Source organism: Panicum virgatum, chromosome 2K (genome assembly GCF_016808335.1).
Source record: "Panicum virgatum strain AP13 chromosome 2K, P.virgatum_v5, whole genome shotgun sequence".
Taxonomy (NCBI): domain Eukaryota; kingdom Viridiplantae; phylum Streptophyta; class Magnoliopsida; order Poales; family Poaceae; genus Panicum; species Panicum virgatum.
The window spans coordinates 63,981,031-64,049,541 of NC_053137.1; the positions used below are offsets into that span (position 1 = coordinate 63,981,031).

At 47.6% G+C, this 68,511-nt stretch overlaps 6 protein-coding genes across 14 annotated transcripts in view; 4 read left to right on the plus strand and 2 right to left on the minus strand.

Annotated features, from left to right (window-relative positions):
* The window catches only part of LOC120694479 (pentatricopeptide repeat-containing protein At1g05670, mitochondrial-like), a 5,451-nt gene extending 1,116 nt beyond the window's left edge, over window positions 1-4,335 (plus strand). Inside the window, exons 2-4 of one of the 6 annotated variants that reach the window (XM_039977602.1) lie at window positions 1-2,237; window positions 3,016-3,545; window positions 3,620-4,335. The exon at window positions 1-2,237 is cut by the window's left edge and continues 309 nt beyond it. In XM_039977602.1, the coding sequence (XP_039833536.1) occupies window positions 1-2,039 (2,039 nt within the window). In that variant the 3' untranslated portion in view covers window positions 2,040-2,237; window positions 3,016-3,545; window positions 3,620-4,335. Of the gene's footprint in view, window positions 2,238-3,015 lie in introns of all 6 variants that reach the window. The other 5 variants (XM_039977603.1, XM_039977607.1, XM_039977601.1 and 2 more) reach the window with 5 other exon arrangements.
* A 4,865-nt stretch (window positions 4,336-9,200) lies between these two features.
* LOC120695584 (leucine-rich repeat receptor-like serine/threonine-protein kinase BAM1) lies at window positions 9,201-16,911 on the minus strand. The gene is made up of 2 exons (XM_039978794.1): window positions 15,354-16,911; window positions 9,201-9,554 (listed from the first exon to the last, which is right to left on the minus strand). Exons 1-2 carry the CDS (start codon window positions 16,881-16,883, stop codon window positions 9,201-9,203), a joined length of 1,884 nt encoding a protein of 627 aa, XP_039834728.1. The 5' UTR covers window positions 16,884-16,911.
* A 4,275-nt stretch (window positions 16,912-21,186) lies between these two features.
* On the plus strand, window positions 21,187-24,121 carry LOC120694480 (protein TIFY 10b-like). 2 transcript variants are annotated; one of them, XM_039977608.1, is made up of 6 exons: window positions 21,187-21,445; window positions 21,715-21,946; window positions 22,209-22,335; window positions 23,022-23,299; window positions 23,416-23,473; window positions 23,568-24,121. In XM_039977608.1, the coding sequence occupies exons 2-6, from the start codon at window positions 21,826-21,828 to the stop codon at window positions 23,686-23,688; spliced, it is 705 nt and encodes a 234-aa protein (XP_039833542.1). In that variant the 5' UTR covers window positions 21,187-21,445; window positions 21,715-21,825; the 3' UTR covers window positions 23,689-24,121. The 2 variants fall into 2 exon arrangements, with proteins under 2 accessions (XP_039833542.1, XP_039833543.1); XM_039977609.1 differs by having other exon boundaries at window positions 21,215-21,440; window positions 21,710-21,946.
* A 21,468-nt stretch (window positions 24,122-45,589) lies between these two features.
* LOC120694482 (DNA-directed RNA polymerases II, IV and V subunit 9A-like) lies at window positions 45,590-48,386 on the minus strand. The gene is made up of 4 exons (XM_039977612.1): window positions 48,243-48,386; window positions 48,052-48,127; window positions 46,588-46,746; window positions 45,590-46,003 (listed from the first exon to the last, which is right to left on the minus strand). Exons 1-4 carry the CDS (start codon window positions 48,269-48,271, stop codon window positions 45,923-45,925), a joined length of 345 nt encoding a protein of 114 aa, XP_039833546.1. The 5' UTR covers window positions 48,272-48,386; the 3' UTR covers window positions 45,590-45,922.
* Window positions 48,387-48,465: 79 nt separating this feature from the next.
* On the plus strand, window positions 48,466-52,566 carry LOC120694481 (protein FAR1-RELATED SEQUENCE 5-like). 2 transcript variants are annotated; one of them, XM_039977610.1, is made up of 6 exons: window positions 48,466-48,642; window positions 48,723-48,862; window positions 49,130-49,232; window positions 49,887-51,740; window positions 51,823-51,878; window positions 52,275-52,566. In XM_039977610.1, the coding sequence occupies exons 2-5, from the start codon at window positions 48,735-48,737 to the stop codon at window positions 51,847-51,849; spliced, it is 2,112 nt and encodes a 703-aa protein (XP_039833544.1). In that variant the 5' UTR covers window positions 48,466-48,642; window positions 48,723-48,734; the 3' UTR covers window positions 51,850-51,878; window positions 52,275-52,566. The 2 variants fall into 2 exon arrangements, with proteins under 2 accessions (XP_039833544.1, XP_039833545.1); XM_039977611.1 differs by lacking the exon at window positions 51,823-51,878 and having other exon boundaries at window positions 48,467-48,642.
* Window positions 52,567-60,434: 7,868 nt separating this feature from the next.
* The window catches only part of LOC120694483 (COP1-interacting protein 7-like), an 8,378-nt gene continuing 301 nt past the window's right edge, over window positions 60,435-68,511 (plus strand). Inside the window, exons 1-11 of one of the 2 annotated variants that reach the window (XR_005683512.1) lie at window positions 60,435-60,974; window positions 61,072-61,251; window positions 61,343-61,445; window positions 61,564-61,594; window positions 62,059-62,110; window positions 62,314-62,466; window positions 63,174-65,184; window positions 65,705-67,043; window positions 67,825-67,908; window positions 68,098-68,230; window positions 68,367-68,511. The exon at window positions 68,367-68,511 is cut by the window's right edge and continues 301 nt beyond it. Coding sequence is in view for 1 of the 2 variants with exons in the window: in XM_039977613.1 (XP_039833547.1) it covers window positions 60,916-60,974; window positions 61,072-61,251; window positions 61,343-61,445; window positions 61,564-61,594; window positions 62,059-62,110; window positions 62,314-62,466; window positions 63,174-65,184; window positions 65,705-67,043; window positions 67,825-67,908; window positions 68,098-68,162 (4,077 nt within the window). In the remaining variant the exon portion in view is untranslated. Of the gene's footprint in view, window positions 60,975-61,071; window positions 61,252-61,342; window positions 61,446-61,563; window positions 61,595-62,058; window positions 62,111-62,313; window positions 62,467-63,173; window positions 65,185-65,704; window positions 67,044-67,824; window positions 67,909-68,097 lie in introns of both variants that reach the window. The other variant, XM_039977613.1, reaches the window with a different exon arrangement.

A 68,511-nucleotide genomic window follows, 5' to 3' on the forward strand; every position in this document is an offset into this window, starting at 1 on the left:
GCCAGTGTCTGCTTCCCTCGATCACGCTAGCAGTGCAGACTTCGAACTGGGATGCTGCCAGAAATATAAGCTTCAGGGAGTGTGTGAGATTATACGGGCTATCTCAATCAATTGGTCTGTTTGCATTGCTTGTGCAGTTGTTCTTACCAAGGAGAATCAGAGAAATCCGGTGCTTGATTCAGAGCATTGTTGATTATTGTGGAAATGCCGGACAGGAGTTGTTTGAGTTGGCTCCTATGTTGGTCAGTAAATTGGGTGGGTCAATGACGGTGTTACAAGTTTATGCTACAGTCATCCGGATTTTTGTAGAGTTGTCAATGTTTGAGGACGCTCTTCTCACTTACATTGAGGCCAAAAAGGTTGGTGTCGAGCTACGTTTGTGCAACTTCTTGCTGAAGTGTTTAGTCCAGGGGAATCAGATCATGTATGCAAGGAGTTTATTTGCTGACATGAAGAGTTCCGGTCCTTCACCAAATGTCTACTCTTATTCAGTTTTGATGAGTATGTATACACATGGAGAGAGGTTATGCTTAGAGGAAGCTTTTGAGCTTCTTCGTGAAATGGAAACGAATGATGTGAGACCGAATGCTGCGACCTATGGAACTTACCTCTATGGGCTTTGCCGTTCCAGACAGGTAACATCTGCATGGGACTTTCTCCAAGATCTTTGTCAGAGAGGGTGCCCTTGCAACACTTATTGTTTTAATGCAGTGATTCATGGTTTCTGTAGTGAGGGTCAGGTTCACAAAGCCGTAGAAGTGTTTAATGGGATGAAGAAATGTGGGCTGCTGCCAGATGCTCACAGCTATAGCATATTAGTTGATGGGTTTTGCAAACAAGGGGAACTATTGAAAGGTTATGACATGCTTGATGAAATGGCAAGAAACGGAATCAGTCCTAACCATGTAAGTTATAGTTCAATTTTGCATGGTCTTTGCAAGACTGGAAATGTTAAACTCGCGCTTGGGATTTTCAAGAGGCTTAAAGACCAAGGTTTCAAGCATGACCAGATAATGTACAGCATCCTTTTCAATGGCTGTTGCCAACATTTAGATCTAGATATCATCAATGGTCTTTGGGAAGACATGATTCATCATGATTTTGTTCCAGATGTTTATGATTATACCAATCTGATCTATGCATTATGTAGACATAGATACCTTATAGAAGCATTGGAAGCATTTGAACTCATGCTTGAGAATGGGGTAACTCCCAACATTGTGACATGCACAATCCTAGCTGATAGCTTTGGCAAAGAAGGGCTGATAGGTGAGGCCTTCCTATTTCTTGATAAAGTACATCAGTCGCTGGGAATTGCCCCCAACCTTTTCACATACAAAGTTATTATCAAAGGCCTTTGCAGAATCAACAAATCGGATAATGTTTGGGAAGTTTTTGCAGACATGATAAAAAGGGGATATGTTCCTGATGCTATCCTCTACAGTATTATTATTGATGGTTTTGTGAAGGCTTTGGAGTTGCAGGAGGCTTTCAAGCTGTATCATAAAATGTTAGATGAAGGGATAAAACCTACTATTTTTACATATACTAGCCTCCTAAATGGGCTGTGCCATGATGATGGACTTCCTGAGTTTAGGAAATTAATGAGGGATATGATTGGGGAGGAACTGGTACTTGACAAGATTTTGTGCACATCAATTATTGCATGCTATTGTCGACGTTCGAATATGAAGGCTGCCATGGAAATGTACAAAAAAATGGAAAGCTCTGGTTTATCACCAGATGCTTTTGTATATACTTGTCTAATTAGTGGTTTTAGTAAAGTTCGTGCGATGGATGGTGCACTCTTGATGATGGAAGAAATGGAGAAAAGGAATATTAAACCTACTGTAGTTACATATACAGCACTCATAATTGGATACCTTAAAACAGAGGATGAGAAACTAGCTATTAAGACGTGCATAAATATGCGTCAGGCAGGCATTGTTCCAGATGACAAGCTGAGTTGTATATTGGGCCTTGGCAATGGCAGGGATGATTCTGATTATTATTCTCAGAAAGCAAAGGATGTAACATAGATTTTCAAATAGAGCTTTATTAACTTATCAAAGGGCTGCTCTGTGATGGTGATGAGCTCACCTAGTGTGGAAAAATATTGGCTACACTCTTTTCCTCCACTTCCACACTGCTGTCGGATGAACAAGGAACAGAAATGAAGTAACCTGAAAGTGACACTTTAATCCATGGACAACACCTGGAGGGTGCGATCGTTACAGGTAGCCCATTGCTTTCTACATGTGTCTAATATAGGATATTAGACTGCATTCTAGAAAATCACCTTTTTACCTTACCGAAAGCCAATTTAAACTTTGGGTCGCTTCAGTTCATATGTGCCATCTGCATCCTTGAAATTTTTGCTGGTTTCCTAGTTTCATATTTAAGAAGATGTCCACTAGTCAACTATTTCCTTCCACGACTGCTACAAGATTTGTTACATTCAATCATGCTATTATTTAAAAAAAACACTTTCCTGTAACTTTACTGTCTATACTACTCGTAAAGGGACGGGCTTGGTAGATTTGTAAGATTGCAACAATCCATTATCCAACAAATAAATCCAATGGCTGAAATTAGATGTTTCATACCTGAAATCATTACCATTCCATTAATCAGTGCTTGATTGGTTCACCTTCCCTGCATTCTCATCCTCTGCAAGAAAAAAAATACATTCTCTCTGGCATGCCCCCTCAGGATTCTGTCTCCACCTGTAGGCTGACATGTAATCCCCCTCACTGCTGCATAGAACACTGCATGGCTGAAGAGGCAGCATGCTCCAGGTCACCACGGAAGGCGCCACTCTGTTTACAAATCCTTGTATAAATATAATTGTTTGGTAGAATTCACATGAAGTTGGTCGTGTTGCCCATAAATAAATCGTAGAAAAACTTAAAAAGGCATTGATATTATTCCGCACTGAAAGAACTTAAGTCTAGGAATCGAAATGTTCTTTCTGTGAAATGTTCACTTACTGGGATATATTCCAATACTCTGCAGCTTAGGCTTTTGAGAAGCATCAAGCATGGTTGTTACTCCATTTGTCCGGCCTATTGATTTAGACTGCAGAGCAAAAACCAACAGCAGTCTAAGGTTGAGTCATCTGATTCCTGGATTGACCATCAACCAATCTGGAAGGCACAGAACTCCCTCGAGGTATACCACCTAAGGTACAGGTTTCAGCTGGACACTGCTGCATGGTTTCCTGCCAATTTGGACATTTTACATATGTGGCATGTAGAGATCCTGGGAGCTGCGTCACCTGTGGAACATAGGGCGGAGCCTGGGCCCGTGCTGGGCATGCTGCAGCCCGGGCTTAGCCCAGCTTGTCCATTGTGAATCTGTAGTATTTATACTTCGAAACAGTACCATTCAAGCCTATATTTGGTTAATCTAGCACTTCATCCATTGGTCAGCCCCAGGTGGGAGGCCTTTCTGGCTCTGCCCCTGCATAAGGGGCTACATCTACAATGCTTTTGTTAGGAGCACTTATGCCCCACTGTTTTTGAAGGAGCTGTACACATACTGAGGTGCAGAATTTCTCCATCTACAGCCAAGATCTTGCTTGAAAGATATCCTGGATGATAATTATTGTTTGGTGCAGATGTGAGCTGTGTTCCTTCAGAATGTGGGCAATCTGGACTGCCAGAAATGAAAATGAAGCATGGCGCGGAGGAGTGTAACCTGCTGTAAGATGGGTTTGGGAGGCAGCTGCAGACTCTCTGAGGATAGCAACTAATCAGCTGTGCCAACCGAAAATAAGAAGCAAGAAGTGGAAATGCAGTGGGGACCGCCAAAGATAGGGGGGTGAAAGTAAATACAGATGGGACATTTTCCTTCACCAGCTCATACACAGGGGCGACGTATGTCATCATTTGAGAGTGCAGAAGAGGCCCCTCGTAGGCTAAATCAGGCTAGCATGATAATGTCCTGATGTGCTAGCGGAGGCGTTGCTCACTTGCAGGAATGGATTGCAAGGTGCATAATTAGTTGAATCTGAATACTGGCGAGGAAGTGGCATGGACAAGAACTAAATAAATCAGAAATCAGCATCATCCTGGAAGAAATTGAGATAACCCGGTGTTTTATTATTTCAAGATTTACTTTGTGAAGTCCTTCAAATAACATGGTGCGTGCTTGTGCTCAATAGACATCGTCAAGCTCCTCAACCCTGTATTTGATAACCATCTTTATATTCCCCCATGTAATCTGTTTAATGCTATATAATGAAAGCTGAGCTGGGCCTGTTTCTAAAAGAGAGAATATTGAAGTCAAGCTTTTTGCATGATCTTGCATCGAAAATATATAATATATTGATTATGTGATACACACTGAAATTGGGATGCTGATTGTTCAGCCTGGCGAACGAGCCAGTGGCTCAGTGGTAGCCCTCGCGGCTGCGAGGCTGCCCACCAGCATTCGATCCCCGGGAATCGCAATGCTAGTGTCGCAAGGCCTGTGTGTGTGGGCGGGCGTGCGTGTGTGTGGAGGTGTGCGTGTGTCTCAGTGTATGGTGCGTTTCGAGTCTATTTGGGCAGCCTCGTCTGTGTTGAGTCCGGTCAGCGTGGGCGTTCAAAATCTTACATGACTCCCTAGTGCTCTTGGGTGCTTTCAAAAAAAAATTGTTCAGCCTGTTCTTTGCCCTGTATGAAAATCTGTTTTGGTATTTAAATATGAACAGTGCAATTTGAAGTGCGAATTTTAAGACTCACATTCAGATTGTAGATTAGGAATACAAGTACCAAGGATTACTGGTATCTTCTAGCAAAACCAAAAGTTCGAATTGAGCTGACACTTCAGACAGATTTATTTTGTCGGTCTCATTGGAAAGTAGGATGGAGCATTGGACTGCAAACAAGAAAGGATAGAAGTATTAAAACTAGTTGAGAAATCAGTTGGTACAGGATTTAACCACTTGGGTCATATACTATAATTTTCGATTTTGGTCAGTTCCAGTGTAGGATCATGGGAAGATTTGTTGATAAAAGATGGTCATGAAGCAACCATTGCAAGAAGTGATCCGGATCCATGTGGTATTGGGATTGGCCAGCCACTAGAGTTGCGATCTTAACTTTAGGCCCCAGATTGATGGCTCATTGGAATTGTGTATCCCTAGCGTTGATGTCAAATTAAAGTTTTCAGGAAATTAGGCATAACTGTTTTCCATTCTGGTCTTGTAAGTGTATCATGGTGTTTTGATTCAATTCCGCTCCATTAGATAACATTCTCTTTTCCATACTATATTTATGCAGATGCAGTGCAGGTGCAGGCCTCTCTATCTTGGAAGGTTATCATCCACGAACCACACTCAGCCGCTGCAGGCCGGAGGTCAGCGTCGACGACGAGCGCTGGGAGCAGCGAAGGTCTCGCGCGACCAAACGCTTGGGTTGCACGCCACAATTGACTCAACTTTCTTTTGCGAGTTTTTGGCCGTCGCTGGAGGGAGCCAGGGACGTATCCGGGCTCCATGTGGCCGTCTCCATCGGCAAGATCTCGCTTGCCCCCTGCACCTATGCTTTCCAGCTTCCCATCATGAGGAGCCTCGCTTGCAAGTGACCGCACAGGAGCTCGCGCCTTGTGCGCTCTGCTACACGGATCACATGATTGCAACTGCAAAATGTTCAGGTCCTGTTTAGTTCCCAGTATGTAAATGCAAAAATACAAAATTTTGCGAAAGAATCTTACTAGTTTAAAGTACTAAATGAAGTCTATTTATAAAACTTTTTGCATGGATGGGCTGTAAATCGCGAGACGAATATAATGAGCCTACTTAATTCATGATTTGCAACAATGGTGCTATAGTAACCATCTGCTAAATATTAATTAATTATGAATTAATTAGCATCATTAGATTCTCTCGCGATTTACAACCCATCTGTGCAAAAAGTTTTGTAAATATATTTCATTTAGTACTTTAAATTGGCAAGATTCCGTCGCAAATTTTTTTTGCGTTTACATGTAAAGGGTACTAAACAGGGCCTCAGATACCGATGGAGATTTGTGCGTAGCCTGCTTTTAGTAGCCTCGCCTCCAACCCTAGCCTTTCTTCCCTGTGAAGCATCCGGCGGCATTCAGGCTAACTGGAGATTTGCTTCATTTGGTCATGAGTCATGACTCATGTACACGTTGCAGATTTTTCAGATTTTTCATTTCACAATAAAGAACCAGCATGTTCTGAAACGCCCTTCCTCTCAATCAACCAAACCCGGATGCATCTTCTGCACAGCAATTTGCTTATCGTTAGGAGTTGGAGCCCAGCGACGCCAGGTGTAACACGGTTTCTGACGTGAGCTGATGGGCAATCAATCATACTGCTGCTCATATCCTAATTCCTCTTTCTTTTTCCTGGCAAAAAGGAACAAGATTAGCAGCAGATCCGAGCCGCTCGGTCTTTCTGTTCACATTCTGTTTCGGCATTTCTGTTCAGATGCTGTTTCCCTGCACCGTGGCGTTATCTCTTGCAACTGCAGATCCGAGCCGCTCGGTCTTTCTGTTCACATTCTATCTCTTGCAACTGCACATTTGTCATCGCTTTCTCCACAGTAACGTCCTCCTTTTCCCTGATTTCCTTTTCTTTTTGCCAAGATCCTTTCCCCGATTTGTGACGACTGACAACTCCTACCGCTCACAAATACATCTGAAAGAGAGATAGGAAGAAAAAACTCTGCGCCACACGTGTCTGTCTCCAAGACATTTGTCGGAGTGGCTCTAGGCGTAGAAGCCGTTCAATCAGTTCTGTTCGCGCACGTGTCTGATCCGCTCTTCTCTTCCACTCTCCTCGCACGACCATGAAGCTAAAACGTGTTCGTACCACGAGCGGCCATTGCCCAGCGCTCTCCGGAGCCCAGTTGGCAGTTGCTGATGAGTGAGCAGCTCAGCTAGCGGCCATGGCATTCAACTTGCAAGTTGCAACCATGATTCCCCGAGACGAAAGCACCAGTGGGCAGCTGACAAGGACTCGTCCTGACCTGCCGAGTGGAGGCCGGCGTACGAGCTGCGGGCGGCCACAGAACAGCAGCGTCACGGCCGCGGTGATTTGATTTGATTGCCGCCGGCGAGCCGTGCGTCGTGCACAGGCCGCCAGGCGCCACGCCGGGAAATAAAGTCGCCGCCGGGGGCCTCACGTCGCGCGTGCTCGCGCACGCGGAAACACTCGCTAGTGGGCGGCAGCGCGAGGTGGACGATCGACGACCCCGCCCACGAGAACCAAGTCGCTCCCGTGGCTCGCTAGAATCTGGAGGTCGTCCGACTTGTTTTCCAATCCGTTTGGGAAATTTTGCTATTTTCTTTTTTTCGAAAGATTACTATTTTCTTTTGAGGAGTTGATCTTCTAGTGTCTTTGAAGACATCTGTCTAAAAATCCAGCCAGGATTGCGTAATCGCAGTTGAATTTACTATTAGTGTGAAAGTTCCAGTCAAGTTCGAGTGGCCGATGAAGCCATGACTGGACTGATCGTATGGGGGGCAAAAAAAGTCTCGGTCTAGTCACACACACACACGCAGATTGCCGCCAGTTCTTCACACACACACACACACACACAGGTGTGGAGATCTTGTACCACCGGCATTTCAGCTCGATCATGGACTGTGGAATCCAGATTAAAGATCATGCAACGACGACCACATGCATGTGCATAGGTCACTGTCATGGAATTGTCGCTCATCAGTTGGTAGTGGTAGCTCCGTGCTTTGCATTTTTGAATGCACCATGTGCCTTGGGTTTAGTTGAACACCTAGTCGTAGGCTCGTACTAGCACTCACTGCTAGAGAAACCGCCACCCTCCAGCCTTCCATCTTGGAAAGTGACGGTGCTGAAACACATCTTTGGAACGATGCAGATTCAGAAGAGTCTTGTAGGAAATGTCTAATCCCTACATGAACAAACCCTTCTTTTTCCTGTGAAAGCGCATCAAAAAGATCTGCTGACCATTCGATCGAGGATTACTGTTCTTGAAGGCTACAGGCACTGTATTTTAAAGGTAGTATAGTCCGTTCTTCATAGTCTAAACTCTGAGTAGCAGGTTTTGTTAGAATAATAGCGTGGAAGGGATAACCCAAGAACGCAGAATCAAATCACAAAATTACACAAACTTGAACGACACCGAGACACGATGTTTTTTTAACGAGGTTCGGCGATGTGCCTACATCCTCGGGGCATGACTACGGGCGCTCCCCCCATAAAAAACAGTTACACCGGCATCCGGGCACCACCGCGGCCACGCCGCCACTCACACCGGCCGCCAAGTCGTCTCACGGTTACACAGTAGTGCCCTCATATTTATGGGCCCTACGGATACAAAGTACGACCCGAACTCTATCCCTAACTTACCAAATTACAACTCGAATCCAATTGTAACCAAACTGTACACATATTCGACACATATCTAACAAACTCTACCTTGGCGAATATGCACGCCACCTTGAAAACGTCCATGCTCGAACCTCCGTTTACCGGATTTGAGTTGTCTCCCTTTGCTGCTCACTTGGAACAGCCCGACGAGGCCGATCCCGCTGCCTTGTCGACCTTCGGACAGAACATCGCCACCGTTGCATTACAATTCATGACTCCACCTTCAACAACGCTTCCCATCAGCTTGTATTGGTGTGCACTTGATTTCTCACCAACCATGACTGTCTTGCCTTCTCGACTCTTAAGGTCTCCTTATCAGGCGCCGCCACAGCCATCTTTCATCATGCAATAACTCAAGCGAAATCAGATTCCTCCGTAGCCCGGCACATGCTTCACACCCTTAAGTAGCATCTCACGTCTATCACACATTTTTGAATTTGATATCGCCCACTCCTATGATACGATAACTTGAATCATCTCTCAAGTGAGCAAGACCACCATTCTCCTCAATGTATGACGAGAACCACTCCTTCTTTGGTGTTGCATGAAACGAGCTAGCTGAATTCAACAACCACGCTTCATAAGACTTTTCATTTGATACTGTGAGAACATCACCATCACTATCCGAGTCATCATACTTCTTGGCAATCATCACACTTGCGGTTCCTCCGCCCTTTTTCAGTTCTGGATAGTCAGCCTTTTTATGTTCCCATCCCTTGCACTTGTAGCACTACGACCCCTTCTTCCTGTTGCACTTCTTATCTTCAGCATTGTGATCACCCCTGACTACAAAAGCACTCCCAGAAGAATCTTCAGATAAATTATTCTTCATCCTTTACTCATGACCGAGTAAAGCAGTAACAATTCCATCCACCTTAACATCCACCTTAACATCCTCCTTGCCATATGTAAGTGTAGTAACCAAATGCTCATAAGACCCCGGCAACGAACAAAGAAGAATAATAGCACTATCTTCCTCATCAATCTTCACGTCGACTTTCTCAAGATCAGCAATTAATTGATTGAAGACATTAATATGCTCTGCAAGATCCGACCCCTCCTGCATCTTCAGCCCATAAAATTTCTGCTTCAGGTACAACTTTCGGGTCAATGTCTTGGACATAAACTGCTCTTCCAACTTGTCCCAAATTTTCTTCGGCGATATTTCATCCATGACATGGTACATGATCTAATATGTGAGACACAGCCTTATAGTAGCACATGCTTGCGCCTGCATCTCCTCCCACTTATCATCATCCACTTTCGCCGGCTTCTTTTCGTTGAGGGCCCTTGAGATACCTGTTGAGCCAACAGGTCCTTCACTCTCGTCTGTCACAACCCGAAGTTTCCGGTGCCATCAAACCTCGCCACCTCAAATTTGAAAGCCATCGACGCCATCTGCCTATTGCCACAGATTGTCGAAAAAACCTTCACACACGTGAATTACACGCCTCCTGCATGCCCGCTGCCTCCACGTGTTGAAGCCGCGTGACCCTTGCGCGTCCTTGCGCCCTTGATGAGCGCACCTTGCTGCCTGCACACACGTCGCCCCAGTGCACACGCCGACCGCGCGTGCCTCTGCCTATGTGCCGCCGCCGCCGTACGCCACCTATGTACAGCCACGCCGCTCGCGAACCCCGTCGACCTCCACGCCATCGCACACGACGTTGCCGATCCGTCCGAGCGCCGCCTGCCGTTCGTTGCAACTGCCGCAAGCTGCAGATCACGAACAGCCCAATTGCAATATGCTTGCAATCTTCACGTAGTCTGTAGTTGATTATATAGAGATCAGACCACCGAGTCCATATAGAAACGGACCTTTCCTTGTTTCCAAGATTTTTTTTCTTTTCCGTGGTGTACACGGCAGCTTTCAAAAAATTGCCTTGGAGATTAATTCAATTTGCAACAGGAATCCGACATGCACACGTCCACGTTAATAACCATGCACATGAAATTTCCTTGCTTGTGGCCCCTCCAAAACTCCAACTGCTGCACGTGTCTGCCACGTCTTGTGCCCATGGGACCTACCATGGGGCTCACCTGGTGGACGGTAGCCCTGAGCATAAAAAACCAAGAACCGAAAAAACCGAAACCGGAGCCGAAACCGAGAATTTTGGTTCCTCTTCGGTTCCTGATTCTCAGGAACCGAAGTACTCGGTTCGGTTTTGGTTCTTTACTCGGTTAATCGAGGAACCGAGCTTGTTAAACATTTAGCCCATGTAGACATTTGGCCCACTAAAACCCAACAGTCAAACCCTAGCAAAAACACCCCCACCCCCGCCCGCGGCATCCCCAGCCCGGCCCACCCAACCCCCTTGCCGCCGCCCCCCCACCAGACCACCCAGCCCCCACCCCGCCGCCGCCCCCAAATCCCCCCCAATCCCTAGCGCCGCCCCAGCGAGCGCCAGGTCCCGAGCCCCGGCCCCCGCCCCCGCCCCGGCCAGCGCTCGGCCCCGGCCACCGCTGACGGCCCCTCCCCCGCCGCGGGCCTTCCTCGCTCCCGCCCTAGCCCAGTGGCCCTCGCCCCGCCCCAGGCCCCGCCACCGCCCTCGGAGTTCTCCTGCAGCGGCACCACGCGTCTACGCCCACGGCGCACCACAGGAGGCCACGGCGCGCCGAACAAGCTCCCCGGCAGGCCAGGCGGCGGCGCCGCGGCGGTCCCCTGCAGTCTCCTGTAGGCAAGGCCCCAAGGCGGCGGCGGTCTACTACAGGCAAGGCGGTGTCGGCGCGGCGGTCCCCTGCAAGGCTGCAAGCAAGCCGGCGGCGCGCGAGGATGGAGCCGAGGAGCGGATGGGCATGGACCAGTCGCGGGAGCTGCAGAGGTGTGCGAGCTCGGCATGCTCGGAGGGCATGGCAGCGACGGTGATTTTTTTTCTTCTCTGCCTCTCTGACTGGTTGGTTGGTTCGGTTCTTTCGGTTAGAACCAGAACCGAACCGAATTAACCGAAACCGAATTTGGTCGGTTCTTGCTTATAAAAAGAACCGATCGGTTCTCGTTTCTTAAGAACCGAATTTTTGTGAGAACCGAAGTTCGGTTCCACCCGAATGCCCAGCCCGAGTGGACGGATGCCGCAGGACACCTAGTCCGAGAAAGGCATGTCTCTGATCAATTGAAGAAACTATCAACATGTATCAATTTCCTCCTAATCTGATCACCGGTGCCTCCTCGTCTTGTCGTGCGCATCTCAGATGCAGCTCAGAGTTCACCGAGCGCCTTGCACCACACACGCCGCCACCTGCCCCTAGTCCAGATCGCATGCGACTACGCCGAGCAACTCCGAACCGCTACTCAGTCGCTTGCGATCGCAATCACGTGACCTGAAACAAGCCACCTCCATCAACAGCAAGTCTACCATGACTTTCGCCACCATCGTTGCTGCTCTACTTTGAGTCTGCAATGACCACCCCGAACATAACCAACCGCCCGTCAGTTTGATCACGAGTCGAAGCCGCCGTCTTCATTCACAACGTCTTCCAGCCGCACCGTCGAACCTGGCTATCACGTCTGATCAGCCCCTATCGAACAACAGCCTGCAGCCGCTATCAACCCAATCTCCACGTCTGGATACATTCCTATTGATTGCAGCTCATTGGACGGTTCGAGCCACCTGCCTGAAGTGTCCAACACCACCGATCGAGTCGTCGATCGCCGCCATGCTCTACCTTGCGCCTTGTTCCTCCCCGGACAGCTTGTATGACGTTGCGCGGTATGGAACATGTTCATCGCGCCTCCTCGTGGATCTTCTCCCTGAATCTGGCTCTGGTACCACTTGTTAGAATAATAGCACGGAAACGATAACCCAAGAACGCAGAACCAAATCACAAGATCACACAAACGAGAACGACACCGAGGCATGATGTTTTTTTAACAAGGTTCGGCGATGTGCATACATCCTCGGGGCATGAATACGGGTGCTCCCCCCATAAACAGTAGCTACACCGGCATCCGGGCACCATCGCGGCCACGCCGCCGCCCACACCAGCCGCCAAGTCATTTCACGGTTACACGGTAGTGCCCTCATATTTATGAGCCCTAGGAATACAAAGTACGACCCGAACTCTATCCCTAACCTACCAAATTACAATTCGAGTCCAATTGTAACCAAACTATACACATATTCGACACATATCTAACAAGTTTGATTCGGAATAGGTGAGAACGGTCAGACTTCAGAGCGCAGTTGGATGTGAACGAGACACTTGTACAGAAACTAAGAGAGCCGGCCTTAGCACACTAGAAGTAATCATCAACAATTAGTGGGGGTTTCTTGCAGACAACAAAGACCAGGGTTACCTACAGGTCATTATCAACTATCCACATGTTTCTATGACTAATGCCAAAAGAAAAGATAAACATGTATAAGATCGATGCGCATACATGATGCTCCTGTGTGGTGCACGTACTAATCAACAATTAGATAGAGATAAACGAGGCGCTTTGGTCCAGCAAATCCATCCCTTCTTTACTCCTTTTAAGGAAGCAAGTGTGCCTCCTTTGGCTCATTAAATACGTGATTAGTGGTACGATCTTAAGCTATTGTATCTTGTCAAAGTTGTTGTCTGCCTTCGCCTCACCCAAAGCCAATGCAACAGGGAGAAAATATGCTGCAAGTTTCATCAAAGATGCTGCGATTTGTCGTGAGAAAAGTGCTGCTTATCGGTGCTTTTGGCTTGGTTCATGTACGCGTGCAACACGAGCTCGTTTTTTTAGTAATGGAGACGCGAAGTTGTTCTTCGTTGTCAATTCCATGCCTCATTTGGAATTGTCGGTACCCTACAACTGAGGTACCCACTCCTACTGTGCCAAGACTCGTGTAGTTATCCGTAACTACGCCCTAAGGAGCTGAGCAGCCGGACCCCTGGGGTCCGACTCCATCTCACCGGACCAACGGTCCCGGACCCGCTTCCCGCTTGGGGACGGGTCCGGTGTCACCACGTGTCCTAGAGGTGGAAATGCTCAGTACCTGTGGCCGCAGACCCGGACCCCCGCAGGTGGGTCCGGGACCTCCACGTGCCATCCGGACTCCCGCAGATGGGTCCGGGACCTCCACGTGCTTATCCGGACCCCCGTGAGCTCTCGGCTCAGCTAGCTGATCGGGAGGGGTCCGGAGCCGCCACGTGTCACGCAGACGCGGGCGCGGGCGCAAGCCTTCCGCTGGAAGCTCCCTCACCCACCCGCATTAAGTGCGAGTGGTCGAGGCAGGCTCTGCTGCCTCTGGGCACGGGGCAGCTTTTGTCAGTCCACACTGTGGATCGCCAGTTACCGAGGCGGCTCGTCAGTTACCAAGACAAGCCGTGCGCATGGGCGACGAGTCATGATGACCAGCTACTGACTGGAGCAACAGTGCACGCTGCTACAGTGGACTGAGTCAGTAGTTTGGCGCTTCATCATGACCTCGACGCGCGGCTGCAGATGCTAGACTCTACTCTGACAGGACAGTTCAAGACCATCCCTGGTCAGAAGCTACGCACGGAAGCCGACGACAAGATCTCCGGATCTGAGGCATTTAAGGCCAAAATGTAGTTTATAATACATCGCCGAGTCCACATGTCGGGGCCCCGCTCAGTGTACGTGCTCCCCTTGGACATATAAAAGGGAGAGCACGCCCTCCTTCTAGCAGAGAGATCTCTCAGACAGACTCTAACCTCTCCAGACACACAAGCTCTGACGAACTCTCTCTCGAAGGAAGGCAATACAACACACAGTGGACGTAGGGTATTACGCTCCGGCGGCCCGAACCACTCTAATCCCGCTGTGTTCATCGTGTTCTTGAGAGAGATCTAACTAGGACTAGCTAACCCCCCGAGTACACACCCTCTGGGTTAGGGCGGGTGCCTTCCGCCACCCGGCTGTGGTTTGCAGCATCACGATATTTTAAATGTCGTGGGCTTTTGGGGGTACCCACAGCCGGGTGGCGGAACGCACCCGCCCTTTCCCCGAGGGGAAATACTCGGAAGTGCTAAGCTATTAGGCCGATCTAGCTTCGGGGCAAGAACGCAAGAACACACGGATTTTGAGTGGTTCGGGCCGCCGGAGCGTAATACCCTACATCCACTGTGTGGTGTATTGCACTAGGAATGAATGAGTCTATCCTCTGCCCCCAAGTCCCTCTTGGACCTGGCTTTCTCTAACGGGTGCCCCCTTTTATAGATCAAGGGGTGCGGATACATTGGTCGTTGAGGCCCCGACAAGTGGGCCCAACGTGACTGTGCAGCATACTGTGCAGAGTACTTAAATGGTTACAATAGTTGTGAATCTTTTCTCCGATATGCTTCCATGCCCTGCTGGCGCTCTGACTCAGGGAGGTCTTCTCTTGTCCCGTCAGCAAGGTGTCCGTTGGGGAAACGTAGCTTGCGGCGTGGCCTGTTGAGGCTATTATGTAGGCGTCATAATGGGTGAAGCCGAGCCGTCGTGTCCATCTGTTATGGCAGACTGACAGGCGCGGCGTGGGCGGCGCCAACGGCTCCACTACACGTCTTGGTAATACGCAATCAATAGTGTCTCCTGGTCAAGGACTCGCCTCGGCTTCTGCTATATCAATGCGGACGTCCACCTACCGCAATGAATGCAGTGGTAGGTGAACCTTTAGTATGGAGACCAAGTGGCATTATATACGCGTCTGTGCTTGCAGACACATGGCAGCTCCGGACCTCCCCGGGGCGAGGTGTCAATTCCTTCCCTTAGTGAGGGGTCCGGTTACTATACAGGGGGTCCGGGACCCCATGGGGGTCCGGGACTTCTCGGGGGTCCGGACCTCTACGGGAGGTCCGGAGCCCCCGGCTGTTCGGGCTGAGCGCCTGCTTTTTTCGGAACACGTGGTGCTCCCAGACCTTTCCCAGCCGGGGGACGGGTCCGGGACCGTTGTCGGGTGAACAGGGCTCCGGACCGCAGGGGTCCGGCTGTTTGGACGTAGCCAAGGATAACCACGAGGCTCTTGCCTAGATACAGCAAGAGGGGGTATCCCAGTCCTGGGGTACCGACACATACACGCGCTTCACTAGCTTTCTTCAGTGACCGGGCCTTCAAGATTGCTGCTGCATTAAATGCAATGGAGCAAACCAACAAGCCAAGCACAATGAGGAGCTTGACGGTATTTGTCAACCCACCATGGCCATGGGGAGTGTGATCAGCACCAGCAATGCCGGGGCGGCATGGACCAAGGTATGGTCCACACAGGCCTGGATTGCCAACGAAAGATGTGGCATTGAAGTAGCTGAACTGTCCAGTCCCTGGCACAAGCCCAGACAAGTTGTTATACGAGAAGTCGACTGCGGTCAAGCTCTGCATTGTTGCGATGGATGGAGGTATCTCTCCATCAAGGTGGTTACGGGACAGGTTGAGGTAGTTCAGTATCCGCATTCCAGAGATGGCTGGAGGTATCTTCCCAGAGAGGTTGTTTTGGCTCGAGTCCAAGTAAGTGAGGAGCCCGCATTTCCCAATCTCTGGTGGCACACCTCCCTCAAACTTGTTGCTGCTAAAGTCAGCTTTGGAGAGCTGCTGCAGCCGCCCAATCTCCGGAGGTACATCACCAGAGAAAGAATTCCTATCAAGAAGTAGTTTCTGAACACCAGAGAAGTTCCCAAGGGATGCTGGCAATGCGCCGGTAAGCTGGTTGTTGGACAGGCTGATCTCGCCAAGACTAGGCGCTGCAACACCTATCACAGCCGGGAAATTACCAGTGAGGAGGTTATCTTGTAGCTCAACTTGCGTCAGCTTCGGCAATTCGAAGAGCCCCTTCGGAATTGAGCCGTTCAGGTAGTTCTCCCCGAGACGGACGCGGCTCAAGGACTTGCACTGGCCGAGCGAGTCTGGGATGGCGCCAAACAAGAAGTTGCCCAGCGCGATGAGCGTCTGCAGCTGGCCACCCGCGCAGAGCTCCGGCGGAAGCATGCCGGTGAGCTTGTTGGACGAGAGGTCGAGCAGCTGGAGGCGGCCGTTGCGGCCGAGGCGTCGTGGCACACCGCCGGTGAAGTTGTTCTCCCACAGCTGCAGCACCTCGAGGCTGGGCAGGTCACCGACGAAATCGGGTATGTCGCCACGCAGCTTGTTCCGGAACAGGTTGAGCAGCGTCAGGTTCTTGAGCTCGGAGAAGCTCGCCGGTATCTCACCGGTGAGCGCATTGTTGGACAAGTCCAGAGAACTGAGGCTCTTGAGATAGCCGAGCTCCGACGGTACGCTGCCGGTGAGGACGTTCACCTGCAAGAACAAGGTGTCCAGATTCTGCAGCCTCCCGAGCTCTGGCGGGATTTCGCCGGAGAGCCCGCAGTTGGCGGCGTCGAGGCAGATGAGCTCGGTCAGGTTCCCCAGCTCCGGCGGCAGCCCGCCGGTGTAACTGTTGTAGTATCCAATGTAGAGCTCCCTGAGGCTGGTGAGGTTCCCGAGCTCCGGCGGTATCCTGCCGGAGAGCTCGTTCCCGGAGACGGCGAGGTACTGGAGGCGCGGCCGCCGGCCGTACTCGGGCGGGATCTCCCCGGAGAAGAAGTTGCCGCCGAGGTGCAGGTGGCAGAGCATGGGCATCTACGTGACCTCGAGCGGCAGCGTGGCACTCCGGTGGCCCGCTCTGGCGGAGACCGTTCGCCACGATCGCTCCAAGTCCACTCCGGTGGCCCGCTCCGGCGGAGACCGCTCGCCACAGTCGCTGCAAGTCCACTCCGGTGGCCCGCTCCTGCGGAGACCGCTCGCCACGGTCGCTCCAAGTCCACTCCGGTGGCCCGCTCCTGCGGAGACCGCTCGCCACGGTCGCTCCAAGTCCACTCCGGTGGCCCGCTCCGGCGGAGACCGCTCGCCACGGTCGCTACAAGTCCACTCCGGTGGCCCGCTCCGGCGGAGACCGCTCGCCACGGTCGCTCCAAGTCCACTCCGGTGGCCCGCTCCGGCGGAGACCGCTCGCCACGGTCGCTCCAAGTCCACTCCGGTGGCCCGCTCCGGCGGAGACCGCTCGCCACGGTCGCCTGGAGCCGGGTCCGGAGAAGTAGTGCTGGCTCCCTGGCCGGTTCAAGGTCCGAGCAGCCGCTTAGCTCGGTTCCGTACCCTAAGCCTGCACCTTCGCCGCCCTGCGGAGAGTGCTCTAGTACCTGAACCTGGCAACAAGTGCTACGGCCTTGAAGGGGTCCGGGGCACTCACTCTCAACACGAACACGCCAACGCAATCAGCATTGCGTCACAATAATGGCCCCACCTGCGGGTTCGTACCTCTCCCAAGGTGGGCCCGGGGGCCACTGTCGGTACCTCTGGACTAGGGTACCCCCTCTTGCTGTGTCAAGACTCGTAGTTATCCGTAACTACGCCCAGCGGAGCTGAGCAACCGGACCCCTGGGGTCCGACTCCATCTCACCGGACCAATGGTCTCGGACCCGCATCCCTCTCGGGGTCGGGTCCGGTGTCACCACATGTCCTGGAGAAGGGAGCACTCAGACAAAACAGCCGGGGGCCCCGGACCTCCCACGGGGTCCCGGACCCCATATACTATCCGGACCCCTCGGCAGGGAGGGAACAGACACCCCGCCTGGGGGGTCCGGAGCCATCGCGTGTCCGTAGACGCAGATACGCGCGTGGCTGCCAAGCTTCCCCGGGAAGACTTGGCCACCTACCGCATTCAATGCGGGAGGCGTTAAGTGCGCTCTGCCACAGCAGAGCCCGAGGAGACTTTCGCCAGGCTGTACTGTTGACCGCGCGTTACCAAGGTATACTGTACAGCCGCTAGCGCCACTTACGCCACGCACGTCAGTCTGCTACACCAGTTAGACACGACAACTCGGCGACGGAGTATCATAACGCCTACACGGTAGACCCAACAGTCTACGCCGCAACCTACACTGCCTCAACGGGCGCCTCGCCAGCGAGACATGAGAAGACCTCCCTCGGACAGAGAGTCTACATGACGGTGAAATGTATCCGGCAAAAGATTCTCTATCACTGTAGCACCACTACTGTCTAGTAAATATACATCCTTGTTGGACGCACTTGTCAGGGTCCGACGCCTGTGTACGCGTCCTCCTTGCTCTATAAAAGGGAGGCGCCCGTTAGAGAACGCCAGGTCCAAGAGGGACTTGGGGGTAGAGGATAGACTCATTCATTCCTAGTGCAATACACCACACAGTGGATGTAGGGTATTACGCTTCGGCGGCCCGAACCACTCAAAATCCGTGTGTTCTTGCGTTCTTGCCCCGAAGCTAGATCGGCCTAATAGCTTAGCACTTCCTGAGTATTCCCCCTCGGGGAAAGGGCGGGTGCGTTCCACCACCCGGCTGTGGGTACCCCAAAAGCCCACGACAGGAATCTTTAAACATAAGTTTGCATTGCCCGGTAGTCCGGTATGCGATGTTGATCAAGTCTTAAGTTCAGTCTTCCAAGCCTAACCAATACATGGAGCTTACATCATGCAGCCATGGAAATTTTTTTTACCAAACTGAAAAGGGAAAATGAGTAGCTCACGTTGACGATAGGAGGTAGGACCTTTAGTCTAGTCTTATATACCCAGATTAATACCGCGGGCAAAAACTTATGTTTCCATGCATGGTCCAAAATCTTTTAAATCAGCTTTTGAAGGGATGTTCACATCAACATTACAATGCAAGGTTATTACTCGGAAATGATATTCCTCAGTAATTCTTTTAACCATGAGCCCAGACATTGGAGTTGGGCATCACTCTCGTGTGTCATTTTCCTTTGAGCACAATTCAACTAGAGATCTGACAGCTACAGCCGGGAGAATCGTGGTCTAGTGAAAGGAGGCAAGGAGCACAAGAAAGCAACACAAACCAGTAACAATGACCGAGCAGGGAATGGCCCAAATGCAAGTGGGAGCAAACAATGGCGGAAACTAATCAAACGTTTGGTCATAGAGGTGCAAAAATTAAATTGGCAATCCTTAAATTCACCTTCAACCCTCTTTAATTTAAAAATTTATACCACTTCTCCTATAGGAAAGTGACACTGACCACAGCAGATTAAGAATGCGGCAAAGAGGTGGGTAAAACAGTAAAAGTATTGTCCTTTAATTTTCTGCCACTCACACGCTTCCCACGTCTCCAATTTTTGCTAATCCTTGAGCATTGGATGATTTGTAGGATAGATATAAGCTTTGATCAAGCTGCACCATGTATTTTTTGCTATTTTTATTTGTGTAAGAACCTTTTATAGAAAAAACACATGTACAAAGGAAAACCAGAGTGGGATATACAGAAGAAATGAAGAATTTCACCAGACAGAGATAGGACCAAAAGGATGGTCGTAGTAACAATATCCACATGTCACAACAGGGTACGAAGAGAGCAGGAAGTTTCTTCAGAGGACCGTGGTGACAATGATAACATAGTTAGGCGTGTCGATGTTTCACTTGGGGTAATCACTTGATTTTTCTCTCTCTTTTTAAAAAAGTATCTCAAGGAATTACTTCAACATCTACATTTTTAAATATTATAGTCGCATAATTAAAACCTCTCTAAAGTAACTGTAAAAACAAAAGATCTAAAGAAAAAACACATGGTTAATTGACCATGCCTAGTCCTACACTCCTACAACAAGGCTACTCCTTTTTTTTAGAGGAACAACAAGGCTACTCCTGCTACCCAAGCCTTTATCAAATCCATCAACAGGGTGCAGTCAAACCAAACAAAACCCGGCCCAACCCTGACCCAGCACCAACTCGTGTTACCGAACGCGCTTTTTTCATTTTTATATTTAAAAAAATAAAATTTCAAAAATATATGCCGAATAGGAAAATTTTCAAAAATGGGCGCCTGTCGCCCATCTAGTTGGCGACAGGACTTAAATGTAAAAAAAATTACATTTAGGTCCTGTCGCCCAGGGCGCATTAAACAGTGAAATTGTAAAATTGATATAAAATCGTATAAAAATAAAAAAAAATACAAACTCAATTGTTCTGGATTATATGAAACAAGATCTACAACTTTTGTTACATAAAGTTTTTCATTTGATCAATGTATCTTGCTCTATTTTAAATACTAGTTTAATCCACTTTTGTTTAAATCTCAAGATCCATCCTTTGGATGCATGTCATCTTTGGCCAGAGTGTTACATATGGTGAGCATAGACTTGTACAAAATTGGTAGGCCCAGAAAACATTTCTAGAATAATTTTTTAAAATTAGATCTTGCAATATGTTTAGTTTAAATGGGTTATTTATCCATGCTGCTATACTGAGTATTAGAAGCCATAACTTTTACAGTACCATTATTTTATTTTCTAAGAGCTATAAAAAAAGTTTGGTAAATTTTAGATAAGCACAACTATACCAAATGAATTATTTCAGATTTTTCTAGGTACAAGAACTATTTTTCTTGATTTAAATACATTAATCAAATGAAAAACTTTATGTAACAAAAGTTGTAGATATTATTTAAATAAATCCAGAACAGTTGAGTTTGTATTTTTCCGATTTTTCTACGATTTTATATCGATTTTACAAGTTCATTGTTTAATGCGCCCTGGGCGTCAGGATCTAAATGTAAAATTTTTTACATTTAGGTTTTTTTGCCAACTGGATGGGCGACAGGCACCCTGTCGCCACCCATTTTTGAAAATTTCCCAATTCATCATATATTTTTGAAATTTTGTTTTTTTTAATATAAAAATGAAAAACAGCTTCCCGAACAGTCCAATCGGCCCACCCCACCCGCGATCACGAGGCCGCCCCCCCGCTCCGCTCCAGAAGAAACGGGCACATGGGCAGCACCGCGGGCCCCACCACGGGCGACGAGCGGGCCCCACTCCCCGTCCAATCCGAAGCGAGCGCTCGGTGGACGCAACGTCCCAAAAGGAAAAACTTTTTTCCCCTCCTCCCCTCCCGTCTGGCCGTCTCCCGAAACCACCGCCTCCGACCGCCCACACGAACCACGTGCGAATTCTTTCCGAGCCATTATGGCGCGCCCTCCGCCATTAAACTACTCCTCCCCGCTCCCTCCTCCCTCGCCAGCGAAACCATAAATCAATTCCCGTGGTTTTTAATCGCGGGGGATTTGTATTCATTACGGCCGGGAAAACTGGGGTCTCCTTTATAAGCGCGTCGGGCGCGGCGTGCTCACACGAGGCCGGGGGAGAGAGATAGAGAGGTGAAGGGTGCGTTTGGTTACCTGCTTCTGCGCGTGCAAGCATCCGCAGATGCAACCCCTTGCTGTTTGGTTGCTGTGAGCCAGGCTCTGTGTGTACAATGCTGGTGTTTGGTTGCCTGCACCGAGGCAGGGAGCAAGGCTCGCACGATGTTTAAAGCACCCTCAGCCAGGCTTCGCAGATACGAGCAAATTGGTCGCATCTCGGGAGCTGGGCTCCGCCGGTGCTGGCTCACGCAGCCTGGCTCGCGGGAGAAGTGAACCAATCGCGCCCGAAGAACCGCCGCTGCGAGAAGCGAGGATAGCACGAGCTGGGGCCGGAGTTGGAGGCGGCGGCGCGGGGATTTGCTTGAGGGAGGTGCGGGGAACAAGGAGGAGAGAGACCGTTGATGGCGGCGTCCGCGAGGCCCGGGGAGAGGGCGACTAGCTTCGCCGTGGCGTGCAGCCTCCTCAGCCGCTTCGTCCGCCAGAACGGCGCCGCGGCCGCCGAGCTCGGCCTCGGGATCAAAGGTGAGCGCGGCCGGTCCAGGGTTTGGCTGCTACGGCTGGTTGCTTTTGGGGGAAGATTGCAAAAAATATTTTTTTGTGTGTGGGGGGCGGGTATGCCATCTGCGTCTCGATTCCTGCCGGAAGTTTCTGTTTTTTTTTTTGGGGGGGGGGGGGGGTGTGGTGTGAGATCTGAGCTGAGCTTCAGTCCTCGGGGCCCAAATTGACGCCTCTGGGCTTGAATTTTCCAACTCTCTGATCCGGGGTTGGCTTGGTTTGGTTTCAGGTGATGCCGAGCCGCAGACGATGAGCTTGCTGCCTGGAGCGGAGGCCGAGGAGGCGGAGAGGAGGAAGGAGACCATGGAGCTGTTCCCTCAGAGCGCCGGGTTCGGCGTGAAGGCGGATGCTGCTAGGTACGTACAGTACTTCTCTAGATCGCACCATGTTTTTTATTTCGTTCTAGCCTTCTAGGTGTGTGCAACAATTCTTAGGTTCCAGTAGCTAGCATAACACGAACATGATAGTTGTGCTGTCTCATGGACAAAAAAGCTAGTATTTGACTCTAGAAGCCTCGCAATCCGAGGTTTTGTGTTTTCTTCAGTGATACATGCATGTTGCAAGGTGGTCTGAAGTCGAGTTGAGCGATATGTTCAATCTCGTTTTTGACAGAGTTGGGTACGTGTGTAAGCATCCTTGTAGTTTTATCTTGTCATGATATTCTATAGTGAAAGCTGTATCTTTGTAGTTGGAAGAAGCTATTCCTGCTTTGTTAAAACAATATGTTCTTCAAGATGAAGCAACAAAGATACATTTTTACCCTAAAAAAAAGATACTTTATTTTTTAGGCGAAGCAATCAACCCTGCTCATTTTTTATACTGTAGCTAATGAAACATGAGTTCATTGTTGATAAGACTTGAAAAACAGTTAATCTGGAGTTTTGCCATCCATGTGTGATGTGTCAACAAAGATGAGGTCTTTCAACCACGAAAAAAGGGTCTGTTTGGTAGTGAAGATATATTAGGCAATCTATATGCAAAACTGAAGTCGTGATCTACAGGCTCCTTATACTTCTTAGTGTTCCTCTGTAAATATTCTCAGGGAGCCAGAAAAGAAAGATAAATCTCAGCAGCTCACCATCTTCTACGGAGGGAAGGTGCTGGTGTTCGACGACTTCCCAGCGGACAAGGCAAAGGACCTGATGCAGCTGGCCAGCAAGAGCAACCCAATGGTTCAGAACGTTGGCTTGCCTCAGCCCTCTGCACCCGCAACTGTCACCGACAACACGAAGGTCCACAAGGCCATGCCTGCCCCTGTGAGCAGCTTGCCTGTTGTTCAGGCTGCTGATGCTCAGAAGCCTGCTCGTACAAATGCTTCTGGTACTCATTCGTTCCTATTGTTGCTGTTGGGCCATTCATCATTTAAGCTTCAAAACAAAGATTGGTTAACTTTGTCGCGCTGATCATTCACCAAACCCGTTTCTTCTCTTTTGTAGATATGCCTATTGCTAGGAAGGCGTCACTTCACCGCTTCCTTGAGAAGAGAAAGGATCGGTAAGCAGCTGTTGCTGTGATTGTTCTCTTAATATGTTCATTCTTTTTTACCAATCTTGTATTTGGACCAAATTTCTTTCTTATTGTTCTTCAGGCTCAACGCAAAGACACCGTATCAAACTTCCCCTGCCGACGCCACACCAGTCAAGAAGGAGCCTGAGAGCCAGCCATGGCTTGGACTAGGACCAAATGCCGTGAAGTCCAACCTGAGCTAGCACAACACTAGACCAATAAGATGGCACCTCACCAACCTTTGCATAAGGTTCTGAATATGCTTGCCATTAGAGTAACGAAATCATAAATATTCTCTCGTTATCGTGTTGTTTAGAGCTTTCTTTAGGTCGTGGTTCTACGTCCTCTTGTCACATAGTTCTGGATGTAAAGAAAAAGTAACCAGTCATGACCATTACCGAGAGTCCGAGAGAAGTTTTGGTTTGTTAACACACGGCGACTCTGAATTGGCCATGCTAAGTAAAATGATAGTGCAAAGAGACCTATATGTATTTTTAATGAAACCTGGATCGTTTGGCTCTAGCCTTGATGCATGCAGAACAAGTGATTGTAATGGATCCAGCGTATCATAAGACTAGTATTGTTGTTTTCTGATCACATGGCTTGATTGCCATGTTTATATGGATTCTTGTTACACCTGCTGTTGCAAATCTTTGGTAGTTTCCGGTAACTGAAGCAATCTGGTGATGTAAAACTACGCATAAGTAATTTGTTGTGTTTTTGTTCCTGTTGAACTATTTACATGCCTCTCCAGTATAGTATAGGGCTTGTTCAAAAGAAATAAAAATAAAAAACAAATAATAAAACATGATATCATAATTAATGCTACACTTGACACTGTAAAAAACAAGAGTAAGTAAACTGTATCTGAACCATGGAGTAATTTTACCTTGCTCCTGACCTAACAATCATGCGGATGGATAGATTCATAGCGGCAGCACATGAGTCAGAGCCGGTAGGTTGAATGGCGTTGTCCGGATAGCCGTCTGAGACTGAGCTGAGGAAGAGGAAGATGCACGGGCAGGACTCGTCGCTGGTGCCGGATTCTTTAATCAAAAGGCTGGAGCACATGTGAGAAATAGGGGCCCTGACAGCAAAAGCAAAGCGAAATACTCCAAATACTCCACGGAAGAAAACAACGGGAAGTTGTTTGGAAACTGCGTGGGGACGGAATGACCGGGGGACACCCGAGCCCACCTCGCCCAACTTGCGGCACTGCGCTCAACTTGCCTGCAGTATAGTAGTATTAACACAAGACTTTGAGAGCCCTTGGTGGGTGCTGTCTTTTTTCAAGCCTTTTTCCTCGAGCTTTTGATTGTTTCTTGTGGAAGTTTCGTTCTCGTGGCTTTGATCATTGCCCCTCTGACTGAATTTCGTCAAAAGGGTTTTTTTGCTGGGGAGGTTTTCACGGACCGAGTCGCTGAACCGAGGAAAAACATTGCAGGGTTCAGGGATTCAGGCAAGTTCAGTACTAGAATACTCGCTTCTGGTGCTGTAGCAGAGAACCAGAATTCAAAAACCTTTTGGCAGTTGTGCAGGTTTAGTTTACCTGGAGCTTGGCTTGTGTGTCACTCAGCTTCATGGCGTGATGCGTGTGACCAACCACCAGAAGTCATCCAAAAAAGAGGAAGAGCCATGTGCGAGTTGCTCACATGCAAAAATCTAGTGAACAAAAAACCGTGCACCGTCCGCTGGTCCAGGGCGCCCTGGTTTTCAGGATGGCAACGTTCTTGCTCGCTCGTACAGTACTGAGACTGCTCGATGGATGGACCTCTCGCACCCAATGGCAGCCATCCGGCAGAGGTCGATTTCACGGCGCGAGCGCACGGGATCGGAAAGGGCCTGCCTGGCCTGGCCTCCGTTCCATTCCACTGCGTGGACCACCGCGCCGATCCGATCGGGAGCGGCGACTGCCGACCAACCAAACACGCCTCCGGCTCCGGGCGAGAAACAAAAGTTGCCGCCGATCAATCGAGCTCGCTGCTGTTCCACGACGAAGTCTTTCTGGAGATGGATCTCTCTCCGGCAGTACAGCCGTGACAGCTAACGGTGTGGTCCTGGAACGCCGTTGCAACGGAAGCAAACAGCTAGCCGTGCGTCGGCAGAGCAGCGGAGCGCCGCGGCAGGGACGGGACGGGACGGGAGCTTTTGACGACGCCGACGGCCGGAGGCGCGCCAGATTTTTTTTTAAAAAAAAAGTTTTCTGTGTCGTGGTCAATGGACATGGAGTCGTCGGACACGGGATAAAGGCCCTGTTTGTTTCCGCTTTTCTGGATTTCGCTTTTTTGAGAATCAAGATTCTGAGATAAGCCAGCTGTCTGGAGAATCGGCTGTCTGGATAAGCCGGGTGTTTGGCAATCCTGATTATTTGATGCCGATTCTCTGAGTTGAATGATAAAAGGTCTGAAATGCCCTTGACGCTCATAATATCTCAATTTTGTACTGAATACAAACAAAATTCAATAATTCTAATATTTTTGAGTATCTTGACTACATAATTATATTACAATTAGATCATGAATTATAATTCACGCAGTTAGAATAAGAAAGTAAACAATCCAAATTTTCATGAATTAATCACAAAAGCAGCAGTAAAAAAGCTTACACAAAAAAGATGCATACAAGCACCAAATTGTAGAAGTCTAGAACAGAAGCAACAATGAAGCAACGGAGTACTAATTGTACACGGCACACAGACAAGCTTTCGTAGGTCTTGAGGGACGTGGAATCGACGATGCTCGCTTGATTGCTTCTGAATCGACGAAGCTTGCTTGCTTGGTCGACGGGACGAAGGGGCCGGCGGCGCTGCTCCACCTCGGGGAGGGCAGGGGCATGAGTCAAAGCGACGGAGCTGCTCCACCTCGGGGAGGGCAGGGGCGTGAGTCATCGCCTCAGAGCCTGCGGCGTTGCTCCGGTCGGAAAAAAAGGGCCGGCGTCGCAGATCCGGGCGGTGGCGGGCTGATGCGCAGCGGTGCGAGCCGCGGAGCTGCGCCAGGGGACACGGGGCGCCGGATGTCGCGGAGCTGGGCCAGGGGACACGGGGCGCGAAGGGGGCCGCGACTCCTCGAGGGCGCCGCAGGAGGGGGGCGGCGGCGGCGCAGGGACCGCAGCGCAGCGTCGGAGGGGGCTGCTGGCGGTTGGGAGGCGGCAGATCTGAGCTCTGGGAGCGGGTCGCTCGGGGGAGGGGGCACTCCGCGCTCGAGACCGAGAAGGGGTATCGGGGGGTAGGGGAAGGAAAATCGCCTCGCTTCTGGGATGCGCGACTCGCGGAACGCGGTGGAGAAAATCGCCTCTCACGTTGTATTCACGATTCGTGGAGAAGCCGCGGCCCAAATAATCAAGCAATAATCAAGCCGTTTGGGTGGGATTATGGATTATTTTCATCCAGAATCTGATTATAAGCGGAAACAAACACCCCCAAAGAATTCTCAAGCGCTTGCTTCGCTTCGCTTGCAGAGAATTGAGTGACCCTGACCAACATCCGTGCATGGGCAGCACGCAGGAATCCCTCGGCTTCGCGGCCATGCCGCCCCCATCTTCTTGGCTGTACTTTTTTTTTTCTGAAAAACTTCTCCTTGGCTCCCTCCTCACTCTTTCAGGTTCAGGTTCATTTCACCACATGGCGATTGTTTGTTTATTACTTAAAAAAAAGGATTGTTTGTTTACACAAGACGCGAGTGCCTGTACTTGCCTGTGGGCAAGGCCGTCAAGGCGTCAAGCCGTCAACAGCCTGCCCTGCGTCGGCCGGGTTCATGCTCCTGGCGACCTACCTTCTGAATCTGAAACACACAGCTTCAGTGAACCCTTCGGCCTGTACCAACGCTCCCAACAGCCCCACTGGGTTCGACACTTTTTCTTGCCTTCACGGCCGAGGATTTATTATATTTATATAAGTGTAATGCTAGTAGATGCAGTACAGTGTCACGCACTGTGCGGGCACGGCGCCGCGCGGGCAGGAACGGGCGCGCGCGCACATGGCGGCGGGCGCGAGGCGAGACGAAACTGCGCCGTCGTCCTCTTGGCGTGGGCCTAGATGCGGCTCATGCGCTTGGCCGTGCGGTTCCAAGCTTCAAGCTGCACGCGGCGTGTGCCGTGTGCGTCGGTGTGTTCCCGGAGATGGGACCATACTCACGGGATTCGGGACTGAGGGTATCATTTTTCGACGCGGAAACACTAATCCTGTTCCAGAGACGTGGGGTCATTTTTATTTCCGCTTTATAAAAATCTCTCACGAAGATCGTATCTCATTTCTTAACCCGGTCTCTCGACTCTATCGACCTCAAATCTTTGTGACTATGAGACTCAGCACGGCGCTTTCAATGTAATGTACACACTCGACCATAATCTCGTTTTTTTTAATAAAAAATCATACTCGACCATAGTTATTCCTTTCGAAAAAAGACATACATACTCGAGCGTCGGAAATTCATTGCTGGCAAAAATTTTAAAACAAATGTGTTTTACGGTTTTACAGCAGCTAGTTTTTACACATGCGCGAGCTTTTCACCGTGCAAGGCTGCGTCCGGTTCCGAGATTCCGAGTCGGGCTAGACGGTAGGTGCACACGACACGGATCGAGCCTTATCCGGAAATTCACAAGTTTTTCGAAATGTCTGGTGTGAGTTTTTTTTTTGCAAGGAACAGAGTTTTCCATTAACTCTATGTCCCTGGCCACCAGATCCCAAGCTAAGGCAGACTCATTCATAGTACTCAAGAAGGCTGCTGATGAGAGTATAGGAGAAATTGTTATGTTCCGCGTAAACAAATTTTCGCGTCGGCCGATCTGCGCGTGGCTGATTCTGGTTGTCTCGGGCCCATAAAGCCCACAACACTTCACTCGTGAGCACACGGCGGCTTTGGGCCTGGATCCTTGGCTGGGCCGCCGAACTGACGTGACGCCATGAGCCTGCAGGGCTGCAGCACATAGAGGAGTCGAGCAGGGTCGCTGGTAGTTTTGGGCCGGCAGGCCTCAGATGATCAGTACACACTACAAGCTTTTTTTGTTTTTTTTTGACGAAACATACTAAAGCTTAGCTTCACGCCAGCAAGCTACTGGTTGTACAAGGATGTGGGAGCCAATCTTCCGGGAGCTAGACCACCTGAAGGTTTCAACAGATGCATGGTGCGCCTTTCTGGAGGGGGTCCTCACGGCCCTTTGGAGATTGGCCATGCCTGAAGAAACTGAAGACTGGCGCATTCAAGCTGAATTGATGCCTACCTTTTCTTGAAGATTTCCTACTCTTGTTCGGGTTTAACCTGTAATAAGTGTTTTCTGTGCTCACTGTGCTGCGCTGCTTGGCTCTGCCTATCTCTGTGGGATAGTAGGTTCTCCTAGCAGATGCGTGTGACGTTGAACCTGTGCTAAAACTGCTGTTACTGGTGCCTTGTGTTCGTAATGGAAAATGGGGCAGGGCGGTCTGCCTGTCTTTCTAAAAAAAGCTACTGGTACGAGGTCGACAGGTCGTCTATGAAAATCCCCAGAAAGAAATTCACAGGCAAAATATGGAGATAAGCTTTGCTTTGATTTTGCATTTTGAGTTGTCGATAAACGACACCATGAATTAAAGTTTGTTCTTTTGCTTCGGTGCAGGCTGGACCCTGGTAATTTGCATTAACTAACGGATGAGAATTGACACATCACACGAGCACATTAATTTACATTGTCTCGCATTCCCATCGTCACACTATCTATCACACACTCTATTTTGTCCGCTCTGCATCCTGCTTCTTTACAGCATGTACAGTAGGCGACGAAATCGGCGCGGCGGTTTCAGGGGAACGATCCGGAGTCGCCGTCGTCGCCTCGCTCGTCATCGGGGGCGAGGAAGATGCGCCTGGAGCTCCGGTCTGCATCCTCCGCGTGCAACTCTGCTTTGCCATCATGATGGAGATCATGATGCCTCCTCCATGCCCTCTTGCTCGCCAGTGCCTCGGCGGCGAGCTTCCGCTTCTGCTCGTACAGCTCCTCCAGGAAGTACTCGTACCTGCACTCCGGCTCGCAGAACCCCTTGTCCCTGCGACCCAAATTTCAAAAGAGTAACGCCATGCCACAATGGTGGCACTTGATCGAGTCTCCATCTCGATCGAGGCTAACTTACATGTATATGTAGATGGTCCTGTCGTCGTCCAGGCGTCGGCGGCAGAGCTTGCAGGCGAGCAAGGACCCATTGACGCGGGGCGGGACACGCCGCCGGCCGCCGCTGTAGGAGGCGGCCGGTGTCGCCGCTCGTGCTGTTACGGTTGAGGTCCGCGGCCAGTGCTGCCACGATGCCGGACGCGCCGGCGCGTGCGGGTTCGGCGACGCGGAGGAGGCGCGCGGAGGCGGGCTCCGCGACGGCGGCCATGAGGCCGACGCTGGTCTCCGGGTTGCAGGAAGGCACCCCACCGGCGGCCGTCGACGACGGCGCCCCCGTGCGCTTCCTCTTCTGGAGGACAGGCCGCCGCGGGCGCGGGCGCCGCCGCGGCACGTGCCCGGCGGCGAAGAGGCTGCCCTCGGCCGGGACGGGAGCGCCGCCGGATCGGGACGGCGGCGACCAGCCGGGCTCCGCCAGGGCCAGCAGGTCGCGGATCGTCGCCACCCTGCTTCCCAGCATCGTCGTTGGCTCACTGCTCGAGTAACTATCCTCTTCTCCGCGTGCTCGAGAGGGACGAGTGATCGAGCTGGTGTGTTGGATACTGCAGGGTGGGAGGCGGTTTATATAGCAGGGTGGGGGCGGAGCTAGGTGTAACTTCTGATGTCAGTTGACATCGACGACTTGTGGCAAAATCAATAAGAAATCACTGTTTATACTGTTCATCTAAAGAGCTGACGCGAGTACACAGTAGAGCTGACACCGATGGCTGCAGCGGCCGGCTTCGCCTAGTAGGGACTGCCCTGAACTCCGATCCTGCACGTGTTTTTTTTATTACAAGAATGACGCAGACATGTACGCACCACCATACGCACGCACGCATGGAGTCACTTTTTACCACGTGCCTTTTTTGCTTTTTTCAATCCAGAGAAATTTGTTTTGCTAACATCTTGGTGTACCTGCAGAAACACAAAGAGGATAAACGTTCTCGTCAATAAATATATAAAAAAATTAAGTTCATATATAGTTTTTCCCATTTAAAACTCCCACTAAACTTTCTTTTCACAGTTTGCCAAATACCACGTATCACGGTATCATGATAAATTTTCCACATCAAGTTCAATTCTTGATCATTGCCTTGTGATGCCTGGACGTTAGACCTCTTGTTAAAGCAAACAAAAATGGAATCTGAGGTCATATACCTCTTATGGAGTCTAGTCACCAAACACTCGCCTCCTCTCTCGGCATATGAAGCCTTGTTGTTGAAATGTGTACACCAATTTGTGCTAGAGGACTACTCGGTAGAGTAGCCCCGCCGGTAGCTAACCTAATTCAACTATGTGAATCGATGAGGTTTCGAGAGCCGACACTTCCGCTTTATACTCCCTCCATATCTTTTTACATGTCGTTAGGACATAAAATTTTAGTTTATTTTAGTACAATTATTTGGTTTGAAATCATATAAAAAGATATGGAGGTAGTATTATATATAGATGGCACGTAAACACCGGTTCAACCCTTTGCTTTACGCTTTCCTTATATTCATTTTGATCCCTATTTTATTGACATTTACAGTACGTGAACATACATACCTACTGGTACCGTATCTCGGGATCTGTTTCACTGCAAGAAAAAGTGGCATTAGTACCGGGCGCCTGCCGCCGTTAATACTGGCATTTAGTACCGGGTGCAGTGGTGTTAAAAACCGGTACTAAAAGGCCCCGAGGGCACTGTGCTATACAACCGATACTAAATTAGCATTAGTTTTGGGTTTAAAGCAATCGGTACTAACTAGAGGTGGACGATCGAATGCCTCTTTTTCTAGTAGTGTTTGTTTTGTAATATGTGTTAGGTCGAGTGGTGTACACTTATCATAAGTATTCTCTCTGTCCCAAATTATTAGTTATTTTGATTTTTCTAGGTGCATAGTTTTTGCTATGCATCTGAATATATATCATGTCTAGATGCATAGTAAAATCGATGTATCTAGAAAAGTCAAAACGACAAATAATTTAAGACGGAGAGAGTAGGTAACTAAGGTAAAATAAGAAAGTTAAGGTGGATGGACTGTATCCCTCCATGTCAGTGACTCATCTTTTGGCAGAACCCGAAGAAGAGACCTGATCACCGCAACAAACTACCACTCCTGACTCCTGAGTGCTGCGAGAACGTGAGCACACCAGCCGGCCCATGCATGCATCACAAAAGCCACGGGAAAATGTCTCTTTTTTCCTGCAGCACCAGTTTGTCTCTAGCGCAGCTGCCTTTGCCCTCAGCGCGGCAGACTTCCATTCGTATGAGCGGAGAAGCCTCGGTCTCTGGCATGGCATGGTATGTGCTTGGACGTGTAAAGCGTAGTGATTTGGAGCTTTCTTTTCTAACTCCATCGAGTGATCTGGCCCCGCGGCATCAGTTCTGTTTTACGTGCCGCCGGTTCTGGTTTGCTGTAAAGTTTTGGCACAGATAATTGATGAAGGAACAGATTTTGTCTTTGGCCAAACAAAATTTGTCTCAAGCTTTGCAACTCGCCAGTGCTTTTTTTTTGGATTTTCCCATCGGCGTGTAGTACGGTGCCTTATAGCAAGGAAGCGAATGCATGGATCCATGCACAGTGCTTGTTTGGTTTGGTCTTAGTGAGAGCTCGGTTGTAAGTGTGAAGTTTTTGGCTGAACCGGAACAGACTTTGTCTCGAGTTCTAACCTTTTTTTTTGTTTTGAGTTCAAGTGCCTTTGATTTTAGAGAACGTATCAGGTGCAAATCAACTTCTCCGTGCAAATTATGAAAACTTCAAACTGAGTCATTGGATTAACATTTAAGGGGTATGGAGGATTGAGTAATTTTACAATCTAAACCCGCTCTTGGATTGGATAATCACACTTTTGCAAATTCCTCCTCCCACCTCTCTGCACTCCTCCCCTTGGATGTTGATCTGATGGCCCAGATTGAAGTTTCCATAATTTGCAAAGAGAGATTGATTTGCACCTGATATATATATTCCCTTGATTTTATTAGATTGCTTTTCGAGATGTGACAATTGTTTGTTGGCTGGATGACTATATGTAGATAGGCACACGGGCGTTTGCAACTCGATCGCAAAGCCTGCACATATGTTAGTGCTCTTGTGCAGTATGCCATGCATTTCAGCAGCAGGAAGGGTCCGGCGGTCCGGCCAAGTTTGTTGCCCTTTGCTATGCCTTGCCCTGGATGCACCATGCCTGCACGCAGGTGGTGTATCTACGGCACCATCCTGTCTGCTGTATGATGTTTCTAAAAAAAATATCCAGAACTGTTTTTTATGCTTGTGTACGGGTACAAACATGTGAGATAGTTTAGAGATGCGACACAGATGTTGGCTGACTATATTTTTCAGAGTAAAATGCACCAAAGGTCCATCAACTTATAAGAAGATATCATTTAGGTCCATCAACTTTAAAATTATATTTTTGGGTCCATAAATTTGTAATTTATGTCACTTAGGTCCACAAGGGGTTTACTGTCGGTGTTTTACCGTCGGGTTCTCCGAGGGGTATCTCGAGGAGAGTAGTTATGAGTAGGGACTCGCCGAGATCAGAACGCGATGGTGCAAGAAACACAAAGATTTAGACAGGTTCGGGCCGCCGGAGCGTAATACCTTACGTCATGTGTGATGGTTTGTATTCCCTCTGGTATTGTTCGATGTTTTTGAGGGGTCCCTGTTTGCCCTTATATAGTTTGTGGGAACAGGGTTACATGGAAAGTCTTAGCCGAGTACGTTTAGAGTCCTATTCCGAGTGGGTCGGGTAGTCCTACTGCTGTACGAGTAGTTACAGTAGAGGTAGAGCGTACTCATGCGGTACTCCCTGCTCTAGAATATTTCGCGCCCGTGAGCAGTCCTGTCGCCCCAGATCTGACAAGCTCCCGAGCTCTTTGTAGTCGAGCCCTGCAGGCGTCGAGTGATTCTGAAGACGATCATCGAGTGTTTTCGAGTGCTTTTGGAATCCATTGCTCAGGCTTGGAATTCTTCGAGTGCCTCGAGTAGTCTTCTGAGTATTTTCCTGGCTGCATCGAGGCTATGAGGTGCTATAGACCCGAATTTCTCCTTTTGATATGGTGCGCGATGTACTCGCACTCCATATGGAGTAGCACCCGAGCCTTAGGTTGAACCGGTGGATCAGGCTGAGGGTCATTTCTGTCTTCAGGTCTGTTTTTGAAAAAAGTTTGCTATTTATGACACATGTCTTGCAGCCCCCGAGCCTTGACTTGAAATCCCTTGATTTAGGGTTAATGTTCCCAAACTGAGGCATTCTTTGTGACCTTTGATTTTCCCGGTAATTTCAGAAATGCCATTGTCCTGTTTATTTAATCAGTGGAGATCCGATCTGTGTTTTCATCTTCTCTTGCCTCCTGCCCTTTCCATAGCCTTTTTGTGTTAGGTTTCGTCTTCTATCTTCCTTTGATTTCTCAGCCCCCCGAGCGTATGTTTGAGGAGAGGCTCGTGACCTTCCGGATGGCGCCGAAGAAGTCCTAGCGTCAAATGTCCGATAAGGATGCAACTATGGCTGATGGGTAGAAGAAGAGTAAGTTGTCTGAAGCTGCGATCTCGTCTCTTGTTGGCCGCCATCTTTTGCAATCCAGAACTTTAATCCAGTGGCAGCCGGCCGAAGGTCATGGGATGCCGTTTGAAAAAACTTCTGAAATTTTTCTTTTCAAAGCCTTTGTTGAGCGTGGCCTTGCCATTCCGGCCTGCGACTTTTTGCAGGGTCTCCTTTTCTTCTGGGGTATTCAGCTTCATCACTTAACCCCTGACTTGATCCTCCATATAGCTATTTTTGTTCAGCTATGTGAGGCGTTTCTTGGGGTTTATCCCCATTTTGATCTCTTCAAAAGTATCTTTTCCTTGAATCCGTGCCCCAATCTTAGGAGTATTGCCAGGGTGGGGGTGCTAATCTCCAGTTCCATTCTGGCATGGCGGAGAAGTATATCCCGTATTCTCTGCGCCGTCAGATTGGGGATTGGAAAGCGGAGTGGTTTTATATCGATAACCATGTTCCTGCTCTTCCGGAGAGGACCCCTGGACCACCGAAGCCGCGTCACGAGTGGTGTGTGCCTGCTGGTAATGCTGATCAGGTGGGGGAGCTTCTGAAGCGAATTGCTAGGCTGCGAAGGGAGGGGGTGACTGGGTCTACAGTTGTCTCGTCCTGGCTTAGGAGGCAGATTTAGCCCTTGCAGTGCCGCACTCATCCTGGATTCGAGTATATGGGATTGCACGATTCTTCTTAGTTTTCTTCGGAGAAGACCAGTCGACATGAGGCTATGGTGCTTCTTTATAATCTCTTTGAGGGTGTTACTTCCCTGCCTGAGCTTCCGGATTTATTTCGTGCGAGTAATCCTCCGAAACAGGTATGGTTCTCTGTCATCGAGTGATTTTCTGAACTATCCTCTTGAGCTTTGGCATCCTCTTGAGCTTTGGCTGACTCTCGGTCTTTTGTAGGATGATTTGTTGGTTTATCGGAGTGATCCCCCATTGTCGGAGGTTCATCGGTCGAGCCATATGATGCCTAGTGCTCATTTGCAGCCCCATGATTATCGGCCGGATTTGGATCCAACTGTTTCGGAGACTCTGTTGAGTTCTAACTCTGATGATCGTGCTACCCTTGCCGACTTTATGAAGGGTAAGATGGGAGGAGTCGAGCTTTTGGCTTGTGAGGGGAGTCCGGGACCCGAAGCTGGCATTAGTTGTCCCAAGAAGTCGAGGACGACTGTGCGAAAGAGAAAGGCTAGCGACGATGTCAGGTAACTAGTCGGGTGGTTTTTGTCTCACTCTTGGTTTTTGCTGCCTGATATCTTTGCCTCTGATTTTAGCCCTGGTCCTGTGCCTAAGCATAGGCGAGTTGTTGAGGAGAGGGCTTCTGCCGCTGCTGTTCCTTCAGCTGTGGCGGAGTCTTCGAGGAGGGCTGGTGGGGCGGGGTTGCAGTCTCCGGAGGAGATTCCAGTTGGTGAGCCCATCATTCCCCCTTACAATGGTTCGAAGGTTCTTCCAGTTGCTCGACTGCTTCACGTGGGTAAGACAACAGGTGTCTCGCTGGATGCTGAGGAGGTGGAGGAGTCGAGTGATAGCCTGCTGGAGGAGATTAGGGCGTATCCTCCTCCCTTTGAAAGTTATCATGGCGAGCAGCTTGAGGATGATCCGCAGTTGACGGCTGGAAACATGAAGAAGTTCCAGGCCGTTGTGCGGGAATTCACCAAGTTCTCTTTGGTAAGTACTATTGTCGAGTACTTTTTCCTTGTGCAGAATTTTGTGTGGGCTGACTTTGTTGTTGCAGCAAATGGCCAATCGGTCATATCTAAAGTCTCAGAAGCTGAAAGAGATTGAGGCGGATCGCCAGAAGATATCTCTGATGGAAGCGGAGAATGCTGCTTTGAAGAAAGATAAAGCCGCGCTCGAGCAGAGGGTCAGGATGCTGAAGGAGGCGATCCAGAAGAACCGAGGTGGTCTCTTGTCCTAAGTTTGGATGCTTTCCTTTTTGATCATACATGTACTTATGTCTTTTTGTTGTTGCTGCAGACGGTGCTGAGGAACACCAGAAGGAGTTGAAAGAACTTCGGGTGGCTGCTCAGACTGTTGTCGAGTCTTTAGGTTTCGCCGGAGAGTCTGATGGCAGTTTGGCTAACCGGCTGCAGAAGGTTCCTCAGAAGTTTGCCGAGTACTTGGCCGAAGCTTCTAGGAATTGTGTAGCACAGGCCCTTGGTCTTGTCAAATCGTACTGGCCTCGGGCCAAGATAGGTGTCCTTGGCGATGGCATGTGTTCGACTTGTGATCATGACCAATTTGTCAAGTTTGTAGAGGAGGCGGAACCTGTGGCCGACCAGATTGTAAAGCTGATAGATCAGTAGGATGTACTATATCTTCTCTTTGCCATGTAAATGTAACTTTTTTGGTCAATGAGTTGGTAAGTTCTTTTCGTGAGAACTTTTCTTGGTTGACCGTCTTGTGTGGATGTAGGAATCTTGTCTCTTCCTTGACTTCCATCTTGTGGACGTGAAAAATAGGGAGAATTTTCCATTCGGAGATCGAGTACCGCAGTAGTCGAATAAGTTTGTCGTCTTATGGACGGGAAAAATAGGGAGCATGTCCCATCCGAAGATTGAATACCGCAGTAGTCGAATAAGTTGTCGTCCTATGGACGAGAAAAATAGGGAGCATGTCCCATCCGGAGATCGAGTACCGTAGTAGTCGAATAAGTTGTCGTCCTATGGACGAGAAAAATAGGGAGCATGTCCCATCCTGAGATCGAATACCGCAGTAGTCGAATAAGTTGTCATTCTATGAACGAGAAAAATAGGGAGCATGTCCCATCCAGGGATCGAGTAATGCAGTAGTCGAATAAGTTGTCATCCTATGGACGAGAAAAATAGGGAGCATGTCCCATCCGGAGATCGAGTCCCGCAGTAGTCGAATAAGTTGTCTTCTCATGAACGAAAGAGTAGAGAACTTGTCTCTAGGGCCGCAAGACTCATGGCCATTAGCCCCGACTACTCGATTTGCCATGCCTTTGACTTTGAGTCAACAAAGAAAGATTGGTACTCAAGGTAGCCTGATGGAGTAACGACTCCTGAAGAAGGCAGAGAACTTGTCTCTAGGGCCGCAAGGCTCATGGCCCTTAGCCCCGACTACTCGATTCGCCGTGCCTTTGACTTTGAGTGAACAAAAAAAAGTTGGTATTCGAGGTAGCCGATGGAGTAACGACTCCTGAGGAAGGTAGAGAACTTGTCTCTAGGGCCGCAAGGCTCATGGCCCTTAGCCCCGACTACTCGATTCGCCGTGCCTTTGACTTTGAGTGAACAAAGAAAGGTTGGTATTCGAGGTAGCCGATGGAGTAGCGACTCCTGAGGAAGGCAGAGAACTTGTCTCTAGGGCCGCAAGGCTCATGGCCCTTAGCCCCGACTACTCGATTCGCCGTGCCTTTGACTTTGAGTGAACAAAGAAAGGTTGGTATTCGAGGTAGTTGATGGAGTAACGACTCCTGAGGAAGGCAGAGAACTTGTCTTTAGGGCCGCAAGGCTCATGGCGCTTAGCCCCGACTACTCGATTCGCCGTGCCTTTGACTTTGAGTGAACAAAGAAAAGTTGGTATTCGAGGTAGCCGATGGAGTAACGACTCCTGAAGCTGTCTTGGGTGCTCGAATTGAACTCCGAAGGACCATGTTTCTTTATTGAAATTTGAAATCCGGGAGGAGGCCTTCTGACAGCTTATGGGTAAAACTTCCGAAGATGCTCGATGTTCCAAGAGTTGGGGACTTCTAGTCCATCCGCGTAGATTAGTCGATAGGATCCCGGTTCTGTGACTTTGGTGACGATGAAGGGTCCTTCCCATCTTGAGTTGAGTTTGTGGAGGCATGTCTCGTCTTGTATTCTGCGGAGGACCATGTCTCCGATGTTGAAAGATCTTGACTGGATGTTGCGATCATGATATCTTCGCATGTTTTGGAGATACCGAGTTGATCGCAGGAGTGCATTGCATCTCATCTCATCGAGTTGTCGGCTTCCGTCGGCTACTGCTGAATCATACATCTCTAGTCGAGGTGACTTCCACATGACGTCTGCCGGTAGTATTGCTTCGGAGCCGTATACCAGGAAGAAAGGAGTTTGTCCTGTTGCCTTGCTGGGTTGGGTGTGTAGCCCCCAGATTACCATTGGTAGTTCGGCTAGCCATTTGCCTCCTTTTTTGTTTGTGGAGTCGAAAATCCTTTTCTTTAAGCCGTCAATTATCAGTCCGTTGATGCGTTCCACTTGGCCATTGGCTCTTGGGTGTGCGACTGATACATATTTGACGTCAATGCAGGAGTTCTCGCAGTAATCCCAGAATTCTTGCGAAGTGAAGTTTGATCCAAGATCGGTTATGATTGTATTGGGGAAACCAAATCTATGGAGTATTTCGCTGATGAACTCGACTGCACGATCTGATGAGATCTTCTTGATTGGTTTGACTTCGATCCATTTGGTAAACTTGTCGACTGCCACCAGGATGTGTGTGAAGCCTCCTGGCGCTGTTGGAAGTGGTCCTATCGTGTCAAGGCTCCAGCAAGCGAATGGCCACGATGGAGGTATGGTTATCAAGTTGTGAGCAGGCAAGTGACTCTGTTTGGCGAAGTACTTGCATCCTGTGCATCGTTTGACGAGTAGTTTTGCGTCTGATAATGCTGTTGGCCAGTAGAATCCTGATCTGAAGACTTTGCCGACCAGTGTGCGTGAAGCCGCGTGGTTTCCACATGTGCCTTCATGAGCTTCATGTAGGATTCCTTTTCCTTCTTCTGTTGTGACGCACTTCATTAGGATTCATGATCCTGCGCCTCGCTTGTAGAGTTTGTTGTCGACGAGGACGTAATTCTTGCTGCGACGCATGATGCGTACCACTTCTGCGTCGTCTTTTTTGATTCCCGATGGGAGTACTTTGTCCTTGATGTAGTCGATAAACGTAGTGCGCCAATCAGCTTCGATCATCATTACCTCTCGACTGGTTTCTTGGGGAACCGGGTCGACTTCCATTTGGGTGGAAATATTGATTGAGGGGTGATAAAGCTCATGGACGAAGATTCCTGAAGGGACATCCGCTCGGTCAGAGCCAAGTTTTGAGAGGACGTCTGCGGCCACATTGTTGTCGCGGACAACGTGGTGGATTTCTAGTCCTGTAAACTTGTTTTCAAGTTTCCTAATCTCTGCAACGTAGACGCCATGGTCTCTTTGTTGATGCCCCATTCCTTGTTTACTTGTTGGACCACAAAGAGGGAGTCTCCGTAGACGAGTAGCCGCTTGATGCCAAGTGAGATGGCTAGTCGGAGGCCGTGTAGGAGGGCTTTGTATTCTGCTTCGTTGTTAGATACTTCGAAGAGGATTTGGAAAACATACTTGAGTTGCTCGCCTTTTGGAGAGATGAAAAGTACGCCTGCTCCTCTTCCAGCAAATTTCAGTTAGCCGTCGAAGTACATGGTCCAGTGATCTGATATGGATGGTGGGGTAGGTACTTGGTTTTCACTCCATTCAGCTAGGAAGTCGACTAGAGCCTGGGACTTGATTGCTGTTCTTGGCGTGAATTTCAGCTCGAGTGCCCCTAGTTCGACTGCCCACTTTGAGATGCGACCAGTCGCGTCTCGGTTGTGTAAGATTTCTCCCAGTGGGAAGTCCGTGATGACCGATATCTTGTACTCGTCGAAGTAATGTCGCAGCTTCCTCGAGGTGATCAGTATCGCGTAGAGTAGTTTCTGAATCGGTGGGTATCGCACCTTTGATTCAGAGAGTACTTCACTTATGAAGTAGACTGGTCTTTGGACGCCATAGGCGTGACCTTCTTCTTTGTGTTCTACCACAATTGTCGTGCTGACGATGTGTGTGGTGGCTGCAATATAGAGGAACAGTTCCTCTCCTGGCAATGGAGCCGTGAGGGTGGGAGGAGACTGGAGGTGCTTCTTGAGATTATTTGAATTTGTCTTGTTTCTTGAGCAGCTTAAAGAAAGGAAGGCCTCTCTTTCCGAGTCTTGATAAGAATCTGCTTAGAGCAGACATGCATCCTGTGAGCTTCTGAACGTCTTTGATGGACGTTGGAGCTTCTATGTTCAAGATGGCGTTAATTTTCTCTGGGTTTGCTTCGATTCCTCAGTGGCTGACAATGAAGCCGAGTAGTTTTCTGGATGGTACACCGAAAACGCACTTGGTTGGGTTCAATTTCCACCTGAAGCTTCGCAAACTGTTGAATGTTTCTTCTAGGTCGGGGATAAAGGAGTCGAATTCTTTTGTTTTCACGACCACATGATCGATGTAGGCTTCCATGTTGCGATGAAGCTGTTTGGTGAAGCATAACTGTATGGCACGCTGATAAGTCGCTCTTGCATTCTTCAATCCAAAGGACATGGTCTTGTAAGCGTATGTGCCAAACGGAGTGATGAACGCCGTTTTGATCTGGTCTTCTTCCTTGAGGGCTATTTGATGATAGCCCGAGTAACAGTCCAGGAAGGATAGCAGTACGCATCCGGCCGTCGAGTCGATGACTTGGTCGATGCGAGGGAGCCCAAAGGGATCCATAGGGCAATGCTTTTTGAGGTCTGTGTAGTCGACGCACATCCTCCACTCGTTGTTCTTTTTGAGAACGAGTACTGGATTCGCCAGCCATTCGGGGTGGTAAACTTCTTTGATGAATCCGACCGCGAGCAGCTTGGCGAGTTCTTTCTTGATGGCTTCTCTTTTCTCTACTGAGAATCTTCGTAGCCTTTGCTTCTTTGGAGTAGCGGTAGGGCTGACATTCAGGGAGTGCTCGATCAACTCCTTTGGGACACCGGGCATGTCGGCTGGTTTCCATGCAAATACATCGCGGTTGGCCCTAAGGAAGTTGACCAGCGCGCTTTCCTATTTGTCAGAAAGCCCTGTCCCGATCAAGGCTGTCTTCGACGGGTCGTCTTCTTGCAGTTGAATTGTCTTGACCCCGACGTTGTCAGGTGGCTTCGGGGCAGAGCGGTTTGTCTTCTTTGTTGGGATCTCTGATCCGGATGCCGAGTACTGCTGGGCTGCTGCCAGTACTTTTCCTGCGGTATTCGGGAGTCGATTTGTGGAGGCATAAGTTATAGCTTCCTTTTCACATTCAAAGGATCTTTGAAGGTCTCCGCGGAAGGTGAGGACTCGTGTTTTTCCAGGCATCTTCAGCAGAAGGTAGACGTAGTGGGGAACTGCCATGAATTTGGCCAATGCTGGCCGTCCGAGTATGGCGTGATATGAAGACTCGAAGTCTGCTACCTCGAACTTGATGAGTTCCGTTCGGTAGTTATCTGGTGTGCCGAAGGTGACTGGGAGCACCACGGTTCCAACTGGGAACGAAGCATTCCCTGGGACGATGCCATAGAAGGGTGCTTTGCTTGGTTTCAGTTTGTTGGATATATCGAGTCCCATCTTAGTGATTGTACTCATGAAGATGAGGTTTAGTCCACTGCCTCCGTCGATTAGTACCCGAGTAAGAATAGACCCGGCTACCACTGGGTCCAGGACGAGTGGAAATTTTCCCTGTTTCGGAAAAGCTGGTCCATTGATCCTCCCTTGAGAAGGTTATGGGTGTTTCACTGTGCCTTGGTGGTTTCTGGACTGCTAGTTCCATCTTCAGTATTTCACGCCAGATCAGTTTCTGGTTTCTCCTGTTGAAAGAAGAGTCTCCTCCATAGATCATATTGACCCTATTGGCGAGTTGCTGGAATCCCATGGTTCCATCTTTGTCGCCATCTTCATCGTCTTGTTTATCTTTCTTCTTTTTGTCTTCTTCTAATTGACGTTGTTGAAGAGACTTGCGAAGGCTGACGCATTCGAGGATTGTGTGCTTTCCTTTAGGATGTAAAGGGCAAGGTCTATCGAGTAGTTTCTGGAAATCGTCTTGCAGGTTTCCTTTCTTGCCTTTCTATCCCCATTCCATTGTAGCCACTGTGTCCTCCGGCTTTCGCTTCTTGTCGAAGTTGCGCTGCCCCTTATCTGTCCGCGAGTCTCAGTTGTGTTTTTTATTGTTATCCTCACGGTGGGGGGAGCGATCGCGTTCTTGTTCTTCTTGGTCGGCCCATGCAAGCATCATGTCACGCAATGCTACAACCGAACGGGGTCTGTTTCTCTCGAAGTCTTGGTATAGCTGTGGAAACAGTTGATCACATCGTCGTCTGCTATGTTGGCAATGGTGGCTCGGGTATTGAAAAATCTCTTTATGTATGTCCTCAGGGCTTCACCTCGCTCCTGTTTGCACAGTCGTAAGTCATGGTGAGTTGCTGGACGATGAATTGAGCCTTGGAAGTTGTCGATGAAGATCTTTTTCAAGTCCTCCCACGAGTGGATCGAGTTGTGTCTTAAGCTTTCGAGCCATGTCAGGGGGGCGGATTCCAGAGCCATAGGGAAGTATATGACTTTAGTAGAATTTGTGCCTCCTGCTACTTCGATAGCAGTCGAGTAGATCCGTAGCCATTGTTTGGGATCCTGCTTGCCGTCGTACTTTTTTAGATTTTGCATGTTTACGGGTTGAAACCAGTCGGGTACTCGGCGTAATTTATGTTCTGGCTAAAGGCTGGGAATCGATCAGTTTCATCCGCAGGTCGTCCATGTCGTTTGGCGTTAATGATGTCCCGAGCGTCATTAGGGTATCGGTCATGGCTTCTCGATGGGCCGGCGTGACAGCTCTCATCCTGGTACCTAGGCCGGGGTTGGCCACGGGGGTGGTTGCCTTGGTTTGCTTCCTGATGTCCCTTCTGTTTAGCAGGGGTCCGGTTGTTGTGGGAAACCGATGGAGCCGGGTTTTGTCTCCCAATCTGACACAAGGCATCTCTGGTCAAGCGCTGAATTTCACGAATTTGAGGAGTGTCTGGCAAGGTTTGCATCAATATAGCTGCCTCAGCCAGGTTGATCATAGGACTGTCAAAAACATTGTCGGCTGCTTCGTCCTGGTCTTGCTGCAGGTTTCGCGGTCCGTGAGGAGCCAGAGCGCGCTGAGCTCGAGTAGTCGCGTTTTTTCTGCGAGTGGCACGGCGGCGGTTGTGTTGTCGCCGGCTTTCCTTGTCTTGTTGGGACTCATCTTGCGGAGCATTGACCGACAGCTCGTCGTCTAAAATTTGATCTAGACTCTCGTTGGCATACCGATCAGCCTGAGAGCCAAGTGCACTTTTATCTCCATGAAGTGAAACGTACACTTGTCTGTCCGGGGTCGAGTGAGTTGTGCTGTAATAGACCAGAGCAGTGACGCCGACTTCCTCTCCTCTGACTGGAGAAAGAGGTCTGCCTGGCTGATAGGGCAAATCCCGTAGGCAAGCTACCATCCGTGCATTGTTGACGTCATCGGTGGATTCAGAGTTCTTCCAGAAGATGACTCAGCTTTGAGGTGTAGCCATGATGGTCAGACTCCGGCAATCGAGAGAATCCGAATCAAGATCGAAGTCATCGTCTGAATCTGGGTAGGAGTCGAACATGGGAGGAGTCCGAGTCCTAGTCCGGTCCCATTGGTGGGAAAGTGCTGAATACGACATGGCCGAATTCTTCAGTCCGAAGGGGAATCGAGTTGGTGTTGAGTCCAAAAAGGACAAGTTCTCGATTCCCTTAGCAATTCCAGGGAGAAGGATTTCGGCGGAAGTGATCTCGCCGAGTTATTCTCGCGGGGGTGTCTCTGTGCTCGTGGGGTTGACCAGATGGCTCGAAAAACCCCCTGATCCGTTGGCGATGCAGACCCACGAGCCGAACATGAAGGTGGTTCCGGCGTCGATCGCCGGGAAGCTGAATTCGAAGGAAGCCATCGAATTCTTCTGTTGATCTTTGGCGAGAGGCCCCACGGTGGGCGCCAGTTGTAGGTGTTTTACCGTCGGGTTCTCCGAGGGGTATCCTGAGGAGAGTGGTTATGAGTAGGGACTCGCCGAGATCAGAACGCGATGGTGCAAGGAACACAAGCATTTAGACAGGTTCGGGCCGCCGGTGCGTAATACCCTACGTCCTGTGTGGTGGTTTGTATTCCCTCTGGTATTATTCGATGTTTTTGAGGGGTCCCTGTTCGCCCTTATATAGTCTAGGGGAATAGGGTTACATGAAAAGTCCTAGCCGAGTACATTTAGAGTCCTACTTCGAGTGGGTCGGGTAGTTTCCTTGTACTTAGGCTAGTCCTACTGTTGTACGAGTAGTTACAGTAGAGTTATGGCGTACTCATGCGGTACTCTCCACTCTAGAATATTTCGCGCCCGTGAGCAGTCCTGTCGCCCCAGGTCTGACATTTAAGGACTGCTATTGGTGAGTTATAGAACCTAGATCTAGATATGACCCCCATAATATGGGTGGAGAGTAGGGGTGATGGCTTGAGAAAGGTGGAGGAGATCATACAGGGGACCAACAATATGTGTACGGTGGTAGGGAATATTATATCCTCTGTGGCCCGGGTAGCCAGATATGGTGGCAAAAAATCTCGTCATGACGTACCCATAGTGGTTCTTGGTGAAGGATTGATAGATATTCATGGGTAGTGATATCATATTGATCTTTGTGGGCGCATCTATGGCTATACGACTGCTCATGGATGAAGTTCAGGGGTCTAAAAAAATATATTTTTAAAGTTTATAGACTTAAATAATACAAATTACAAGTTTATAAACTCAAAAATATAATTTTAAAGTTTAGAGACCTATGTTTTCAAAGCAATGTAAGAAATAGCGGGCTAAGATAGTTAGCGGAAGCCCTTCCAAAAAGCTAAAAGAGCTATAGCGAAGCTAAATCATTTAGCGGAATAATAAGATAATTAATAATTACATACAAATTTAGAAGAAACATTAGTCTAACACTCTAAAAATAGACTTAACACATCTCTTGACTATCCAACTCTGCCTCCGCTGCTTTGTCTATGATTCACCCTAATTATATTGATTCTTTATTTTTTTTTTGAATAAATTTTTAGCGGACATAGCGGACATTTATCACTGCTAAATCCTGTAAAATCCCCTTTAGCGGACATAGCGGACAAATGTTGTATAGCGTAGCGGTAGATCTCCTAAAGAGCTAATAGCAGACAATAGCGAGCTATTTTGTACATTGTTTCAAAGTTTATGGACCTAAATGGCACAAATTACAAGTTGATGGATGTAAAAGTACACTTTTAGATTTCATAAACCTAAATGACACACTCTTATAAGTTGATGGACCTCCAATGCATTTTACTCTTTTTTTTAATGACCTGGCTGACTATATGATTTTTCCGTTTATATATGTTTATATCTCATCTCAGGGGAGATAGTAACTAAATGGGCCATTTGGGTATGTTTGCACACTAAGCTTCCATATTTGGATAGTAACTAAATAATGGGCCATTTGGGCCATCTTGGTTTTAACCTAGCCCATGTATTCCAGCAGTTTTAATAAGAAAAAAGTCATCTTTACCTCCCTCAACTATCACAAAAATTTGTTTTTCCTCCCTCGACTACAAAACCGGGCATAACGCTTCCTCATCTCTTTAAAACTGGACCCATCAACTCCTTGGCTGTTTTTCTTTTATGTACTTTGGTTGAATATTTGAAAAATTATAGTAAATCATAAAAAAATTAAGACACATGACCTCCTTGGCTCAGGCCTCAGTACAAACTACAGTGCATTGCAATCCACGGAATAGTTTTCCTTTTCAGATCACGACCACCTTTCGCTTATAAGCGTGCAACACCCGCAAATTAAGACACGAGACTGCACCTGATCTTGTTGACAACATTTACCCAGCCAGCAGGTTTGCACCCAAGTCTTCTTAACTGCGGCACCGTTCCAATCCCGGTGAAGGTTCATGCCAAGATCTGCTAGTCTACGACTAAGTTTTCTGGAGTGAATAGTGATCCTTTTGGAACTGATTTCCCAGATCCGGGTCCTCAGTCCCTCCACCTGTGGCCACAGCTCGGGTTGCAGCAGATGAAGTACAGCGTCATGGCTTGCTCTCCCTTAGTTGGAGCCTGCAAGTTCAAGGCATCAGAATACATGTCAACAGCACCAAAATCAAGTGCAGCAATGACTGGGAGGATACATCGGGAAGACCGTGCAGTAATAAGGATTCCAAAACTAGCAGTACCACGATCCATCGCAGTTATATTGCAAAAAATAAGAGATACATGTCCTGTATCCTGATACTCAAAAGTCAGGGAAAACCAAATAGCTTATACTAATAACAACTGGTTATAGACCCTTGCAGCATTTGGAACCCAGCTTCTTAAGCAATGCCAGAGATCATGAGACCCAGGAAATTGGAATCTTACTTAAGTGGTCAATAATGATTTGATTCCATCTGAACAGGTTGATTGAAGCTTTCATTGTACGGACTAGGTGGATACCACAGGGGTTCCGATCCAGTTTGGCTTGGCTAAAGATGCACACCCTACCTAACCAACAAATCATGCGACACTACACGCTGCTATTATGAATGCCGGTGTACTAACAAACTCCGTCATGCTTGCTTATTAGCTTCTAGCCAAATAGATGACACAACAAATCATCACCTTTAGCGACAACTATAGTATGTAAATTGTACCCGTGTACAAACCTGGAAAAAAGCAGCTTCTGGATGGTTGCAGTTGTAGCATCTAACACTTCTGGTGCGAGGCAGACTAGGATCAGCTGCTACATCCTTTAGGACATCCTTGGGTTCACCCAAAGGCTTACGGAGAACCCTTTTGTACACACAAGTATCGGAAGCAACCTCCTGTTCACATCAATGATTTAAAGATTGGAAAGATCAATGAAACTATGAGCAAGCTTGTTAATTGAAAATTAAATATGTTGAGCATGTGTAGGAATTGTATGTACAAATAAACAATGAGAAAAACCCATACTTTCACTGCACACAAAAGAAAGAGCATCTAGGGGAAACAGGAAAACCTGAGAATTTATCTACTACATAATGTTCTGGAAGCATTAAAAGCATCAGCAAGATACATGACTTATTTTAAATGTCATTCAGCTTCAACCTGGGTTTGCCTTACAAAAAAAATATTTTCACAAAAGGATTGCATTGGCTCCTTCACCTTCCTCTAAAGGTGGGTTTCTGCTAACACAGTTTAGTTCTGTAATTACTCCCACTGTTTTATAATAGTTGATCACCAACATATGCACTGCAGCACTGGCCACAGAGGGCCAACACATTTAACTGTGTAATGGAATTGGACCATGCTTACCTAGTGGCGGTGCGGGTGGCGGCTCAGCCATGACTTGGCAGCACGTGTGGCAGTTGTGGTGTGGGCTGTTGGGCGCAGGCGCGGACGGTTGGGTGCCATGGGAACCAAGCATGGGTGGGCAGGACGCTGCAGCTCCCTCTCCTCAATTGGGAGAAGTCCGAGCTGTGGTGTGTGTCATCGCGGTTGCTCCCCAGGCTGAGTAGGGGCTCAGGTGGGAGCTCCTACATCTGTGAGCTCAGTGGATATGGATGAGAGCTCAGATGCGAGAGGGGAGGGGTTCAGATGAGAGGTTGGTTGGAGATGATTTTCTGCACTTCAACTCTCATCAGAAGTGTAGGGGCTGGGATGAGGGCTAGGTTGGAGTTTCTCTAAACACTTCTCAGTTAAAGCACATTTCAAGGCAAACAAAATTTTTTTACGCAAATATTAAAGCAACATTATAGGCTCTTTGTAACCTACAACAGGCTTTATGTTAGTATGTGGGCAACTGAGCAGCCCGGAGCCCATGAATCATTTATTTATGTTCAGGAAAGAAAGCACCAGAAACATGAAGCATCAGCGTTTCCATCAGAACCAAAATTAGTACCATCATTAAACTAAAATTTAGGTGCAGAATGTACGAGAATGTCAGTCTAAAACATCCACGAAATCATAACGGAAAAAACGTACTACCAGACCCAGATTTGCTTCCATCCTTACACAGCAGCAGATCACTAAACCCATCCTAAACCTACCCGACCCCCCGCTCCCCAAGTAATCCTAGGGTTTCCTCGAATCAACAACAAAATCTGAGGAAAAAAAGGGATTAATTTGAGGAGGAACACGGGAACCACCTGGTGCTCGCAGAACTGGCAAGCGTAGAGGAGGGTGCGCGTCTCCTTGTCCTCCCGCGGGTACAGCATGTTGTTGCTGCAACGAAAACAAAACAGGAACAATTAGAACATGAATCGAACCACAAGATTCCACTTTCGGAGAGACAATCTTCAGTTTGAAACAGGAATGCTAAAAATTCCGTGGCTTTTACCATTCGCTGCAGAACTTGAGAGCGCTCATGGTGGTCTGCCTCTCACCTCACCTTCGGCTCCGTGACTGTTTGTCCCCTCCTCGGCTTCTCCCTTCTGCTCTTTTTCCCTCTGCGACTGCTGGCAGGCTGACCAAATGGACCCACTTGTCAGTGACCAGGTAGGGCCATGCCTGGACCCATCGGAAGGCGAGAATGTACACGTGTCATGCGATGGCCGCTACCGCACGCGGGCCACCTACCCCGCCGCCGCACCGGATCCCGCTGACCCCTCCCCTCCTGCTCCCCTGCGTCCGCTCGTCGTCTCCCCGCTCCAAACCCTAACTCCAATCCGGAACAGCCGAAACAATTCGCGAAAATCGCGCAGGATTTCGCTCCAGACTACTCCCTGGTTCCTCCTCTGGTGCGAACCCAACTCGATTACCCCATTTTGGCGATTTTTTCATTTTTGGGGAATTTTTCATTCGAATGTGGCCATGGCAGGGCTGTGATGCAATGATGCACATGCTGGTGGCCCCGGATGGGAGCGAAATGGAGCTTCAGCCGTACGGCGCGCCGCCGGTGGAGCAGGAGCTGGAGCTCCTCCGCGACAACGCCGACGACGGCCTCGAGGGCCACGTGCGGTATGTAGGCGCGGCCAAGTGCTTCTTCATGTTGCTGTGCTTGTGGCAATCACTCGCGTTTAGTCGCCGTCGGTCCGCTGGGCGATGGAGCGGTCTCGCATCTGCGCGTTGGTTGCTTGCTCTGGAGCAGAGACAGTGCTCATGCTCTACTTCGGAATTTATTTATTTTTTAGAGGAGAATTTATTTTTATGCTTCTTCTATTGCAGAAATGGTTGTGGTTGAGGCCTGGTGTTGATTCTGTCATTCCTTTACTGTGATTCCATCAGGTGCTTGCGGTGCGGGATATCTGGCAATGCGACGCCCCATATGCGGCGTGGTCCTGATGGCCCGAGAACTCTTTGCAATGCGTGTGGCATTGCTTACAGGAAGGTAAAACCATGCTCTTGTGTTCGGAAGTAGTCATGTAGGAGTTGTTTTCAATTCCTGACACTTGCTTTGCCATCAGCAGTTTGGATGTTGCCAAGCTCTCTTTATCAATTCCTTGGAGATGTTATAGCTAGGCATGGACTTAACTTTCTGATTCATAAGTACAATCTATACTTTGCTCTGTGCCTTAATTTGGAGTAGGTGCCATGCACTGTAAGGGCTTTTTTTCCCCATCTGTTGGAGGTTGTGTATTGTGATTTTTCTTGTGATCCCAGGTTTCAACCTGCAAGCAAAAAACCATGGCATAGTATCGGGTTGAGCATTTCGTCTGCAGTGGCAAAACTTCTTTCTTTGATGATCATGAAATAATTGAATTACTAACAAATGTATGCATATGCATCCTAGCTTCTATAGAGTAATACCCCATTTCCTTTAAAACAGAGATTTTTTGTTGTCTCGGAATAACTTTGATCTAGCATGTTAGGTTCAAAAACAATATGGCAATGCTACTTACAGCAAAAATAAGAGACATTGATATTTTATTTTTCCATTATGGCTAAAATGCTGCTCTATGCCCTTTTCCTGAATCTGATGCAACCAGATATGCATTGTGGGTTTTTGCCTTCTACTCAAAACATTTCATGATCGGCTATCCAGGGCAAAATGAGAAGAATGATAGAAGCTGAACCTCCCATAGATGAGGCTGCACTCGCAAAGCTTGTCCCAGAAGTAGGCATGGAATTTGAGAGTGAGGAAAAGGCATACGAATTCTACAACAAATATGCTGGGCATATTGGCTTTAGTGTTAGAAAAAGTACATCACATAAATCTTCTGAAAATATTACCAAAGTAAGAACCTTTGTGTGCTCAAGAGAAGGCTACAACAGGGATAAAAAATCACTGGAAGCAAAGAAGCCAAGATTGGATACACGAATTGGTTGCCCAGCGAGATTGATTATTAAAGTCACACCAGAGTGCAAGTATAGAGTAACTGATTTCAAAGCAGAACACAACCATCAGCTGGCCCCTCCTTCGACGATGCATATGTTAAGGTCGCAGCGGATATTGACAGAACTTCAGTCTGGAGAAGCAGAACTATCAGATGATTCGGTAGTGACACCAACAACAAAAGCAACTGGTGATCTTGTTGTCAGACAAGTCAGTTTTCTTCGGAGTATCTCTCTCCTTCCAGCTGATTACAAGAATTATCTCCGTTCAAAGCGAATGAAGACTATGCAACCTGGTGATGGTGGAGCAATATTGAAATATCTGCAGACAATGCAAATGGATAACCCCTCTTTCTTTTACACCATGCAGATTGATGAGGATGACAAGCTGACTAACTTCTTTTGGGCAGACCCAAAATCAAGAGATGACTTCAATTACTTTGGTGATGTACTCTGCTTAGACACAACATACAAAATAAATGGATATGGTAGGCCACTTGCATTGTTCCTTGGTGTGAATCATCATAAACAAACAATTATTTTTGGTGCAGCTATGCTTTATGATGAATCATTTGAATCATACAAGTGGCTTTTTGAGAGCTTTAAGATTGCTATGCATGGGAAACAGCCTGCTGTAGCTTTAGTAGATCAATCTATTCCATTGAGTAGTGCAATGGCAGCAGCCTGGCCAAACACCACACAACGAATTTGTGCTTGGCATGTATATCAGAATTCTCTTAAGCACCTCAACCATGTCTTCCAAGGCTCAAAGACATTTGCAAAGGACTTCAGCAAATGTGTCTTTGGCTATGAGGATGGAGATGAATTCTTGTATGCTTGGAGAAGTATGCTTGAAAAGTATGATCTTAGACATAACGAATGGCTGTCTAAAGTGTTTGATGAGAAGGAGCAATGGGCCTTGGCATATGATAGGCATATATTTTGTGCTGACATCATAAGTGCACTTCAAGCCGAGAGTTTCAGTAGTATTTTGAAGAAGTTCTTGAGTCCTCAACTGGACCTAGTTTCCTTCTTCAAGCACTATGAAAGAGCAGTGGATGAACATCGCTATGCTGAGCTGCAAGCTGACTTCCAAGCTAGTCAGAGCTATCCAAGAATACCTCCGGCCAAGATGCTAAAGCAAACTGCTCATACATATACACCAGTGGTGTTTGAGATCTTTCGTAAAGAGTTTGAGCTATTCATGGACTCTGTGTTATTCATTTGTGGGGAGGCCGGGACAACATCTGAGTACAAGGTTGCTTCATCTGAGAAACCCAAGGAACACTTTGTTCGATTTGATTCAAGTGATTGCTCCTGTGTGTGCACTTGTAGGAAGTTTGAGTTTATGGGCATCCCATGCTGTCACATGTTGAAGGTGCTGGATTACAGAAATATTAAAGAGCTACCTCAAAAATATCTGCTGAAGCGATGGAGGAGGACAGCCAAATCTGCAAATGAAGACAGCGAAGGCAATGCAACAAATGCTAATGGATCATCATTGAATGCCCCTGCTCCTGCTGCAAATCACCATGGGCTTCAAAGCTTCAGTGCAATGATTCAAGTAAGTAGATCCTGATACTTGTCCGTACATAGTGTATTGCCCTGTATTTATTGTAGCTGATGACATCTTTATATGAGAACAGGACAATTCTATTTCTAGTATGCCTTAGAGTTCATTTCACAGGAGTTTTTGATTCAGGTACTAGAACTTATTTCAGTAATTTCTTCATTTCACAGGTGCACAGCACCTCTTGTTAGTTAATTTTATCTGGGTTTAGTTCTGGGCTCATCTGGTTTATCGGCTCATCGTAGAAAATAGAAAGTCAGTTCCTGCTACAATGTAGAAATTGATGAATCCATAACAAAGATGTTACCATAACAAATTCAAATTTTCCATTCGTGCTGACCAGAAATCATCTTTGATAATCCATTTGGACTGTCTGCATTCTTGCTGGCTCAAGTGTCATGAGTTTTCCTGCTGTATTCCCTAGCAGTGCCCTCTTGTAGAAAGATGTCTTGAACAATTTGACCAAACAGTTCTATGTGCTTTCGATTGTGTTGTCTAACGCTTCAATTTGCTCCAATTGTCGTGCAGGTTTAAACAACAACGATACCTCCACATGCACCTTGCAACATCATTGGCTACTGAAGCAGTGGATGGGCTGCCATGAAGCGCCCCTGAATTAGTCTCCAACATGTACATTATTCAGCCATAGGAAATTCAGTTGCTAAGGCACCGATCCCTAGTGTAGAGTATTGTAATTTTAAAAAATAATGCTTGTATTGCTCTGGAAATAATTCAGGAAATTTTGTGCATACTGTAAGCTCCCCCTATTCATGGTGGCCCATTCATTTTATTAGTAGTAAAAATGATTCAGGCATCTCAACTGACTGTATGCTCGAGAAGAAGCTGCGTCTGAAACTTGTGCGGCCAGCCTGACTGGACCATTCTGTGGAGAGCAAGCAGACCCCTTATGATACGAAAGTTCAGTACGATTCAGTTAGATTCAGATCTGGGGGTTCATCTCGCCTGCAGCTGAGCTGGACGGCTCGTGCATTGAAGCGTTGGGGGCATGCCAGAGCAGCTTGCATTGGCCTGGCTGTGGGTCTCGGCTGGCCCGACCGGCCGGAGGGCTAGGCGCTCCAGCAGCCAGCGATGCTCTCCCCTGGCTGGTCTGCTTGCCATCTCTGGTTCAGAGGTGATGTTCTTGTCTCATGTCTGTTTTTTTTTAAAGAAATGGTTCATGTCTGTGTATCCACAATTGCATAGCAATAACCTGCAAATGCCATCGCATCTTGGATCATAATCTTTTGTTCCATAGTGTCATCGTATAATTTTGAGCTGGGCAGCTATCCTTCTGGCTTCTGTTCTGTGAGGACACCAACACCCATGAAATGAAATCTTCAGCATGTGATCCATGGCACAATAACCTTTGGCAAGTCGCCAGCTGGTGGCCGGCCCAATGATACAGCGCAGCATCATTGTCTTGGCGTTAGCTAGATGAGGATCTTCCAGATATGATTCGACTCAATAATCTCACAGGTTGCTGACGAATCTTCAGGATACCTTGGATAGCACCAGGTGGTGGCGCCGCCGCTGGCCTGAGCGTCCGACCCGGCTCCGGCGATCAGCGGCCACTGTTCCATTGCCGTGCCAGGCCCGGCCCGTTCGAGCGCCTCATGCCATTGCCGCGCAGCGACGGCGGCGACAGGGACGTCGCAGCCGACTGACACTGACGCAGGCATCCACGACGTGCCAGAGAACCGTGGCGACCCCCCATCCCAAGCGTCGCTGCGGCTGCAGGCAAGCGTGACGCCGGCCTTGTCCTCGGCTGGAGCAGCGTGCCGGGCGGGAGAAGGAGAGCTCAGCTCACCAATCAGAAGCAAAAGATGGTTGGGTGGGCTGGTGGTCCATGCCTCTGGTGGCTGTCGGCTGATGCATCCCGGGGGGCACGGCTTGCTTCCTGCCCAATTCTTTCTCCTCGCTCGCCGCCGAGAGCCGGTGACGGTGACAAGGGCATGGCGCTCGAGCCTCCTCGCACACTCGGTCCTATCCTACCCTGTCCCCCGCATCGAGTCAGGTCACCCTTCGAAGATCGCCGGCCAGACGATGGTGGGCTGGTGGTGATCATGCCCACCACTTGATCGCCTCGGGTGATTGGTGGCTGCTAGTACCCGGACGTCGTTTAGTCTACCTACGTGTGGCTACGTAGCCCATCTTCAATGGTGCCACGTAGATAACATTAACGTTGTTATGCTTGCAGGTCAACGTCTTTTTTTTCTTCCGGATTTTTCGTTCTAGGAACGATGGACAGCGCTTCGAAACCCTTCGTGTAATCTAAGCCACCGACAACGCTGCGCGTGCACGGGGGTGAGTGAGGCCGGTATTGCCGGCGACTGAGGCGAGGCGTCGGCCCGGGCTCGCGCGCCGCACGCGTTCTGCTCGCGTCATTGCCCTGCGCACACGCCACGCACCGGACACGGCGCATGTGACGCCGGCCTGCAGCTTTTCCACGGCGCTGCTGGTGCTTGTGCTGGTGCTGGCGCGGGCACGGCGCCGTGGACCCGTGCACATGCAGCAGCCGGCTCTCGTTCTGCAGGCCCCTCTTTGCGGCGGCCGGCGTGCCCCGGCCGGAAGCCTCCACAGCTCCATGATTCCCCTCTCGGCTCTGCTTGGTCCTTCTCCTTCACTAGCTTGCCTTTCTGGCTCTGAACTTTTACTCACCATCCATCGAGGTTCGTCTCTGATGCTCGTGTAAGAAGACTGCCTGATGATGTTCATCTACAGTACAGGGGAAAGAATTCGAGTGCTCCATCGACAGGCCCATGCTAATAATTGGTGCACTCCACGTATAAAAACACTGAGATGGAGATGGCATGGCACTTTGTACCAGGTGTCCAAAAAATGGTCGAAAGCTATGTTCGTGTGTGTGGAGAAAGATATATGCTGTTCCACAGTCACATGCTGAAACCTTTTCCTTCTTTCCTTCATCACCTCAGCTACGCTACGCAACAAATCAAATCGGCCAAGCAACTTTTAATCGTACTACTACCATTTCTGACGCGAATTATTTCGCACTATCAGTCAGTGCTTAACCAAGCTTAGCATACGTACGGCGAATCAGAGCTTAAAAAAAGGCGTCAAAATCGCTCGGGTCGTTGCTCAATCCTCGTCGCCGGCGATTGAAAACAAGCCCCGGGTCTCGTCACCGGCGCACAAATTTTTTCCCTCCTCGCAAATGGGCTCTGCCTTTTTCTGCCATCCTGCTCCATTCACAAAAAGTATGATGCCTGATGCAATTTGATATTCTGATTCTGTGGTTCATGACCTAATTGCTATGTTTCCTTTTTCAAAAAACAATATCAGCGAGGTAATCATCAGCTGTTGGGCCTCCAAATCTCGCTTCATTTTCTGAAGCGTCTCTTTCGTGCGAAGAAGCCAAGAAAACAAAGGCCTCCAAATCTCCCTGTCTAGTGTCTGCATTCTCCGATGGAGGAAGGATGCTGCTTAAAGTCAGGCGCGCCATTAACTAGGACTTGGCGTCAAAGCAACCTCCCGGGGACGATGTCTAATACGTGATTATTTCGCGTCTGCGTCTTGAGATGACAATGCTTCTCCTCCTTGCAGTAATCACTACAGGTAAGGAAACATTTTTCAGAGATCACGATGTGTTTGCAATAATTGAAACGGTCCATCCATTTTTGTAGGGGTTCGGCGACGGATTACCTGAATTTTGCTAGTTCTTGACCGATTTGGCACAAATATTCAAAACATAAAGACATATTTTATCGGGGTGTTTCGATGATTCCATCCAAATCTTTGTAGCATGGAAGCCCTGGAAAGTGTTGATGCCCCTTCACCCAGAACTGCAGCTCTACACTTCATTAACAAGCATCTACAAAACTGATGAGACCGTTTTAAGAGAAAGATTAGCTCTTTTGCAGCCACTAGCTCGAGATTATCCAAAACGAAGATGCCATCACGCCCCAGATAACTCCAAACTGTCTGTCGAGCAACACGTATACCTCCACTGTCATCTCTGACAGGTTTAGTTGGTGAAAAATTTTGAGTTTTGATACTGTAGCATATTTCATTATTACTTGATAAATAATATCCAATCATAGACTAATTAGGCTTAAAAAATCCATCTCGTGCTAATCAGTTAGACTGCGTAATTAGTTATTTTTTCAACTCCATTTAAAAGATTCGATGTGATGAGTACTGTAGAAATTTTTTTTGGGAACTAAACAGGGTGTGAGAGACAGTTAACAGATCCTCTGAGGGCACGGGAATCTCGAGGCTCCACCCTAGCGAGTTAATCAATCAATTCTTTAACTTTAAAGAAAAACTATATTAGTCAGTCGATCAATCAAATCTCAGGAGGGAAAAGGCGGGGAGACCAGACAAATGAGCGAATGATTTGTCCTCTCCAATACATATGCTTTTGCATTGCAGGAGTACAAAACAAGACACTGGCTGAACCTGACCACCAGCAACTTCCCAACTAAAAATCGTTTAAAACGAGCACTTTGTCCAAGTGTCGGCTGGTTAACCTTTAAGTTATTGGAAGGAATCACAGTTGCAAAGACAGCGGCAAGTAAAAAAGGCAAAAGTATACAAATATACCAGATTTGAGGTACCTAGTTGTAAATATGCATGTATTTTTTTTTGAAAAGTTATGTATTTTTTTAGTGTACAAAAGTCAAATACCAGAACTGTACAGTGACAGCAGTATAGTACCATGCAACAGACCTGACTTGTGCTGTGCGGTTCTCAGCTCCAACAAGTGGCGTTTATTTATTTGCTTGTGGCTTTAATTACTTGGTTGCTCGGAATCGTCTGCCGAAAATGTTATGTGGAGAGATGTGCCACCTCATTTTAAATTGTGAGAGATGTGCTGCTTCTGTCCTTTGTTCTTGAGAAACTGAACTCGAGAGGAACACCATTTTCCCTATTTTAATCATGGAAGAAAGGGGAGTAAAATATTAGTTTTCCACGAGGTTAAAGAATTTAGGGTTTTGGTCTCTGTGTAGGAGAACACGTGTTCGATCCCTGGTAGTTTGCAGGATTTTATTTTTTTTAATACAGATGTATTTAGGAATCGAATTCTGGTTGTTTAAATGTGCAGAAAATGTAATACTTGCAATAATCAAGCTCGTGTATTATTTAAATGCACAGAAAATCTAGTGCGCAGTTGCATTGTAAATAATTGGCATGATTAACAAGTTAGATAAATTAGACAATATTAAAACGATCAATTCACTATGTTTTGTTTCAGTTTGGTTTTGCTAGTTTGTACCATGAACCCATGATGAGTTCATAATTGCGATTTGTTCAACTCGGTTATGTTCATACGTGCAATGAGTCCATGCATGATTGCACTTCAACAATGCTACCAACAGTGTACTCAGCTGTGGAGGGGGGGAAAAAAACCGGCTACTCAGCATCAGCAAATGCTAATACGCGGCAGGTGATCAACCCAAATCCTAGAGTTCACCTACTTCGCGCAAAAAGCTTAAGGGTGGTGAAACATCGCCATCCCATGAGCACAACTAGCACCTAAATCAAGCATGCATTATCACTGTTTATGGAATTCTGGTGTAGTACCGGAGCTTTTATGCATCACACATCAGTACAAATCATTGTACCATAACACTGTAGAAATTTCAATTTCCAGAACATGTCTATTCAGCACATCGGTTGTCTAGCGCTTCTATCTTAAAGTTTCACAGATTAAAGTTACATGATCTGTAGGCGAACAAAAAAAATATTTATGAGGATCTCTGTAGGGATTCAAGGGACTGAAAAAAAAGTGATAATTACATCAGAGAAACAATTAAAGAAAGCTAAAGTAATGGATAAATCAAAGTTTGTTAGAAATCTTGAGGCAGAATCTAGTGAGCTCAGGTGAAAGTGACTGCATCGGGTGATATGTGAGCTTAATGTGCCAACTACCCCGTCGTCTTCATCAAATTATTACCCTGTGTCCCTGCCTCACCTTTTTCCATTTTCGAACCTGTTCATATGATTTCATACAGTAAAAAAGTAAAAAAAATGGCGTTTCAGATATTTTAATTTCCCGAATGAAGAACTGTTACTGAGCACACATGCTAATGGGGTTAAGAGGTGTTAAGTGGATTTGTGCTATTTTTCTGTCTATGTGTGACATGAACACGCTGCTTGGATTTCACAATTGTTGAAGTTGTTTTCACCGACAAGAGAGATGATATCATGATTTGATATTCACTGGTTTCCTCATACTACTGTTTTTTTTGTCCACTCGTTTTCTCAACGACAGTCGGTCAACAGCAAGATCTAGATTTTTGGGAAATTGTTTACAGAAAATATAAAAGGAGGAGATAAGATACAATTATACAAAAGGGTTTTGGAAGAAAAATGTTCTTCAGCTATTAATACTATCAGTAAAGCATAATTAGGCTTGTCTAAACTATATTTGGAGGGGGGGAAGGTTGCAAGCAACATAATAGCTGTTCATTTATCAAAAATAAAATAGCTTGTCGGTACATTGCAATTGGGGTATCCACTCCTACTATGCCAAGACTCGCGTAGTTATCCGTAACTACGCTCTAAGGAGCTGAGCAGCCGGACCCCTGGGGTCCGACTCCATCTCACCGGACCAACGGTCCCAGACCCGCTTCCCGCTAGGGTACGGGTCCGGTGTCACCACGTGTCCCAGAGGTGAAAATGCTAAGCATCTGTGGCCGCGGACCCGGACCCCTGTAGGTGGGTCCGGGACCTCCACGTGCCATCCGGACCCCCGCAGGTGGGTCCGGGACCTCCACGTGCCATCCGGACTCCCGTAGATGGGTCCAAGACCTTCACGTGCCTATCCGGACCCTCGTGAGCTCTCGGCTCAGCTAACTGCTCGGGAGGGGTTCGGAGCCGCCACGTGTCATGCAGACGCGGGCGCGGGCGCAAACCTTCCGCTGGAAGCTCCCTCACCCACCCGCATTAAGTGCGAGTGGTTGAGGCGGGCTCTGCTGCTGCTGGGCACGGGGCAGGTTTTGTCAGTCCACACTGTGGATCGCCAGTTACCAAGCCAAGCATTAAAGACTCAGCGCCGCGCGCATGGTCGACGAGTCATGATGACCAGCTACTGACTGGAGCAACAGTGCACGCTGCTACGGTGACTAAGTCAGTAGTTCGGTGCTTCATCATGACCTCGACGCGCGGCTGCAGAGGCTAGACTCTACTCTGACACTGACAGGACAGCTCAAGACCATCCCTGGTCAGAAGCTACGCACGGAAGCCGACGACAAGATCTCCGGATCTGAGGCATTGAAGTCCAAAGTGTAATTTATAATACATCGTCGGGTCCACATGTCGGGGCCCCGCTCAGTGTACGTGCTCCCCTTGGACATATAAAAGGGAGAGCACGCCCGCTAGAACACACATATTCTCAGACGCTCTCTGGACAGAGCACTAGATACTCCAAGACTCTCACAACACAAGCTCGGTTTCACGCCGAACAACCCTGCTCTCAATCTTTTGAGAGCACAAGCAATACAACACACAGTGGACGTAGGGTATTACGCTCCGGCGGCCTGAACCACTCTAAACTGGTGTGTTCATCGAGTTCTTCCACCGAAATTGGGCTAATCTTAGCTAACCCCGAGTACGCACCATCTGGATTTAGGCGGGTGCACTACGCCACTCGGCTGTGGGTTTGCACACCACCACATAGCTGTTGAAATACATGCAAATAAGGTGTGTCACTTTTGAACCCCTGGGGCCCAGTCTGTTCTAGAACAATCACTGCCGGATGCTCACTTTTATGTTAGATTACCTGTTGTTTTACGTGCAATTCAAAGCAAAGGGAAGAAAAGTAGGTTATTTAATTCCTTGTGCACCTTCGCAAATTTCTTTTTACACCACTGTTCACTGTACAAAATAGTATACTTTTGGAATGCAGTGAATTGCATTCAAAACAAAGCACCGCAGAAAGGGTGAACAGCCGTTTGGGAGGCTGGTGTTTTCCGTAGGCTCAAGAAAAAGCTATCGAGGGCATCAAATCAATGCAACAAGCCGTGCTATTCAATAGAACTGCAACCTTGGTTTCAGTCCACTCGCTGCACGACACACTTCATTATGGATGCATCATGTTTGGTAACCTAAAATTTCTTCAACAATAAAAACAAGTACCATCATAACAATATATATGTACCGACAATGGTTCTTCTGAATTGTTTATATTATCAAACGGTCCTCCTCAAACAGAAATCCCTCCTCTAAATTTCAAAAGCCAAAGCCTACATCTTCTCCCGGAGGGGCAAAATGGTAAGCGTCAGCACCTCAGTCTTCTCAAAGCCGTTGCTGTTATCCTCAAAAGTTAGGGGCCGTTTAGTTCCCAAACCAAATTTTTTTGGATGTCACATCAATGATTTGACCAGATGTCGGGAGGATTTTTCGGACACTAATTAAAAAATTAATTTTAGAACTCATCTGAAAACCGTGAGACGAATTTTTTGAGGCCTTTGACGCATCATTAGCACATGTGGGTTACTGTAGCACTTATGTATAATCGTGTACTAATTAGACTCGAAAGATTCGTCTCTTCGTGTACATCCAAACTGTGCAATTAGTTTTGTTGTTTAACTACATTTAGTGCTCTATGAATGTATTCAAAGAGAGTCACAAATTTCGAGGTGAAAATTTTTGGGAACTAAACGCACAAAAGCCAAATTGAGAAGAAAAATCAAAGATAACCACAAGTAGCTGCCCTTCAGTTCAGCTACCATTCTTTTGTCCATGATTCCAACAATCTCAAAAGAGAACTGGTTCCCATAATCACACAGCTAGCTTAACCGTGGCTCCAAAATTTAACCACTAATCTCTCCCAAAATTCTTGATTTAGCTTCATTCTTCAGCAGCAGGCCAGGCCACCAGTGAAGGGAGAAGTCAGTCCACCACCAAACACGCAGAGCTCGCTCTCTAGTCCTCCCTTCTTCCACTCGGGGCCCCCTTCCACTCCGCTCTCCCCCGTCGCACGCGCGTTCGACGGATTCGGCCGGGCGCCGGCGAGATCCGGGCCGCTGCAGCACGGTCCGGTGGACGCTGCCGCCGCTAGCCGCGATCTTGTCGCCGCGGGAGCTGCATTGGCGCTCCACGCAGCCGTTCTAGCGTTTCTTAGGAGGCTGCGGCGGGGGGAGGAGCTCGTGTCCAGGATCCGCCAGATCCGAGCTCGCCGGCGGCGGCGGCAGTGGCGGAGGACTCCATGGAGGCCGACGCGCCGCTCGACTTCGCGCTCTTCCAGCTCTCCCCTCGGCGTCAGCGGTGAGGAAGCGCGGGGCTAGGAAGGAAAATTCCACCCTTTTGATGCGTTCGTGCGGTTCTTGTGCGCTAAATGCGGCCTCTTTGGGTCCCTGCGCAGGTGCGAGCTGGTTGTGTCCGGCAATGGGCGGACAGAGAAGATCGCGTCCGGGTCGGTGAAGCCGTTCGTGGCGCACCTGCGGGCTGCGGAGGAGCAGGCGTCGGCGCAGCCACCTTCTCCGGCCATCCGCCTGCAGCTGGAGCGCCGCGCCCCGTGGTTCAGCAAGGGAACCCTCGAGAGGTCTGCTGATTCTGGCTTATCCGGCGGTTATTGGGTTGGCGGTGCCGAAAAGATTGGGTTTGATGGATGTTTGGCTGGCCTCTGCCTGCAGGTTCGTGCGCTTCGTGAGCACGCCAGAGGTGCTGGAGTTGGCGAATACCTATGATTTGGAGATGTCACAGTTAGAAGGGGCCAGGAAGATTTATGCGCAGGGAGTAAGTGCCAAGCAATTTTTTCAGTTCTTGGAGTGTGTAACTGTTTCTTTCTTTTTTTTAGAGGAAGCTGTTTCTTTCTAGATTTTGCTGTTGTCTAAAAATTGTGTACCTTGTTCAGGGTACTGGGGATGCTACCTCGGGTGCAGCTGGTATGTCATATGATTATGTTTAGTGTTTGGATTGCCCTTCCGTTATCCATTGGGGTCTGGATCTTGTTAGATTAGTCCATCTATGTTCATACCTGATAATGTTCAACTGCATTTTTCTATTGTGGGAAATTCACTCCATATTAACTTGGGTGACATGAAAATTTCTTATTGATGGTAAAATCAGAATCAAAGAAGGAAGATAGTTGATTATGTTCAGGTGGAGACGCAACTGGGTTAATTGATAGCCTGAAATTTTCGGAGCTAATGAATGAATGCATTGGATAGCATGAACTTCACATAAGGGGCAACATATTTCTAATTGAGGAAAGGCATAAATGCTGTAATTAATCTCTGCAAGTGTTTGTGGGGCTAATGGATATTCATATAATGTTGCAGTATTAGTATGATCTTGGATAGGTGCTGCTTCTGGATCTAATTTATGCTCTGACCATGCTCATTGGCAGCTGAAAATGTTACGGCCTCGGCCGCGGCAGCGGCAGCAGCAGATGTTACAAAGTAAGTTCCTTTGTCATGTCTGTTTTATTCTTTTCCAGGTAAACTTGATTTGCCTTAGTTGGGGCATGACTTATCCAATTAGTTTATTTTAAAATCCATGAGACACCTCATGTGCAATTCTTGTTAGGTCTGCTACCAATTTGTGGTTGTTACATTCTTGTGTTTTGTAATTTACTAATTTAGTAGTTCAATTCTTTGTGTAGGAAAGAACTACTTAGAGCGATTGATGTGCGTCTAAGTGCCCTTAAACAAGATTTAACCACAGCTTGTTCCCGAGCATCTTCTGCTGGCTTCAATCCTAACAGTGTATCCGAGCTTCTTCTTTTTGCAAACCATTTTGGTGCCAACCGGCTGAGGTAATGCTTAAAACCTGTCAGTCTCATAATTCTGGTATGTAAGCTACCGTTTAAGATTGTTACTCATAAGTATTTCTGTACTCGAAATTTATTAATAATCACATAAAAAAATTGTAATGCAATCATCAGTCGACTGATCACCACACTACATTCTTTTGGTTTCTCTAGGTCTAGGAGTTGATCGAATGTTACAGATTTTGCATATTTGAGCAGCAGTATTGTGTATAAGTTGCACATTTTCTAGGTGATGTGAAACAGGGAAGTCTCATATAGTCATATGAACAACCACTAGTTGCACAGTAATGATTCTTTGTATTTATGAAATTTGAAATGCCATTACATTGCATGGCAAATTATACATGATTTATGATTGGTTAATAAACTTTATGATAACTTAAGAAAGTAACAGATTTGTAAATATGTAAGGTGTAAACTTAGAAACTTTATAATTGAATTTTTGGGAAGTGGGGAAGTTTGCATGGGGAGGAGGTTCTTTTAGTTGGGACTTGCGGGGTATCAAGCTGTAGTGAAATCTGTTCAATCTCTATGGGCCCTCAAGTCATTGTTACCTTGCTGGTTGCAATGGCAGCACCGAGGTTATTCTTCCTTCGCACTCTTTGCTTTATTTTTTTCCTTTTTTTTTCTCCTTTCCTTTCCTTTTGAGTGATGTCTGGACATGTATGACAACTTATACTTGTTTTTTTCAGTGAAGCATGCACCAAATTCATGTCACTTTGCCAGCGGCATCCCGACGTCATTCCTCAAAATGCATCACCACCAGTTTCATCACACTGGAAGGGCTTTGACGATGGGAATGTCCGTGATTCTTCCAGTTCAGACATGTCTATAGATGATCCGCAAGTTGATCTTGGCGAATCCAACAACAAATCTACAGTTGGCAAAAGTGACTCTCAGATCCACAGACTAAGCAACAGCGAAGGTCCAGTCCAAGTTGCATCCGAACCCACTGCAGAACAGCATCCAAAGCCAACCATCCAACAGGCAGCAGATCAACAAGAAACAGATGCGTCTACTGCACCTTCTGTAGGTGTTTCGAGGCGGCTGAGTGTGAAGGACAGGATAAGCATGTTTGAGAGCCAGAAAAAGGAGCAGACACCAAGATCTGGTAACAGTACCTCTGCTGGTGCTGGTAGGGTGGTTCCAGGGAAAGGTGAGCACCGCAGGGTTCCTTCTGGTGCCTCCATGGAGAAGTTGGTTAGAAGGTGGAGCAGTGTTAGTGATATGAGTATTGATCTAAGCAACAATGACAGTGGCAACTTAAATGACAAAAAGGAGAATGGAACTCCTGTTGCAACTCCGACATCTAGAGATTTGGAGGCCAACTCAAAAGCAAGAGCAGATGAGGATTCTAATGGGCTGAAGGTTTCGGTCACATCACAGTCTTGGCCATGTCAAAAGGATAACATATCAATGGATTCGACCACCAAAAATTCATGCCCAGCTCCAAATTTAAGCAATATGCCTGCTCCTCATAATGAGAACATATATCATGCAGAAGATGACATGGTTATAAACTCTAGCATTGAGAGTGAGTCATCCTTTGGGAAAGAACCGGGAGTTATTCAAGGACACACGAGGATGCCCAACAATGCTGCTTCAAATGTTTCCTCTAGAAACCGTTTAAAAACTTCTGCAAAGCCAGTTGAGGAAACCTTGCTGAAAGATAAGGATATTTTAACTAGCCCATCGTCAGAGGAGCATTTCCGCATGATAGATAAGGAAATAGAAGGTGCTGCTCATGAAGTACCAGTTGCAAGTGAACAGATTCCACAAAATGATAATAGAGGTCCTCACCTCCATACAAAAGATATTCACACTGAAGCAGAAGAAGTAATCAGAAGGAAAGATCGGCCATCCCGAGCATTTGAAAAGGTATCTGTTGGTGTTAAATCAAAAGCATCATCTAATTCCCGAGCTAATGTTAGAGGTTCATCTGGTAGGGATGAGGTAGCCTCAACAGAAACTGAGTTCCATGATGTCGGTTTGCAGCGAAACCAGCGAAACCGTGTAGCACGGAAGGCAGAGGATGTAGTGAGAAAGGTTACTGCTGGTTCTGATTCAGATTGTTCTGGTCGCCAGGGAACAAATTTGAGCAGGCAATCATCCATTACCGAGCAAGAGCTAAATTTGCAGGCTAGGGTAAGACCAGGAAAAAGGAACCAAGATCGACATGGTGAACTACAAATGAAGGCCAATGAATTAGAGAAACTATATGCTGCACATAAGCTAACATCCTCTCAAAGAGTCAAGCCTACAGATGTGCAGGTTGATAGCACACCTATGGTGAGTGAGGTGAAGCCTATAGCAGTTCTTCCAGAGACAATTTTTACGAAACAAGTTGTGGAGGAGAGTATAACAACAAATGAGTTTGATGCCAATGAGCTTCTGAAGATGGTGAACAGTCAAGGGTATAACATTAGCACACCACAAAAACTTGGCGTTCTCAGTTTAGAAGAATCGAGAGGGAAGTTCTATGAACAGTATATGCAAAAGAGGGATGCAAAACTGAAGGAAGACTGGAAACTGCAGAGAGAGGAGAAGGAAGCAATGTTAAAGGCAATGCATGAGAGCCTAGAACGGAGCAAGGCTGAGATGCTAGCTAAATTTTCGCGATCCGCAGACATCCCTGACTCGACTTATGTTTCACATTCTCAGAAGATTCCTCCTTTGCACTCAACTAGAAAAAATAAGGATCAGGTATATATTTGTATTTGAAATAACTGTTTGGCGACAGAAAAGTAGTTCTCTTTGTTATAGCTAAAAAGTGACTTCAGAATTTTGGGTAGGATGCTTAATGAACACCCTGAGCACATAACTTTAGGATTTCCACTTTACATGAAATATTGTTTTGAAGTTTCTTTGGTACAGAAAATTAATGCTTTACAAAGTATTCGTGTAAACCATTCACCATTCTGTGCCCTGTTTTAAAAAACGTTTTAAAACTACGTTTAATCTTGATTAAACTCTAAACTTTGGCCTAGCGTTGCGTTTAATCACAGTGTCGTTTAATCACAAAAGACGTTTAATCTACGTTTAATCACAAAAAACTCTAAACCATAGGCTAGCGTTCACCTAGCGTCTAGCGTTTTTTAAAACCTTGATTCTGTGTCATATGCATATCTTTGAATCCTGTAGTTGCATGCAATGTTGTGGAATGCTGGAATAATAAACAATATGGAGTTTACTTTCTTGCAATAATTTTCTTTGCCATTTCCAGGGGGTAGACTCATTCTTGGTTGAAGAGGAACTGAATAGTGACTACCTATCCGGTGATGGTTCTTCGAGGAGTGCTGATTCCAGGAAGAATTTTTCAAATAAAGTTGCTTCCAGCCAAAAGACATCTGTTGCTCCTATCCACAAGCGTTCATCGAGGACTGTAAGCTCTGGTTATGACCGCAGGAATCCACCAGAAAATCCTCTTGCGCAGTCTGTCCCCAATTTCTCTGGCTTAAGAAAAGAAAATACAAGGCCTTCACCTGGACTTAGCAGAGCAACCGCCAGGGTTCAGCAAAAATCATTTGCCCGTAGCAAGAGCATTATTGAAGAGTCAAAGAGTGCCTTGAAAGAAGATAAATCAAGGAGGTCACAGTCTATGAGGAAGAGCCAAATTCCTGATGAACTAAAGGACATCCCATCAGTGAATGAGGATGTTTACAATTGGGCTCCCTCAAGAATTTCCAATAATCACTCAGAGGGAGCTTTTGCTTACAATACCCGTAGAACCGCTCCACCAAAGGCTTTTCTTAGGAAAGGCAATGGGACTCACCCTGTTGTTGGTATAGCTGGATTTCAGGCTGCGGCAGCCATGATGGCAAATGCCCTCCACCAGCACAATGAGAGCAGTGGTGACTTTGAAGATCAGCAGGAGGATTCCCCTGATGATGGCAAAGAAGAGGAAGAATATGAAAGTATCGAAGAGAATCTTAGGGTAAGTGACTTTCCTGCTGATTCTGACAGTGAGAACCCAAGAGCGAGTCATGAATTTGGAAATTCGGATGACCCAGGATCAGAAAATGGCGATGTTAACTTTCCAAGTGAGGCATCTGGCCTTGGTGGTACCAAGTTCACTGCTTTTACAGGAAATGTGCACAATCCGACTGGTGATCTTCCAGCACCCTGGAGCTCTCGCCTTCCACAGCTATTCCCTTATGCAAATGACAATTCAGATGGTGATGCTTTTGCTGATTCACCATCTGGAAGTCCATCACCATGGAATTCTCATTCACTTGATGAAATAACAGATGCTGATGTTTCCCGGATGCGGAAAAAGTGGGGCAGCGCACAGATGCCTTTTGCCGGCGTCAATGCATCTCAACAGCCACGGAAAGATGTTTCCAAAGGATTGAAGAAACTCTGGAAATTTGGAAGGAAGAATAGAGGTGGTGATGGCTTAGTAAATGATTGGGTATCTGCTTCCACTGCCTCAGAATGTGATGATGACATGGAAGATGGACGGGATCTAGTTGTAGGATCTTCTGATGATTTCAGAAAGTCCCGAATGGGTTATCTTGCTTCATATGATGGTTTTGTTGAGAACGAGGTTTACGCTGAACAAGGTATTTTGGTTTCTACTTTTCTACAAAAGCTCCAGTCATTGTCTTTAAATTAGTTAGTATGCCTCTCAAAATCCTACTCCCACACTGTATGGGCACTAGAAAAAGTTAAAGGGGACTTTCTAGTATGATGATCATGGCCCTAAAACCCTAAAGAAAAAAGGTTCTGGTAGGTTCCAACAATTTACCCACAAGTTGGCAAACACTTTATCGTATGTTTGTCTGAGAACATTAGATTTCTGAGTGGTACTCATACTCTTGCTAAGATACACCCTGTCACCCTGAACAACCAGTTATTCTTCGCTCATGTTATATACAATAACCAGGGTGCCTCAGTCCTGCATTATGACTTGAATACGATGTTTATCTGCAATTTGTTGATAATGACCATTTGGATGTTCCTCTGTTCATTCTCTTGATTGCGTTCACAATTCACATACTCATCTATCTCCCTAGTTCATGTTTGTGGATGCATTTCGAATGTGTGGATTTTGCCCAGGGGAAAAAGACGCTAGAGTTGTAATGTTCACTATGGAATTCCTGTGCATTGCCATCAGAAAAATAAATCTAATAACTTATTTTTGTGAGCCATGGCTCAAGGACCACTTGGCATTTAGGAAAGGTTTGCTGGGTATGGGAATGATGCACTCACATAGCTCAAGGACTTCGAATGTTAAGATATTAGATATGTGTATATATCCTTTGCCACTGTCTAATTTTAGCTCTGGCCACACATTTTCATTACTCTAGCACGTAAACTTGATTAAGACTTTTTAATTTGCAGAACAATCACTACGCAGCTCCATTCCAAACCCCCCTACAAATTTCAGATTGAGGGAGGATCAACTCACCGGGAGTTCTCTCAAAGGTATAGAAATTTGTAACATGTGTATGCTTATGTTAAGTTGCTCGTTCAAAGCGTAGGATGTGAAGATTTTGGTTTGAAGCATAGGGTGTTAAGATTTTGGTTCTTCATACTAATTCTCATTATCTTTGCCATAAATACTTATTTTGGGAATCACAATCTTCACTAAAATATCTTATCCCTGAAATGCAGCGCCACGTTCTTTCTTCTCCCTCCCAACTTTCCGAAACAAGGGAGGTGATGCCAGGCTCAGGTGATCCTGAAAAGAGACCAGGGTATAAAATATCTTCCAGAATTAGGTGCAAGTATCAAATTTTCATGGATGGTACGCAACACTGCTAGCTTGTGATTTTATAAATATATATTGTGTATCTATGGCAATTCATATAAGCTGCCAGTTGAGCTTTCCATTGTTCCCGTTTGATTATTCTTTTTCTTATACTCTTTTACCCCCTGTGTAGAGTTGGACTTCAAGATCCTTTGCAATATTTTCTTTCAACTGGCCAAGAACTACTGTATTTTTTCATTGTTTTTTGTGATATATCTGTATCTCCCTCTCAACTGTTTCTTCATCGACATATATCACAAATTCACGATATATGGTAA

Excerpts from the sequence above, each read along its gene's own strand:
- LOC120695584 (XM_039978794.1), bottom strand. The coding sequence starts at position 16,883 with ATGCCCATGCTCTGCCACCTGCACCTCGGCGGCAACTTCTTCTCCGGG. Across the intron at positions 9,555-15,353 it reads AGAAAGCTAGTGAAGCGCGT|ATCATGTACCATGTCATGGA; the intron begins GTATGTGTCGGT and ends CTCACATATTAG.
- LOC120694480 (XM_039977608.1), top strand. The coding sequence starts at position 21,826 with ATGGCGGCGTCCGCGAGGCCCGGGGAGAGGGCGACTAGCTTCGCCGTG. Across the intron at positions 21,947-22,208 it reads GCTCGGCCTCGGGATCAAAG|GTGATGCCGAGCCGCAGACG; the intron begins GTGAGCGCGGCC and ends GTTTGGTTTCAG. Across the intron at positions 22,336-23,021 it reads GTGAAGGCGGATGCTGCTAG|GGAGCCAGAAAAGAAAGATA; the intron begins GTACGTACAGTA and ends AAATATTCTCAG.
- LOC120694482 (XM_039977612.1), bottom strand. The coding sequence starts at position 48,271 with ATGAGCGCTCTCAAGTTCTGCAGCGAATG. Across the intron at positions 46,747-48,051 it reads GCCAGTTCTGCGAGCACCAG|GAGGTTGCTTCCGATACTTG; the intron begins GTGGTTCCCGTG and ends TGATGTGAACAG. Across the intron at positions 46,004-46,587 it reads CAGAAGCTGCTTTTTTCCAG|GCTCCAACTAAGGGAGAGCA; the intron begins GTTTGTACACGG and ends TTGAACTTGCAG.
- LOC120694481 (XM_039977610.1), top strand. The coding sequence starts at position 48,735 with ATGATGCACATGCTGGTGGCCCCGGATGGGAGCGAAATGGAGCTTCAG. Across the intron at positions 49,233-49,886 it reads GTGGCATTGCTTACAGGAAG|GGCAAAATGAGAAGAATGAT; the intron begins GTAAAACCATGC and ends TCGGCTATCCAG. Across the intron at positions 51,741-51,822 it reads GCTTCAGTGCAATGATTCAA|GACAATTCTATTTCTAGTAT; the intron begins GTAAGTAGATCC and ends ATATGAGAACAG.